Source organism: Enhydra lutris, unplaced genomic scaffold (genome assembly GCF_002288905.1).
Source record: "Enhydra lutris kenyoni isolate GAN:26980312 unplaced genomic scaffold, ASM228890v2 scaffoldscaffold20, whole genome shotgun sequence".
Classification (NCBI taxonomy): Eukaryota; Metazoa; Chordata; class Mammalia; order Carnivora; family Mustelidae; genus Enhydra; species Enhydra lutris.
In genome coordinates, this window is record NW_019154104.1 from 4,012,122 (window position 1) to 4,084,210 (window position 72,089).

At 38.4% G+C, this 72,089-nt stretch overlaps 1 protein-coding gene across 2 annotated transcripts; it reads left to right on the plus strand.

Moving 5' to 3' along the window:
- Positions 1–12,373: 12,373 nt before the first annotated feature.
- On the plus strand, positions 12,374–37,046 carry LOC111148684 (tandem C2 domains, nuclear). Of its 2 annotated transcripts, XM_022505463.1 has the most exons (11): positions 12,374–12,440; positions 13,781–14,014; positions 20,168–20,335; positions 21,628–21,719; positions 22,948–23,023; positions 23,761–23,861; positions 24,251–24,367; positions 27,776–27,967; positions 31,774–31,888; positions 34,338–34,537; positions 36,936–37,046. In XM_022505463.1, the coding sequence occupies exons 1-11, from the start codon at positions 12,374–12,376 to the stop codon at positions 37,044–37,046; spliced, it is 1,473 nt and encodes a 490-aa protein (XP_022361171.1). The 2 variants fall into 2 exon arrangements, with proteins under 2 accessions (XP_022361171.1, XP_022361172.1); XM_022505464.1 differs by lacking the exon at positions 27,776–27,967.
- Positions 37,047–72,089: the final 35,043 nt, after the last annotated feature.

The window sequence follows — 72,089 nt, forward strand, 5'->3', positions numbered from 1 at the left end:
AAAGTAGCCTGGAAGATATTGAGAGTTAACAACACCCCCCTATTTACCCATTTAATATTTTGATATGTAACTTTATTGTGGCTAAAAGCTGCTTTTTCTGGAAGGAAATGTTAATATTGCTTGCCCATGAGAGCTGGGATTGGAGGAGATTTACCTTTTTATATCTTGTGTTTTGTAGTTTTTGTCAATGACTTTTGTCAACTGGAGGAAAAAGTCTTCATAAGAATTTGTATTTCTTTAAATGCTTCAAGAAAAATATTTCAAAAGTAGCTCTTGTATTTTATTGGCTCCACTGGAATTATCGTTGTATTCATGAATAAAGGTAACAAATTGAGAGATTAATTCAGGTTGAGAGAAAAGGAGTGAGGTTCTTGTAGAACGTCCAGCAGACCTGTTTGGTTGGCAGATGTGTTAGTATTGGGATTTTCTGACGTGAAAATTTGTAAATGTTAGAAGCATGGTGGATTTGGGGTTGTTAGTGCTGTGGGAGTGGAAGAAATCATTCAAGTAAGTAGAGTGAGAAGAGAAGACCTAGGATGGGAAACACCAATATTTAAGAGATGTATAGAGACAGTTGTGGAAAGGGAGGAGAAGTCAGGAAAGGAGGAGGAAAGTCTACCAGACGTAGTTCATAGGAACCACTTTCCTGGAGAAGAAAGAGGTTTAATCAGGAACCACTCTCCTGGAGAGGAAAGAGGTTTAATCAGGAGAGAGATCTATCTCAATCAAATGAGTCAGAAGGATCTGGGAAATAGCTGATTAAGTGTGTCTTGGCTTTGGTAATTAGGATAGGAGGTCATTGATCTCAGCAAACACAATTTGAGCAAAATGATAAGGATGGAAGTCAAATATGAATGAATTTGAAGAGTAAATAGAGAATGGAGAAGCAAAGATAAGGAGAGTAGAGTCCTTATTTTGAGAAACAAAGATTAGAAGGAGAAGTGACAGGGTGGTAGAAGGGAGTTTATAGTCCGTTTGGAAAGAATATAAGGACAACAGACTAATACTTTTTTTTTTTTTAAGATTTTATTCATTTATTTGACAGAGATCACAAGTAATCAGAGAGGCAGGCAGAGAGAGAGAGAGGGGGAAGCAGGCTCCCCTCCAAGCAGAGGGCCCGATGTGGGGCTCGATCCCAGGATCCTGAGACCATGACCTGAGCCGAAGGCAGAGGCTCAACCCACTGAGCCACCCAGGCGGCCCCAGACTAATACTGTTATGTTAAAGTGCATCTCACGGCATTGTTCATGTCTCAGGTTTAAGTAGGAAAAGCTGAGCGCAAGTAGCTGAGCGTATTGATTAGAACTATTATAAGAAAGATTTTCATCTTCCCCCATTGAAATTATGACCACTGTCGTAGTGGTGTTTTGGTCTGGTGGGTTCAGGTGTTACCAGTGGTAAAAGAACACTTTCACAAACTGTGTTCAATGGCATTTCATCTGAGTTCCCGTACTGTGATACTTTTAAGACATGTGATTCTTACTTGTATATCTCCATGATTCTTCCCAATATTTTATGTAGAAATCAGATATTTTGGTTAAATCAGAATTCATGAGGCATATGTCAGGGGCTTTGCCTCAATTATTATTATACATTCAAGGGATAATGCTCTTAGGTGAAAATTTCTTTATAATGAGCTTTACTTCAATCATCATTGAAAGTTTAATTTTTTTATTGCTGTTCAGACACAGTGTTTTATGTGTATTTATATTTGGAATATGAAAACAATAGCTAAAATGGAGGAGGCCAGAAATCCAGTGTTGCCAAGGGTATAGAGCACCTGGAACTCTTGTACTCTGCTGGTAGAAGTGTAAATTGGTAAATCATTTTGGAAAAATGTATCAACTACGGCAGATCATGCGCATAAACTATGTTCAAGCTATACCTGACAAAATTCTAGAACATACAGACTAGTTGAAAGCAACTGTAAACCGTTTAGTGGTTACTTGAGGATGAGGCAAGGGAAAGTAAGGAGGGATGTATTGGAAAGAGGTGTGAGAAAACTTTTGGGGTTGGTGGGTTATTCATTTTCTTGATTGTGAAGATGCTTTTACAAATGTATACATATATTTGACTCATGAAATTATACATTTTATTTATTTATTTATTTAAAAAAAGATTTTATTTATTTATTTGACAGAGATCACAAGTAGGCAGAGAGGCAGGCGCCCCGAAATTGTACATTTTAAATATGTGCAATTTACTGCAAGTTAGTACTTAACTAAGGCTGTAAAAAAAGTAAATAAAATAGTGGAAGAACACGCACTATTATTTTTTCTTTTCCTTTCTTTTAAAGATATTTATTTATTTATTGGACAGAGAGAGACACAGCGAGAGACGGAACACAAGCAGGGGGAGTGGGAGAGGGAGAAGCAGGCTCCCCGCTGAGCAGGGAGCAAGATATGATATAGGCTCAGTCCCAGGACTCTGGGATCATGGCCTGAGCTGAAGGCAGATGCTTAATGGCTGAGCCACCCAGGAGCCCTCTTTCTTTTTTAAAAGATTTTATTTATTTATTTGAGAGAGAGAGAGAGAGCACGAGCAGGGGGCAGGAGGATGGGCAGGGAGAGGGATAGGGAGAAGCAGAAGCAGACTCCCCACTGAGTAGTAACCCGGATGTGGGGGTTCGATCCCAGGACCCTGAAATCATGACCTGAGCCTAAGGCAGATGTTTAGCTGACTGAGCCACCCCCGTGCCCCTATTTTTTTCTTTCAAATATTATCATTATCTTAAGGTGATTGGATTATTGATAATTTTTATTTTTTTCATATAGTTTTAAGTATTTTTCATATTTGCTGCCATGGCTATTATGCATTTCTTTAATTTTTAAGTGAGAAATTATTTCATATGTACAAAATAGTACTTTTGACACATCCATAGATTTAGAGTACAAATAAAAGCCACTGTACTGGGGTGCCTGGGTGGCTCAGTGGGTGGAGCCTCTGCCTTTGGCTGGGGTCATGATCCCCGGGTCCTGGGATCGAGCTCCGCATCGGGCTCTCTGCTCAGCGGGGAGCCTGCTTCCCTTCCTCTCTCTGCCTGCCTCTCTGCCTACTTGTGATCTCTGTCAAATAAATAAATAAAAATCTTAAAAAAAAAAAGCCACTGTACTTATATCATGCTTTAGAGCTAATACGTTGTCAGTATTTTCAAAGCCCTGATTGTATCTTTTTCTCTGCATCTTTTTTTTTCCCACACTCCTTGATTTTCTATATAGTTTTGCTACATAGGTGTGTATTCATAAATAATATAAAGTTTAGTTTTGTCTATTCCGTGACTTTTTTTGCACATTATATTTATGAGACTCATTGGTATTGATGTTATAGTTCATTTACTTTTTATTGTTCTATATCATTCCATTGTATGACTTTACCATCGTTTATCCATCTCCCTGTTAATGGATATCTAGAGGTGTTTTCAGTTTTCTTTTTTTTTTTTTTTAATTTTTACTTTTTGCCGTTAAAAACTTCTGTTATGGCCATTTTTTTTTTTTTTTTTTAAGATTTTATCCGTTTACTTGAGAGAGGGTGTGTGAGTAGGGGGAGGGACAGAGGGAGAAGGAGAAGCAGATTTCCCACTGAGCACAGAACCCAGCACCAGGGCTTGATCCCGGGACCCTGAGATTAAGACCCAAGCTGAAGGCAAATGCCCAGCTGACTGAGCCACCCAGACGCACCTGTTAGGGCCATTCTAATCCATGTCTCTGCCTAGGAGTAGAGTTGTGGGTCTTCTGTTCTGCTAGATAATGCTGAATTGTTTTACAAAGTGGTTGTACCAGTTTATACTTTCACAGGCAGTGTGTTAAGTGTTCATTTAAAAAAAAAATTTTTTTTTAATTCGACAGACAGAGATCACAAGTAGGCAGAGAGGCAGGCAGAGAGAGAGAGAAGAGGAAGCAGCAGGCTCCTTACTGAGCAGAGAGCCCGATGTGGGGCTCGATCCCGGGACCCCTAGGATCATGACCTGAGCCGAAGGCAGAGGCTTTAACCCACTGAGCCACCAGGCACCCCTTAAGTGTTCATTTTGTTCCCTTCCTCAACATTTGAGACATTTGTACAATATTTGTAGTTATCTGAATTGTTTCTTTTCAACAGTCTGGTGGATGAGAATGGTACTCCTTTAGAGGTTTAATTTACATTTCCCAAACCTTCCATAATTCCTCTTCCATGAGATGTCTATCTTTTGCCTATTTTTTTTAACTTTTATAATTTGATTTCTAGAAGTTGTATTTATTTATTTGTGGTACTAATTCTTATTAGTTATGCATGTGGCAAATATCTTTTCCCCAGTAAGTGGCTTGTCTTTTACTTTATGTGGTGTTTTTTCTGTTCGTTTACTTTATGTGGTTCTTGGTGGATGCAGTGTATAGTGTAGTTGAATGTGTCAGCCTTTTCCTTTACAGTTTGTGATTTTGGCATCTTGTTTGACACATCTGTCTCTCCCTTGAGGTTGTAAAGGTATAGTCTGATACTTTCTTCTGAAAGCTTTAAAATACCGCCTTTCATATTTTTTATGTCTTTAATCCATGTGGCATTGATTTTTGTGTGGTGTGAGGTGGGGATCCAGTTTCATTTTTTTTTCCATTATGGGTAATCAGTGTTTCCCAGAATCATTTACTGAATATTCTGGTTTTACTCCCAGTGATCTATAAGCATCATATGTCGTTTCTATATATGTGTGCATATGTTTCTTTGTTTGGTCTCTTTGTGTATCCTTGCCTGCAATCTTATTTACTATAGTTGTGTAAAGAGACAGGATACCTAAAAGAATGAGTCATCTACTCATAGTTCTTTCAAAACTAGACTCCCCTTCAAATTAATTTTTTTCTAAAGTAGACTTTTCTTTGGAATATATTTTTAATCTTAAATATCTACTGTAATCCACTGAGGTCACAAATAATACTGAAGCTACTTTACTTTTTTATCATTTATTTAATTTTTTTAGAGAGGGAAGTGGGGTAGGGACGGAGGAGAGAGAGAGAGAGAGAGTGCGAGCAAGTGAGAGAGAAAGAAAATCTTAAGCAGGCTCCACTCCCAGCATGGAGCCCCACATGGGGCTTGATCTCACAACCCCGAGATCATGGTGTAAGCTGAAATTGAGAGTTGTATGCTTAACTGACTGAGCCACCCAGATGCTCTGTAAAACTGAAGCTACTTTAATGTAGACTGTATCAGGCTGTCTTTGGTTTTTGCAAATCCTGTCCTAACTCACTGGAGTTCATTTTAACTTGAGAAGTAAATATAGAATTTTCATTTTGGGAATATAGTTAAGATATTTAGGAAAACCTTCACACTGCAAATAGCTAAGAATACTTTATTTAAATTTTTCAAAAAGGTACTTAGGAATTAATATGCCAAAATATAAAAGAAAGCTGAAAATCTGAGAGTAAAGGAGCCCTTAAGTCTTATTTGCTCTGAGAGCATTTGCTAAACTGGGGGTACTTAATTAGATTTGATTAAGAACTTGGTGAATTTGTAGGAGGCATAGTTAGAAGTCAGCCCTGGGCTTATTCAAGGCAAGCTAACAAAAGACTCTCTGCCTTTAATTCTGAGATTCCCAAAGGTGTGTGGTGTCAAGGACTAAAACTCACCCTACCTCTTTCAAAGATCTGTAAGGAAAATTGCCTTGATGCCAAGTAAAATGAGGGAAGAAAACCTGTCCTCAGGAAATTGTAATAACCAGTGCATGGGCAGTGGTAGGGCCTGGTTCACGTCACCTTGGTGGTCCAAAAACATTTCATGGTGTAATTTTTTTAATATCTTATTTTTCTTTATATATAATTCACATACCATAAAATTCACCCTTTTGAGGTGTACAGTTCAGTGGTTTTTTTTAATGTGTTCACAAAACTATGCAACTATCATCACTAATTCTAGAACATTTTTCTTTAGCCCGGAAAGAAACGTTGTACACATTAACAGTCACTCCTCATTTCCTCCTCTCCCCCCAACCCCTGGTATCACTGCTGTACTTTCAGTTTCTATGGCTTTGCTTATTCTGGGCGTTTCATATTAATGAAATGATACAATATGTGATCTTTTGTGTCTTGCCTTTTTCACTTAGCATAATGGTTTTAAGGTCTATCCATGTTGTAACACAAATCAGTATTTCATTCCTTTTAATGGCGGAATAAGATTCCCTTCTGTGGGTGTAACATTTTATTTTTCTGTATGTTAGGTGATGGACATTTGGGTCATATCCACTTTTTGGCTATTATGAATAATGCTCCATGAACATTTGTGTACAAGTTTTTGTGTGGATATATATTTTTCATTCTCATAGTGTAAAAGACCTAGGGAGTGAATTCTTGGGTCATATGGTAATTCTGTATTTAAGTTTTTGAGGAACTGGTGAACCATTTTCCAGAGCAGCTGCACTATTTTTCATTCTCACCAACAATCAGTGAGGGTTCCAGTTTCTCCATATCTTTGCCAACACTTGTTTTTGTCTATCTTTTTGATTATAGCCATCCTAAGTGTATGTGGATTGGTATGTCATTGTGGTTTTCATTTGCATTTCCCTAATAACTGATGGTGTTAAGCACCTTTTCATGTGTTTATTGGGTATTTATCTGTCTCTGGAGAAATATCTATTCACATCCTTTGCCCATTTTTCAATTAGGGTCTATGTCGAGGTATGAATTTAAAATGATTTGGTAAGGGGCACCTGTGTGGCTCAGTCAGTTAAGCATCTGACTCTTGATTTCGGCTCAATTCTTGATCTCAGGGTTGTGAGTTCAAGCCTGATGTTGGGCTCCGTGCTGGGCATGGAGCCTGCTAAAATAAAATAAAATAAAATAAAATAAAATAAAATGGTAAACAAATGCAGATATTCTCTGAGCGTATATTTTCATCTTTGGCTTAAAAAAGTTCTACAAGTAAAATTTCAAGGTCACTGAATAATTTGTCAAAGATCGTCAAATGCACAGGAAATAAGACAACCTGAATAAGAATTAGCAGAAACAACAGATAGACATAAACTTACAAAATCTTACATATTGGAATTGCCAGTCATAGATTATTAAAATAACCATGATAGGGGGATACCTGGGTGGCTCAGTCAGTTGAGCATCTAATTCTTGCTTTCAGCTCAGCTCATCATCTCAGTGTTGTGAGTGCCCTGCTCAGCAGGGAGTCTGCTTGAGATTCTCTCTCACTCTCCCTCTGCCCTTCCTCCCCCAACTCAAATAATTAAATAAAGCTTAAAATTTTAAATAACTATGATGGGCTATATTTAATAAAATAAAAGCCAAGTTCTTTCTTTTTTTCTAGCTGCTTTTGAGATTTCCTCTTTATCACCAGTTTTGACCCATGTTATTATAATGTGTCTTGGCATGGTTTTCTTCATATTTCCTATGCTTGATGTTTGTTGAGGTTCTTAGATCTGTGGTTGGTAGTTTCAAATTTGAAGAATGTTGGTATTGTTTCTTCAAATATTTTTTTCTGCCTCCCCCATCTCCTTCATGGACTTCGGTTACATGTATATTAGGCTGTTGGAAATTGTCCCATGGGCCACAGATGCTCTTTTGTCTTTATTCTTCTTTGTTCTTTATTTCATTTTGGGTAATTTCCTTAACTATATCTTCAAGTTCATTAAACTTTTTTTTGGCAATATCTGATCTGCTTTTAATCCCATCCAGTGTATTTTCCATCTCAGATATTGTAATTTTCATCTTTAGAAGTTGGGTCTTTTTTTCCTATCTTTCATGTCACTTCTTTTTGAACATATAGAGCCAGTCAGATGGTTTTAATATTCTTAAATGTCCATGTCATTTCTAGGTGGGACCCAGATTTGATTTTTCTTTTCTTTCTTTCTTTTTTTTTTTTTTTTTTGCATGTTTGGGAATTTTTTATTAGATGCCAGAATTGTACTTTGTGTGCTGGATGTTATTTAGATTTTTATTAATTTTTTTTTTTTTTTTTTTTGCTTTGGAACATAGTTTTTTTGAAAATGGTTTGATCCTTTTGAGTCTTGCTTTTTAAATTTGTTAGGTGGAAAGCAGACTAGCATTTAGGGCTCTTTATTTCTCACTGAGGAAGCCAGACCCTTCTGAGTATTCTACCCAATATCCTGTGAATTATGTGGTTTCCCAGTTTGGTTGGTGGGGACAGGCATTAATACCAACATTCATGGGTGTTGGTATGGTTTTTGTAATCTTTTCTGGTAGTCTTTGCCCAGACTTGTAATTTGCTTGCACACATGCTCTGATCAGTACTCTGCTGGGTACTGGAGTGGGACCTTCTACTGACATTGTGGTTCTCCATACACCTTTCTGCCCTCTAGGAGTTGTCCAAACAAACTCTGTCTGCTTTATTCTTATTCATGGAAACTTGTTTCCTTTACTGCATTCCTCCCCCATAGTCCCCAGTTCATTATCTTAAAGGTCATCGACCTTTTCCCCAGAAGCAGTAATCGTTTTTTAAGCAGTCCTCCCACAGCCCTCTCAAGTATTTGCAGGCTGACTGGGGTCAGAAATGTGGTTTGATGAATTTATTAAGAGTTTTTATATGAGCTGGTTGTTCTGCTTTGTTCCCTTTTCTATCAACTACATAGCTGATTTCCTATTATATTCCCAGCATCATATAGGGTGCTAAGTGTGAAGTAGAAACTAAGTATGTATCGTTTCTGAAAAGTTTATATTCTAGACGGGGAGAGAGAACAAGTGGTACAAATGTCAAGAAAAATATAAATTTTTTTTAAAGTTCACTAGATGTTTACAAATGAGAGAAATTAATATAGTCTGAGTGGTCGAAGAATGCATTCTTTAAACTAGAGCTGAGAAGGGATTTTGAAAATATATAAATTTCTAAAAAATATTTATTTTAGAAAGGGAGAGAGAAAATGAGCTGGGGCAGGAGCAAAGAGAGAGGGACAGGTCGACTCCACTCTGAGAGCAGGGGGCTCGATCTCATGACCCTGAGATCATGACCTGAGCCAAAATCAGGAGTTGGATGCTCCACCAACTGAGCCACCCAAGTGCCCTGAAAATGTATAAATTTTTAAAACAAATTTGTTACAAGATGATAATGGAAGAAAAGATGCTGTTTATAAAGGACATATACTTAACAAGGAAAGTTCTGCACTTATATGAAAAAAACTGTAAAAACTCCCAAAGATACAAATGCAGATTTGAACAAATGTTCTGGGTAGGCATACACAACATCTTAAGAAGGTCAGGTTTTTCTAAAATCATTTATAAATGTAACAGAATCCTAATGAAAATACCATTCGGTTTTTTCTCCTGGGGCTAGACAGATTATGAAGTTTATTTGCAAGAACTGATAAGCAGGATAGATAGGAAAACCTTGAAACTGAAAAGCAGTAGGGATGGGAGCTAGCCCTCCTACATACATAAGCCTGTTATTATAAGCCATTATAATTTTAAAATGTGGTACAGGAAAAGACAGACCAAGTGCAGAGAATAGAAAATACAGAAATAAGCCCAATTTTATATAGAAATTTAGTCTCTAATAAAGACAGCATTCTAAAATCATTGACGAAAATATGGAATTTTAAGTAAATGGTGATGTTTTGATACCAGAATAGCCAATTGGGAAAGGAAGGATTGGCTCTACTTCTCATAATGCATACCAGGCTGTTAGTATAGAAGGTAGTAACACCGTGCTAAGTATTAGAAGAAACCATGAGTGAAGTCTTTTATGACCTATGTATGCGGAAAACTTTCTTGTGACTCCAAATCCAGAAAAGGGAAAACACAGATAAGTAAAACTACATGTGTGTGTATCCAAACACTCGTATGTTTCTATTTATCTGTGTGTATATATATTTATATTATATATACATTTATTTATATGCACACATTCTCTTCCTTTCTCAGCAGAGAATACCATAACAAGGCAATGATACACTGGAAGAATGTTTGCCACTTAATATCATGGATAATGTGTTAATCTCTCAAATATATAAAAATCCTCTAAAACTGAGGCAGAAATGACCAAAATAGCTTTGTAGAAAGATGAGCAAGAGATAATGAACAGGGAATTCATAGAAACAAATACAGATTAGCCTTTTATGAAAAGGTGCCCACCTTCACACTGAAAGAGATGCGAATTAAAACAACAGGAGATGGGGTGCCTGGGTGGCTCAGTGGGTTAAGCCTCTGCCTTCCATTCAGGTCATAATCCCAGGGTCCTGGGATTGAGTTCTCTGCTTAGCAGGGAGCCTGCTTCCTCCTCTCTCTCTCTCTGCCTGCCTCTCTGCCTACTTGTGATCTCTGTCTGTCAAATAAATAACTAAAATCTTAAAAAAAAAAACCACACACACAACATGAGATACCATTTCTTTCCCATCAGATGGGCAAAAGTCCAGCATTTTGACAAATAATTTGTTGGTGACCGTGTTTGGAAGCAGAGCTCGGGTATTACACTGAGAAGATGCAGCTTATGACCTGCTAAAGGGGGAGGTGTAAGTCACCTCTGGGGGTTGGTGGGTAGCTCCCTCATCATCTGAGTTTCTGCTTTGGGGAACTGGAAACCCCCCGGGGTTGATTTGATTAAAGGCGCCATTTCAGTACACCCACACAAAAGAAGTAAAGTCAGAAGATTTGTTACTTACAGATCCCAGAAACAACTGGGGACACAGAGATGAATTAAGATTTGCTATGAATTGATAACTCTTTAGTCTGGGTAATAGGGGTTTTCTTATACCATTTTATCATCTTTTGTAAACATTTGAAATTTCCCATGAAAAATGTATGGAGTATAAGTATGCATAAATGAAGAGAGTGCATTTGGAATTAAGTCAGTGAGGCCAGGGTGGGCAATTGGATGTGAAGTTCTTCAACAATTTTATGTTCCTGATTAATTTATAACAGACTCCTGGGGCACCTGACTGGCTTAGTTGGTATAGCACGTGACTCTTGATCTTGGGGTTGTAAATTCAAACCCCATGTTGGGTGTAGAGATTACTTAAAAATAAAAAGTAAAAAAAAAAGTAAAAAAAAAAAAAATAAAAAAAAAAAAAGAAAGTAAAATAAAACTGACTCCCTTTATTTTCAATTTATGGAAATTTGTTATTTGTGGTTTAGGTAGCTGGTATCTGAGTGTGTGTGAATGTATGTAATACTCTTTGTGTAATTCTAAATGTTAAACCAACTTATAAAGTATGAAGTTGTTTATTGGCCCCATTATAGGACCTTTGGATTTCCAAAAGAATTGATGTGGAGGAAGTAAAATTTTTCTCACACTTTTTATGTGTGCCATATTTTCTTGGAGATTTTGCTTGGGCATTGATTTGGATATACCTGGCAAAGAGGAAAATTGAGGGTGGAATTTTTTTAATTAATTATTTTTAATTAACATATAATGCATTATTTGCCTCAGGGGTACAGGTCTGTGAATTGTCAGGCTTACACACTTCCCAGCACTCACCCTCCCCAATGTCCATAACCAACCCAACCACCCTCTCCCTACCCCCCCCCCCCGCCCCCCGCAACCCACAGTTTGTTTTGTGATATTAAGGGTCTCTTATGGTTTGTCTCCCTCCCAATCCCATCTTGTTTCATTTTTTCCTTCCCTACCCCCCAAGCCCCCAACTCTGCCTCTCAAATTCCTCATATCAGGGAGATCATATGATAATTGTCTTTCTCTGATTGACTTATTCTGCTCAGCATAACAGAGGGTGGAATTTTTCTTTCTCTCTCTCTCTCTCTCTCTTTTTTTTTTTAAGTTTTATTTAACAGAGAGAGAGATCACAAGCAGGCAGAGAGGCAGGCAGAGAGAGAGTGGGAAGCAGGCTCCCTGCCTGGCAGAGAGCCTGATGCAGGACTCGATCCCAGGACCCTGAGACCATGACCTGAGCTGAAGGCAGAGGCTTAACCCACTGAGCCACCCAGGCGCCCTCTCTTTTTTTTTTTTTTTTTAAGATTTTATTTATTTATTTGACAGAGATCACAAGTAGGCAGAGAGGCAGGCAGAGAGAGGGGGTGGGGAAGCAGGCTCCCCACACTGAGCAAAGAGCCCGACATGGGGCTCAATCCCAGGACCCTGGGATCATGACCTGAGCCGAAGGCAGAGGCTTTAACCCACTGAGCCACTGAGACACCCCAATTTTTCTTCTTTTTTTCCAGATTTAACATTGAGATCGTTCAGTTAGTGATTTTTGAGTATGTCACTTTAATAACTTATAAGGAGCCTGGCTCATACAAAATTACATATAAGATGAAAAATCTATCTTCCTCTAAACATTTTTGCTTTGTATTCCTCATTCATCTTAGAAAGACAGATAATATGACTTATTTAGTGATACCTAATGGCATTAAGCATGATCATGTTAACTTGTTTTCTATTCTACCAACAGATTAATACTAAAATTGGAAGTTTGTCAATTGCTGAATATTGGAAATTGGATGTAATGGCAGCAGAATTTATAAAGAGTTGCTGTAGAGGATGTTTCTATGGTGACACAGAAAAGCATAATTGTGAGTTTGGCTTCTTTTGACTTCAACAAACATGTATTTAGTGTCTTTTTTATTTGTGGCATTTTATAATATAAAGATAAGTGAGACGTATTTCCTAACTTCATGGGGGAGACAGAAACATAAATAAGAGGCATAGTAGGTAAGTATTAAAGTACCCTGGAGTCTGGAGGGAGAGAGATAAATTCAACATTAACCCCGGAGACACCATGGGACATCACCACGGAGAGGATGGCATTTGGTATGGGAGTCTAGAGAGGATTTCGGCAGCTGGGTCGGAAGAAGGAAGTAAGAGAAGGTAAAAATTGGACCTGGGTGTGAGAGGTGGCTGAAATTGTACAGGCAAAGGCAGGGAAAGAAAAGTGTTGGGTGTGTTTGGGGACAGTATACTCTGGCAAATGCTTTCATTTGAATAAAGACGATTTCTAGTTTACGAACAGTGCATTAAAAAACTGCCTTTCACAAATGAAAGACTACCGGAGAGGAGACCCATTATTTCATCAAGACCCCATATTTATAAAGGACTCCTGGAGAGTTCCCTTTCAATTGCATGGTCTCCTCCTCTCTTCTGAGTTGTGACGGGAACTTTATTTTTCTCTGGCTTTCTCTTGTATTCCTTCATCTAGAGTATAGCTTCCTAGTATATGTGAGTACGAAGGCTTCTTTTTGCATTAAAACATTTCATAATTCCTACACAGTAGTAGTTGTACTTTCATTTCTGAAGTCAACAGACAATACTAATTGTACATAAAGATGAACTCTGGGTGTCCTTTACATCCCCATCCGAAGTCATCAGCCTTTGAGACAGGGACAAAATGGGTCACAGAAGCTAGAACAGGGAAAGTTGCCATTATATTAGGGTAAAAATACATTTTATTTTGTGATTGGGTGAAGTTTTTGTAGACTTGGAGACCTTTAGCTTCTTTTCAGAATTCTTTTATATATTTAAGACTGATGTTAACCACCAGTACTGACAACAAGAATTGCTTTGTTGACAGTATTTTACTTAAAAGCATCATGGAATTAACTACAAAATAAACTTGTTTTCCATCTGTGAACTCTTTTGTGGGAATGAGTTTCTTTAAAAACTGCTTTTACCATTATGATAAGTTGGTATACTTCAGAAATAGTATATTAATTTCTCAAATATTGCCTGGACAGAATTAATGTAGATTCCAGAAGTGCTTGATAGGAAAACTACGTAGAGGTTTCTATATTAGCAGTTTGTTCTAAAATGATGAAGTAAGTACCAAAGTTTGCTAACTTTAGATTATTAGAGATAACTCTACATTCATATTTGTGATTTTTCTTTTTTCTTTTGTTTTTTCTTCTTTTACATGCAGTTTCCAGGGAGAGAGACTTTCAAGCAGCAGTCTCAGAGACTCAGGATACCCCTGTCTCTGTCCCTCCATTGACTGCTGTTTCGGTAAAGCCTCAGGTTGGCTGTACTGAGGATTACTTGCTTTCCAAATTACCATCTGATGGCAAAGACGTACCATTTGTGGTGCCCAGGTTTAAGCTCTCATATGTTCAGCCCAGGGTACCAGGAACTCTGTCACATCTGGAGGAACTTGAAGGTAAAAAAATGACACGCAGGATTTAAAGATCAACACATAGCATTTAAATGCTATTGTTTCTGTGATTTTGCTTTTTTATAACTTGAGAGTTTTAAAATTTTTTTATGTATAACTTTTTATTTTATTTTATTTTATTTTTTTTGCTCTTTCTGCAGAGGAACTTAATGTATAATATTTTTGAAAGGTCCCATTATGAAATCTGATCACAACCAACGCACATTTGAGTGTAGATGTGGCCTTTTAAAAAAAAATTTAAGATCAATTAACATATAGTGTATTGTTAAAGAGTTTAGTGATTCATCAGTTGCATTTAACACCCAGTGCTCATTCCATCACATGCCCTCCTTAATGCCCATCACCCAATTACCCCATCCCCCCACCCACTTCCCCTCCAGCAACCCTCAGTTTGTTTCCTATGATTAAGTGTCTCTTGTGGTTTGTCTCTCTCTCTGGTTTCATCTTTTTATTTTCTTCCCTTCCTCTGTGTTCATCTCTTCTGTTTCTTAAATTCCACAGATGAATGAAATCATAGGATATTTGTCTTTCTCTGACTGACTTATTTTGCTTAGCATAATATTCTAGTTCCATCCACGTCCTTGCAAATGGTAAGATTTCTTTTTTTTTTTTGAATGACTGAGTAATATTCCATTGTATATGCAACTTCTCAGTCTAAATAGCCATTTGAGTGAGATAGATTCATTGGGTAGATTTTGGCTGATGTTAGAGGCCAGTGGAATTATGATGATAAGAAGAAACAACATGTGGGGCGCCTGGGTGGCTCAGTGGGTTAGGCCGCTGCCTTCGGCTCAGGTCATGATCCCAGGTCCTGGGTTTAAGCCCCACATCGGGCTTTCTGCTCAGCAGGGAGCCTGCTTCCTCCTCTCTCTCTGCCTGCCTCTCTGCCTACTTGTGATTTCTCTCTATCAAATAAATAAATAAAATCTTAAAAAAAAAAAAAGAAGAAACAACATGAAATTCTTGTATTTTAAAAATAATTTGCTTTAGTCCATTGAAACACTGTCACAATGTTTTCCCCCCTCAAAATTTTTTTGTGAAAAATTTCAAACATACAAAGAAGTTGAAAGACTATAACAGTGAATACCCATATATCCACCACATAGAATTGATCATTAATATTTTACCATACTTTATCACATATCTATCTATCGATTCCTGTATCTGTTATTAATCCTTTATGAGTTGGAGGGGGGTGGAGAACACATTTCACAATAAATTGAAGACACTGATACATTTCCTTCCGAATACTTAAGCATATATATACTTTATCAGAGTTCAGTATCTGTTTACAATTTTCTTCTTTCGACATAAACCTTATACAAAATGAACTGCCTCAGTTTTGAGTTTGTTTTTGTTGAGTTTGGACAAATGCATGTAACATTGTAATCCAAACTCCTTTCAAAATCTAGAATATTTTTCCAAATATGATTTTCTGCCCCATCCTTTCTTCTCATTCTGGGACTCCAATTAGACAAATGTTGGACCTTTTTATATTGTTTTATGGGCCTCTGAGACTTCTTTTGCTTGTTGTTCACCATTTCCCCTACCCTTAAGATTGGATATTATTGATTTTCAAGTTCACTGTCTCTTTCCTCTGTCATACAGCTGTTAAGCCCATCCAGTGAATTTTTATTTTAGACATTGTATTTCTCAGTTGTTGAATTTACATTTGGTTCTTTCTCATATATTTTGTTTCTTTGCTGTGATTTTGTTCTTTTTTTTTCATTACCATAAGCCTATTTTCTTCTATGTCTTTGGGCTTTAATACGTTTCTCTGTTAATTCTAACATCGGAGTCATTTAGGTTTGAATTCTAAGGTTTGTCTTTTTTTGGTGGGGGGGAATGGGTCACCTTTCCATGTTTCATTGTGTATGGAGTAATTTTGGATTGTATTCTGGGTTTGGAATGTTGTGTCATGGACACTTTAGAATCCATTATATTACTCTGAGGTAAGAGGGTCCCCCCCCCTTTTTTTCTTTCTTTTAACCAGGCGATGAATTTTGTTGGACTATGCTGCAAATTCTGTGTCTTTGATGGCAGCTCTTATCTCACCTTGGTTTTTGTATCCTTAGTTGGAGTCTGTCCCGCATATGTGTGGCTCAGGGATCAGCCAGATGTTTGAGCAGACTTTATTCACAGAATTTGGGGCTTTTTCCTTTCCAAGATACCCACCTTACTTTCTAGCAGCTGTGGTTGCTCTGAACTCTACCCTCTGGTTCTTTAGGCCAGAAAGAGTGTGGATTTTCTTTTGGCATTTTATCTGCCCTGTGCAGCACCAACTTTGGCTTGTGCTAAAACAGACAGTCATTAAAAACAGGTGGCCATTCCCTTTCTTCCAAGAGTCAGTGCTGTCCTGAATATGCCCTGCTTCTGCTCAGTCTCCAATCCCTTCAGGGTTTTTGTTCATTCTGTTTTTGGTCTACAGTGTACTGTTGTTATCTGCAGGAGACTTGGGTTTGGTAGGAGTGATCCATCTTCCTTCCATCTTTACTTCTTTCCTTCCTTCCTTCCTCCCTACCCCCTCCATTCCTTTCTTCCTTCTTTCTTCAAGGAAAGAGGAACCCCATGCTTGGCCCACCACCTAGTTTTGCATGGCAGCAGTGTCTCTCAAAAGCAGTGTTTACAAGCTCTTGGCCACAGCACACCCTGATCATTGGTCTTCCTCTTTCTCTCGTACTTGTTAACAGGATTGGGATTAAACTATATAAACAGTTTGGTAATCTGTTTTATTCTTGTCACACATTGTGAACATGTTTTCATGTTCATTGCTTTTTAATGGCCCCGTAGTATTAAATATATAGATGTACGATAATTTATTTAATAAATTCTGTATTCTTAAACATTTAGGGTATCTTATGTATTATTTTCATAATCAGAAAATAAGAAATACCTACCTGGTTATGTGGTAGTTCTTCTTTTGTCTGTTTTACTAGGTCACTGGAGAACAGATTGCTTTTTGATTTGAATGAATGAAGAAATGGGTTTACACTTAAATTATAGGCTCAGTGAGTATGTGGTAAAGCCATCTGATTTTGATCATATTGGAGAGAAAGATGACTCTATTAGAGTCAAGAAAGTGTTCTTGGTGTCTAACTCTAGAAGTCAGACATGTACCTGCTGTATGTGTATGTGCCTATGAGTGATGGGCTGACAAGGAAATTTTGAGGGGAGATAGGGCCGACCACTGTCAGTAATGACTGACATTTTATGTCAAGTATTTGAAATGTGTTTTGTTTCATTGCTGTCACTTACTGCTTTGTAACACACAGATTCTGTCACTAACATCTTGCCATGCTTGCTTTGTCACATATCTGTCTACCTTTCCATTAAGAGAATGCATTAAATAGATATTTTGAGAGGTGTAAAGTAAATGTTACTCTATGTTAGTTTTATAGCACTGTGTTCTGTAAATTGAGAGAAGTTCCTCTTGAACTTTAAAAATGATATCACTGTATACCATTTGAGGGGAAAATTGGAATTCTGTTAAGGAAAAATGAAATCAGAATATTCTTTTTTAGGTGTAGCCTATAAAGGTAGTGAGTCATCTTTGGTGCTACGACTCATGACAGTGTATCCTTGTTACCATAAACAGACTTGTGGTAGTGCACTGAATGACTTAAGGGTTAGTTCCTAAGGTGTACAGCCTCCTCACAAAGCTCTCTGGCATCATAACTCCCTCTTGGCACCCCTCTGCCTGTGTATTGTGTTGGATTACACACATAGTTATTTGAACTGGGTAAGTGTAAGATCTCACCTCATAACCCCATATTTTATTTTTCTTTTCTGAACTCAGTATGAAGCCACCTGTTTTATGGGTTAGCTTAATTCAGAAAGTATTGGTTTATACTGTGGGTTCTATTTTAAATAGGATGAAGAGGATGAAAAGATGGTAATAATTTAAATACTTGAAAACTTTATTTTATGTCTCTATATTATTTCCAACACGATTCTGAACTTTGGAAGGAATTTGATCTACTGTTTTACCCTTTTTAATTAGGAAATATGCACATGTAGAAAAAAGGAACAAAAGGAACAAAGCAGAAATACATAGTTCCGTAATTTATTAAACAAAACACATGTATGGCCACCACTCAAGTAAACATGTATGTATCACCCCAGTACACAGACGCCTCCCTCTTCCCTCTTTTCTGTCACTCCAGAGTAATCAGGTCCCAACTGCAACGATTATTGCTTCCTTGCTGTTCTGCCCTTTTTTTTTCTTTTTTTTTTTTTTAACCACCGAAGCACATATCCCTAAATGTCATGGTTTATTTTTTCTGTGTTCTGACCTTTAGGTAAATGAAATGCCATATTTAGCATAGTCTCCTGTTTATGGGTTCTTTCATTCAACATCATTTTTGTGAGAGTCATTCACATTGTTGTCAGTAGCTTCAGTTGGTTTTAATATCTGTACAATATATTTATTGTATTTATTAAAAAATAGATTCATTTTTACCCCAAATGGCATGGTATACAGCCGTGTGTCAGTACAGCATACAAAAGTTGCTTTTAGTAGTAGGTATAAACTACAGTCATTTTACCGTTGATGGTCATTGTAGGTATAAACTACAGTCCATTTTACTGTTGATGGTCATTGATTTTTTTCTGATTTTTTGGTCGTGATGGATAATGATGCTTACGGACATGCTTGTACGAGTCTCGGGGAGCACATGTGCAGGCATTTCAATCGTGTATGTGTCCCAGAACGGCACTGTCATGTCACAGGGTATGCATAGCTCAGCCTTCGTCGAGTTTCCACGCTGTTTTCTGCGGGGATTGCCTCAGTTTATAATTCCCACCAGCCAAGCTTGGTAGTTCACGTTGCGCTCCTCTTGTCCACACTTGCTTTTGTCAGGCTTTTTGATTTTGACCATCCCGGTGAGTCTGCAGTGGAATCTCCTTGGAGTTTTCATTTGCATTTGCCTCGTGACTAATGAAATTGAGCACCCGCTCATATTTTTTGGCTATTTGGATAGCATCTCTTCTGAAGTGTCTGCTCGAGTCCTACAGCCAATTTATACGTGGGCCTGCCTGTCTTTTCCTTACTGATTTGTGGGAATTCCTGATGTATTCTAGCCATGAGCCCTTTGTCGGTTCTGCTTCTTGTACATGTCTTCTCCCACACTGTGGGTTACCTTTGCACCCTCTTCAATAGTCTAGAAAAATGGAAAATGTCAATTTTAATGTAGTTTAGTGTATTAAAAATTTTTTATGATAAATGCTATGTTCCATTTAAGAAGTTCTTCCCTGCTCGAAGGCTGTGAAAACTGCCTTATACATTGACTTAAGTGTATAAGTTTTGTTGGTTTGCCTTTAATATTTAGTTCAGACCCACATCCAATTGAAATTACTGTTTTGTGAATGTTTTAAGTTGGGATGAAGGTTTTTTGGCTATGACATATATATCAATATCTAATTGTCTTAGCACCTTTTAGTGATAAGACTGTTCTTTCTGTACCGTTTTCCAGTGCCACATTGATTGTAAATCTAATGTCCACAAAATTATGTGTGTCTCTATCTGTTCTGCTCAGTCTTACTTTATTGTGCCAGTGTTCTGTTCTTAATACCCGGTAGCACAGATCTTTTAATCTTGTTTTTCTCCTTAAAGATTTGTTTTGGTTATCCTAGGACCTTTGTGTTTCCATATAAATATTTTCTAATCACCTTTTTGTTGATTGCTAACTTTATTGCATTGTGATTAGAGAACATTACTCTGTGATTTCAGTCCTTTCAGAGTTATTAAGAATTGTTCTGTGTCCCTCAGCTTGCTGTCAGTTTTTATAAATGTTCTGCATCTTCATCAAAACAATGATTATCTTTTTACTTAAAGGGTGTTCTTTGTGTAAGTAGAAAAATAAAAGGAAACTCAGATCACAAAATACAGAATTGTTTATGGGGCAAAGAAAAATGCCAAAAATTTACCAGACTGTCTTGAAAGCAGGGCTCATAGCTGATCCCTGGCAGAAGACTCCATGCAGAGCTCAATAAATGTGTGCTTTTTTTTTATATTTCAAACACATGTGATTTGGTATTATTTGAGACAAAAATTTTTTCCCTCTGCCTTGGCTGCATTAGCCATTAGCTAATAACTCCAAGAAAAGTGTATTATAAAACTTTAGAAACACTTACTTTCAGGATCTGCCAGAGCATCTTTTGGAGATCGAAAGGTAGAACTTTCCAGTTCATCCCAGCACGGACCTGGCTATGACATTTACAACCCGTGCTACAGGTATCCGCACATTTCACCTGATCTGAGCCGGCGCCTTCCTCCTCGTTCAGAAGCGGCGAGACTGTACGGATCAGGTATGAAAACTTTTTTGTGTGTTTTCTCTTCGTGTTTCTCTCTAACAACTGTAGAAATCAAATGAAATCTAAGACCCTAGAAGAGAGGATTCTAATTATCAAAAATAAAAAAATAAGAGAAAAGCAGTCTTCAGAAGTGATATGATAAACGTTATGGCATCTCTGTGGTATTCTATCTAATGTGAAAATTGAAGGATTAATGAATTATGTGTATTGGTAGTTCCAGTTCCATTTTATTTGTCCTTTTTTGAAAAGTTTCATTTTTTTCTGTATCCTCTATCCATTCAGAAACTCTGCAACAGATACTTATTAGCTTCTTTCTTTCCTGCTCTATTCAGTGAAAATTATAAATTTACAAACTCATGATGAGATTACAGACATGACCGAAGAAAACAGAAAATGCCTGCATGATCATAGGACTTTCTTAGTTTAATATTTGAGCACTATATCAATTTTAGACTTTCATGTACATATGTGATTCACAAAATTCTGTTTTTCAAGTTTTTAATGTATATGGCTATCCCAACAACTGAATTCAGGGCGAGGTGCTAAAAACAAGGCAGAAGTATTTATTTAAATGTTTATTTCAGCACCGTTTTAGAATACACGGTTAATGTACTGAGTTCCATTCCTTAAGAATCTTCTAATTTCGGGTGCCAGGGTGGCTCAGTTGTTAAGCGTCTGCTTTTGGCTCAGGTCATGATCCCAGGGTCCTGGGATTGAGCCCGGTGTTGGGCTCCCTGCTCAGGGGGGAGCCTGCTTCTCCCTCTCCCTCTGCCTGCCACTCCCCGCTGCTTGTGCTTGCTCTCTTTCTCTGTCAAATAAATAAAATGTGTAAAAAAAAAAAAAAAAAAAAAAGGAATCTTCTAGTTTAGGAAGGAAACTAGAAATATAAACTAGAAATATAGGAACACATGGAATTCAGTATATTTTTTTAATGTACTAAATGCTCATTATGTTGTTGAATTGCATTTAGCACAGAAGACCTACATTCTCTTAGAGTGTTCCTATGGAATGAAGAATTGTAATGTAAACAGAAAGAATGAGTTTTTCCTGCTCAATATTTGATATAGTTGTGAAAATGTGTTGTTTGATTTATGTTAGTTTCTATTTGAACCAAAGTAAAATAATCGAAAAAAAAATTTAAACTTTAGTAGAAGACTTTGTCTCTTCAATAGATTGTGTTAATATTCATGATGCACTCCTATAGAGATTTAGTTCATAGTGATTAAGTAAAATTCCAATGTTTTTTCTTCTTTGATAAAAAGAAATTTTTCCATGTTTCTTTGTAGTTTGTGACTTAAGGACCAGCAAACTTCCCAGTTCCCCTGGGCTAAGCAAGTCTATGTTTGATCTTACAAGTTCATCTCAGCGGTTCATGCAGGTGAATTATTGATATAAATTGTATAGAATAACTTATTTGCAAGCTAAAAAATTGAGGAATGTGTGAATTACATTAGAAACAACATGTATAGACCTTTTGTAGATAAATCTATGGTAATATCTGAAGAATAAATATTTAACATTTCCCATGTGCATTTTTCCACATTTTTCAGCTGACTATTAAAAGGCATTTTTTTTTTCTTTTTCTTTTTTTAAATGAATCTTACCTTTCTCAGTTAGTATGCACTCAGGTAATCTTGAAGGCATTTGGAATTTAGAAAAGATATGATTAGAAGTGCTTATTGATTAAACCTTCCTTATTGAATCAGCTACCTACTTAGTAAAAATTAGTATTTCTATTGAGATATAAGATTTTAATTACTCATTACTATTAACACAGCATCCTCCTATTTTTGAAATAGAATTATTTTTTGATGTTTAAAGTTTCTTATAAAAGCATAAGTAAATTGTGATTATTAAAAATTACAAAATAGAGTTAAGCAAAGTAAAAAAGACAAATCACCTGTATTCCTATAACTGAGAATAAAAGCACATGAAAATACTGTTCTAGATACTTAAGGGGTTTTTTTCCATGTGAGTGTATATACATGTATTTTATTAAAATGGAAGTGTATTCTAAATAATCCTTCGGAATTGTCAGTAGGGTTAATTTCTCGCAGAATTAATTCTGCAGAGCACCAGCCCTTGAATGTGTATCAGAATAGGTTGGTGAGCTTGTTAAAATTCCGGCAGCCCATCATACCCCCAGAGTATTTGATTATGTAGCTCTGCACTGGGGGCTTCAGTTTGTCTTTCCAGCAAGTTCCCCGGTGATGTTGATCTTGCTGGTTCAGAGGGACCACGCTTTAATGACTGCTACATAGCAGGTTTTTAAGTAACAAGGCACTTCCAAATGTATTCTTATTTTTACTGGTACTTTCAAGTAGGAAACAATAAGCAGTAATTTCTTTTTCCTTATTATAAAACCACACTCCAAACAGCAAAGGCTTTCCCCATATGTGACTAAGTAAGCTATTGAAGATTTTCCTGGTAACATAGACAGAAAGCTTTTTTTCTCTTTACCATCTAAAAGAGGGACATTCTGACCAGTAGCACTGTCAACATGGTTAGCATGCAGTTTGATACCAGAGTGGGTGTTGGGGGTTAAGCTTCAGAATCTTTAAATTTTGATGTGCGATAGCAGACTCAAGAACAATTTTTATCTCTAGAGACATGATTCCTGGTCCAGCATGCCTAGCACTTCTTCTTCAAGGAAAAATTCCCAGGGCAGTAACAGAAGCCTGGGTAAGGAATAAAGTGCCTTCTTCTTATATTCTTTTTTTAAGGAAATTATTTCTACCTAATAGTAATTTGAATATATATATGGTAGGGTAAAGAGAAAACTTCTAGATGGTTATATCTGTTATCTGCATATGAATACTCGCATCAGGTAGCCCATTTTAGGGTTCAGGCATGAAAGGATCTTTAAAAAACACAAAGCAGGGCGCCTGGGTGGCTCAGTGGGTTAAAGCCTCTGTTTTGGCTGAGGTCATGATCCCAGGGTCCTGGGATCAAGTCCGCATCGAGCTCTCTGCTCAGCAGGGAGCCTGCTTCCTCCTCTCTCTGCCTGCCTCTCTGCCTACTTGTGATCTCTGTCTGTCAAATAAATAAATAAAATCTTAAAAAAAACCACACAAAGCAGTGACGTGCCTTTTGTTTGTTTTGAAGTATTCTATTGCAGAAACTTCCAGAAGCATCCAGGATTAAAGCCATGTCAGTGTTATTTGGGAAAGTGTATCTTAGTTTTAACTTAAGTCACTCAGGCTGTATTTGAGTTAAGTTTTCAAGCCAATGTACTTCTTATAGAAGGTCTTCTCTTAGCACTCCAATAATAACACTGAAGTGAGATTTTTGTCTTTAATTAAAGTGGCAACTTAAAAAAAATGGCAATTTTCAGCTCTTAAAATTAGATTGTGTCAAAGCATAATTGGATGAGAAGGATTGCATAGCATTTCTAATGTCCTTGTTCTTTTACAATTCAGATACAATTACTCTGTCAGGAGATGAAAGAGATTTTGGGAGATTGAATGTGAAAGTGTTTTATAATTCTTCAGTAGAGCAGATCTGGATCACAGTTTTGCAGGTAAGTTGATTTAGCAAATACCAACTTTTCTGACAAAATTGAATGTTTTCGTTATAAACATCTGTTGCTCTCTCTGGGTAATGGACAATACCTTCTTTGGAATTTAGGATTTTGTAGTATTCTGCAGAAAACAGTATTTTAAAGAGACTCTAAAGAAACTAAATCTGTAGGTCTGATGGAATTGTGGTTTTTAACCTCAAGAAGGAAATTGATATGCTGTCTGGAACATTAAATGTCAAATTATTTTAATGTAGATGAAACAAAAGTTCTCAGTACACTAACATTTACTTTTATGGCTTGTATTTAAGTCATTAACTCAAGAAATACATCAAATATTTGTATTGTTAGGATTCTTTGTAAAATTTAAACTGTATTTTTAATTTTTTTAGTGCAGAGATTTAAGTTGGCCTTCTAATTGTGGAGACACTCCTACTATTTCTATAAAAGGAACACTGACATTGCCCAAACCCGTGCATTTCAAATCTTCAGCAAAGGATGGCTCTCATGTAAGTGGCTGTTTGTGTTTGAATTTCTTTTTCTTTATTTATTTATTTATTTATTCATATTTGTCACTTTAAACTATGTAAAGAATTGGAATGAGAAAGTGTTTTGTTTTGGGGAAATTGCAAACTACATATTCATTGCTTTTTAAAGACAATTTTGTGCTTCAAAAATACTTGGTAGTTCATTGACCAATGTTGCATTTATAAAATACATTTAAATAAAAATAAAATAAAAAGATTTTTTAAATTTTATTTTTATTTAAATTTTTTTATTTATTTAATTTAATCCAAGCATTTAAAAAGAAAACCTTAATCACTGAAGTATATACAAAATGAACAATATCTAAGGAGACTACTTTTCTTGTATGAAAGGAAAATGTCTATATTTTCGTTTTCTTTCCTCTTAACCCACGTTGGCTTTGAAGAATAATTGCATGATTGTAATAAATTTCTAAGTATTTCCAGGTATTATACTCGGAAGACTTATGATCCTGAATTTGGTTTTATAGATTTTAGATTTCCCATTAGTTTAAATATATCTTCATTTTTGTCTTCTCATATATGAAAGGTTAGTGTTTTTCCATGCAAATGAAAGGTGTTTTCTGTAAGGACATATGATTTAAAAATAAGGTAATTCAAATAACTAATAATCGTGAAAAAAATTTACTCTCACTAGTAGTTATAGAAATTCAAATTTAAATTCCATATTGCTCTCTTTCTTTCTTTGCTTATTAAAATTAGGAAAAAATTTATAATTACTCTAGAACATAGAACTTTCTGGAAATTATTTTGACAAAACACATCAAAGTCTTGAAATACTTATACACCTTACATAGTAATTCTACTTGGAATGTGTTCCATGGAAATAATTTAAAATGCAAATAAAAAAATATATAAAGTATTCTTAGCAGTTTTGTTCATAGGGGAATAATTGGAAACCAACTAAATGTCTTATATAGGGGAACAGTTGAGAAAGTTCATGGAATCTATACCATGGGCATTATAGTTTCTGTGGGCTGCTATAACAAAGTACCACAAATTGGGTGGCTTAGAACAACAGAGTTTTCTCTCTCACAGTTTTGGAGAAAGTTGGAAATCAAGGTGGCAGCAGTGAGGGAGAATCTGTTCCATGCTGCTCTCCTAGCTTCTGGTAATGGTCAGCAGTCTTTGGCATTCCTTGGTTTCACTCTGCTTCCATCTTCACGTGCTGTTTTCCATCTGTCACTGTATCTCCACTGTGACCTCATCTTAACGTCACCATTTACATCTGCAAGGACCCTGTTTCCAAATAAGGTCACGTTCTGAGTTACTGGACATCAGGGCTTCAGCATATCTTTTTGGGGGCCAAATTTAGACCATAACACCATGTGATAGAATACTAGGCAGCTATAAAAGATAATGTTTAGGAAGAGTTGTTTTTTTTTTTTAAGTGTGTTTTTTAAGATTTTATTTATTTATTTGACAGAGAGAGAGAGAGATCACAAGTAGGCAGAGAGATCTCAGGGGGAAGCAGGCTCCCCGCTGAGCAGAGAGCCCAATGCGGGGCTCCATGCCCGGACCCTGAGATCATGACTTGAGCTGAAGGCAGAGGCTTTAACCCACTGAGCCACCCACGTGCCCCTTAGGGAGAGTTTTTAGGGACATGGAAAAATGTTCTTAGTAAGTAAAAAGGCAGTAATCAAAATTGATGTACATGTGTTAGTATCTCACTTTATGAAAATATGGATTATAGAAGGTCAAGATGGAAATAAATCTTAACTCCGGTTATAATGCTGACACTCAAGATGAATCCTTCCTGAATTAAATAGGAAAGGTTTCACTTTTTTTTTTTTTTTAAGATTTTATTTATTTATTTGACAGAGATCACAAGTAGGCAGAGAGGCAGGCAGAGAGAGAGGAAGAAGCAGCTCCCTGCTAAGCAGAGAGCCCGATGCAGGGCTCGATCCCAGGACCCTGGGATTATCCTGAGCGGAAGGCAGAGGTTTTAACCCACTGAGCCACCCAGGCGCCTCAGGTTTCACTTTTTGATTGCCAAATAAAACCAAGTTAACTTAGGAAAAGTTGGGGAAAATTGTTCTCATATTAAAACTTGCACAGAATCTTTTAAAATTTATTATTATTGATCAACTTGTTGACCCCTACTGTAGCAAAATGTGAAGTAGAGCAGCACACCGTGGCTTTTGTATAAGCTCAGTGCATCTCCGTTTAAGAACACTTGGTGTACACTGCATTGTTGGTGTGATCCTGAGACTGAGAGAAAAAGAGAGCGCTGGTGGTTGGGAGCTCTCAAACACTATTCTGACTATACAGATACAAACAATTACAATAAAAGTCGAAATGTGGCTGCAGTATCTAAAATATTTTTTTTTCTTTTAGATTTTTATTTATTTATTTGACAGAGAGAGATCACAAGTAGGCAGAGAGGCAGGCAGAGAGAGGAGGAAGCAGGCTTCCCGCTGAGCAGAGAGCCCGATGCGGGGCTTGATCCCAGGACCCTGAGATCATGACCTGAGCCGAAGGCAGAGGCTTTAACCCACTGAGCCACCCAGGCTCCCCAGTATCTAAAATATTGATGTTAGTTGCCCAGATATCTCGTTTTTTCAAAAAGCAAAAAAAAAAAAAAAAAAAAAAAAAAAAGTCCTTTTCAAAAGAATGCAGTAAAGAGAATAAGGAAGTGTAGAGCAAAATCAGTCCAGTGTTAAGAAGATGTGAGCCCATGGTAAGCCAAGGCTTTTAAAACATTAGGAATAATGAAAAGAATATTGGAAAATACTCTTGAGCATGGAAAACACTGACTTGCTGCCTGGGGTGGATGCTTATGAGAAAAGATAGCACTTTCCAAGGAGACTGATTTCCAGGTTAGAAAGGGTGAAGCAAACATCACTGAAGCAGAAATTGAAGCCCAAGGAAGGTGGGAAGAATGTTAGACAAAGAATAGAAATAATTCCAGTCTCTTAATGTGAACGGTTAGATTTGGGGTACTTATGAGAGAGCACACATGAGATTCTTGAACCGCTTATTAACTGTTGAAAAATTGTGAATAGCAGGAAAGATACCCCAGAACCAAAGATGGAAAACAACCCAATTTTCAAAAAGTAGAAAAGCTATATTCTGCTAAACTTGGTGTTGATATTGACCTGAGTTCCTTAGTAATTAAAAGGATGATTTGTGAAATTAAGGAAGGCAGTATTCAGGATAAATTCTGGAAAAATAATTCATGGTCATTGTCATCTTAAGTTACATTGAAAAGTATTTTTTTGTTGTAAAAAAAATTAAATCTTCCTTTCCTACATTATAAAATGTTATTTTCATTTCTTTTGTATCAGCATATCTTTTTTTTTCAGTCCTTTTATCTACATTTTTAAAATTATTTTCTTGTGTTTTTGTTTTGTTTTGTTTTGTTTTGTTTAGATTATCGAATTCATGGAAACTTTTGTTTTTGCTATTAAACTCCAAAGTCTACAAACCGTAAGGCTTGTATTTAAGATTCAAACCCGGACTCCCAGGAAGAAAACCATCGGAGAATGCTCACTCTCACTCAGAACTCTCAGCACACAGGAGATGGAATACTCTTTGGATATAATGCCATCTTCAAAAATCTCTGTAAGTGATAGTGGTTATGTAATGTTGAAAGTGTTTTATACTTTTAGAACTATTTTGTGGGTGAGTTTTGGTTGGAGTGTAAACTGAATGCTCTAGAATATACTAGAGGATCAGGAAGGCTCTCAAGAAGAAATAGTAATAACGATGATGTCATTGTTAAATAATACTTTTTAAGTAATTGATAAAAGGTTGTTTTATCAAGTAATTGATAAAAGATAACAGATACCCTTTGCCTTCTCTGTTGAAAAATAACCTTAGGGTTATCTTCTCCTAGTACATTTTATATAAACGTTACATACGTCAGGGAAAATAATCCTGAAGTTAGTAGTTGATAACTTAGAAAGAGCAAGAAAGAATCGTAAACTCCAAACTCAGAGGTTGCCTTAAAAGATTAGGAAGGTGGTTTTAATCATGAGTAAGCTACATATCTGTCCATAAATTGGGTAAAATGGAGGTTCTTACGGCTGGGGTATTGCTTGTTTGTTAGTTAGTTAGTTTGTTTTGGAAAAGAACTTGATTAGTGTACTGCTTCTTGAATTTTGAGAACTGATTTTAATTCTCTCAACTAGCCAGCTGTTGAAATTGTTTAGCTATCCCTAATAATTTGATTCTGCAGCTTCTGTGTCAGGATAGCAGTTACAGAAATCAGTCATAAGCTTCTGTAAGGTCAAGCTTACATGTGATTTTAAGTTCATATGGGATTTATATTTTACCTGCCTTCAAAAATATTTAACATGACTTGAAGTGATTCTTAACCCTGGCTACACATTAGAATCACCTGGGGAGCTTGACAAACATGCCCACATCTTGACCAGATAAATCAGAATTTTGTGGGAGGAGTGAGGGGAGGCAGGGGTAGGCCACAAGCATCTGTACTTCTCGGCTTTCCAGGTGATGCTTTGGTGCAAGCCTGGCTTGAGAACCACTGAATTAGAGGGGAATTAAGTTACGGATTAAAAAACAAAACCCAAAAGATTTCTATAATCAAAAATGATATTTTTAATAGTTATTTCTTATGTATTATTTTCTGTCTCCATCTCCAGTGTGTTCCCTGTACAGCATTTATTACAACTTAGAATTCAGTTACTTGTTCTAAATAAAAGTAGGCTCTAGCTTCCATCTGTTTTCTTTATATTTGACTGTGCTTAGTAAGGGCCTGTTTTATTCTTGGCATTGAATATTGGTACATAGGTAGGTAGGAAAGAATAAATGATGAATGAAAGCATGCCATATTAGATTATTTTTATATTCTGTTGAAATATAGCAAATTTGATTTCTAACTGTGACAGGAGTTTGTCACCTTGCATTTTTTTTTTTTTAATTAACTTGGTGTAGAGAGTAATCTGCAACCACATTTTACAGAGGGCACAAATATACTATTCAAGTGGTTGATTCATATAGTAACACTTTAAAGACTAGGAGAGTGTATCAAAAGATAACTCAGCAAAGGTTTTTTCTGGGGAATTGAGATGTTCTAATCTTATCTGCCTTGGAGAATCTGAATGAATGATTATGGCTGAGTTTCCACCAAATAATGTCATGTATTGGAGGTCTTACCAACATTTGTATATCTGCTGTGTCCCAGGTGCTAGGGATACAAAAAGATTGGTGGCCTGAAGGAAGAGCTTAGGAGCTCTACTGGACCAGTGAACTTATGTTACTGAGGGTGAATATTTCATATTATTGGCTAAGGCAAAAATGGTAGGCTTTGTTTCCTGTGTCGAGGAGGAAGATTGGTAGTCTCTGTGAAAGTGACAGAGCCAGACTCACACACTGACAACTATATCACTGTGAACAGTAGAACTATCATGTAAGCTCATGTTTTCCTCGTTACAGAATTGTTGACCTTGACAAATAGTAATGGAAGTATTTATTTGAGAACCCAGATTTCTGTGTGGAACAATGTACAAGAGGTTCTCGTGCAGAAGACACTTTAACCACACAGGGGAGGTGGTGTTAGGTGACTTAATGCGCGCACCAAACTTCGGAGCTCTCTGCTCTTGGTATCCCTACCATGGAGACCAACACACTGAAGCCCTTGCCTGGTTTCCTCCAGCTGGTAGCTGGTGAGGCGGGATTTGAACAGAAGCACCGATTCCAGGACCGGCTCTCTTAGCTCAACTATATAGCACTCCCGCCAAGGAGATATGCTCCAACATCACAGGTCATGGTTTTCCTCCAATTATGCAAAACTTTTCACTTTCAACAACAATTCAAGGAAGGCTCAGAAAGTTTTCTTCAAAAAATTGATAGATTATTCAGGACCAGAGATCATATCTTATATCTTCCACAGTTTTGTGCCCTTTAAAAATACACTTAATGTATACCTGCTGCTTGATTAGAATTTTAATTTTTTGGTGACTGTGAGACTGAAAACCACTTTGAATAGTTTCTCATGATCTAAATTAATATCCTGGAACATAGTAAGTAATTTGAATTCTGAAATGACACTGGCAAGTTAGAAATGGCAAACCCTTTGCCAAACACTGCTTGGTTTTGTGTGAGTGAGTACTACAGGTGTGTAACACTAAGGGATGTTTTGTAACCATTAGGCATTTTCATAAGTATGATACATTGTGGGTACAAAACCATAATAAGGGGCCCCTGGGTGTCTCAGTCGATAAGCGTCTGCCTTCAGCTCAGGTTATGATCCCAGGGTCCTGGGACCAAGCCCTGCATTGGGCTCCCTGCTCAGTGGGAAGCCTGCTTCTGCCTCTCCCACTTCCTCTGCTTGTGTTCCCTCTCTCGCTGTCTCTCGCTCTGTCAAATAAATAAATAGAATCCTAAAAAAAAACATAATAAAAAATTTTATCCATAGTTTCCTTGTTTTGTAAACAGTAAGTAATGTCCTTTTTAATCTACTTTTTTAAAATGCCAAGAACATGGGGCACCTGGGTGGCTCAGTCCTTAAGCGTCTGTTTTCGGCTCAGGTCATAATCCCAGGATGCTGGGATGGAGCCCCACATTGGACTCTCTGCTCAGCAGGGGGCCTGCTTCCCCCCCCCCCACTCCCCCTGCTTGTATTCCCCCTCTCACTCTCTCTCTCTCTGCCAAATAAATAAAATCTTTAAAAAATAAAAAATAAAAAAAATAAAATGCCAAGAACAGTAGCATTTTTTTTTAATCAACAAAGGTTTTAATTTAATTTAACTTTTCCCTTCTCTGTTTCTCCTTCATTTTATTGTTTGCCTCCGGTTTTCTTTGACCTTTTCCTTATTATTTCCTGCCTCATCACTTTCACTAGCTCCCTTCTTGCCAGCTTTCTTCTTTGGCTGGCTCTCATTCAGCATAGTAAGTCAGCTCTTAACCCACACATTTGTTCCTTGTAGTAATCCTTTTTCTTCTGAGCTGGGTAGCACCTACTGTCATTGTCTATGATTAGAAAAATATAATGATGACTCTCATATTTGAAACTTTTTATTGAGCTTCATGTATTCTTAAAAATAATTCAAATGAATACATTTAAGTGTTTTTGGAAGTGTGCTTCTTTGGTGTTTATCTTGCTGACATTTTCTTTAGTACAGCTGCTTAGGAATTTAATTTGTTTTCAATTTGAATTGTCTTCTGACTGCTCTGATTTGGAACAATCAGATATGTTGGTGTGACTTGGATTTTCAGAATCCATGAAAGTGAATACCTCATATTTACAGAATCCATGACATTTCTCCTAACCATCTTATGGACCATAGCTTTGTGTGTCAAAAAAAAGTAGTGTTTTCTTCTAACTGTAGTTCTTTATTTCTAAATTTTTGAAATAGCCCCAAACCTTATTCTTAATTAACAAATGGCACTCTTTTGATATCCAGGTTTGCCATGCAGAACTTGAACTGGGGACTTGTTTTCAAGCCGTAAATAGCAGAATTCAGTTACAGATTCTCGAGGCACAATACCTTCCAAGCTCTTCAACACCTCTTGCTTTGAGTAAGTATATCCGTGGCTCAAAGTGGAATCTTTAGAAAATATTAGTAAAAGGTAGTTTTTCCTGCATTTCTTAGTAATGGACATTAAAACCTTAGTTACTTTTGTTATTTAACTTACTTACCTTTTAACTTAAAATTACTTTATTGGATTTCAAATTTCAGCCATTGTGCCTACTTTAATCCATGTTCACTTGGTTTTTATCTGCTTGATGCCATTCCTTATTGAGCTCATCAGTTAAGATAGGTTGAGTTTTCAGAGGACTGTTAGATATATTTCACCAGCCTAGAAAATTTATTCTTTTCCTAGTTTGCCCTTCATTGAATGTATTGCTAACTAGAAACTTAATTAAAAAAAAAAATTTAAAAATACCAAACTCAACCCTTGAAACACTTTTCCTTCCCTGGGCCGTGGGGCACAAGAAGGGGTTCTGATAATTTGTATTGTGTAGGCCTGGTTCACATGGCTTCTCCTAGAGCTGGGGATTTGAGATCTGTTCTACCAGGGCTAGAGTGGGGTAAGAGTGCTCCCTCATTCCGCTACAAGGAGAGAGGATATTGGGAGGCAGGCAGAAGCAATGGGTGTCCACTGTAACTACAAAGACTGAAAATAAATGCAACTGACCATTCAGTTCAGTTCAACTGACCATTCAGTTGTAGGAAAACAGCAACAGACAAAAAGGAAAGTAGAGGTGAGGAGTTACAGGTAAAGTTGAAGTTGATAATTGTGAAAACAACAGCAAAAGACATAATCAATAAAACCAAAAGATTTTTCTTTGAAGAGATGAGTAAAATAGACAAACCTATAGTAAGTTGGATTGAGCAAAAAATAAAGAAAACATGAAAAGGGGTGGATAACATTTCACATCCAGAAGGATTCAATAATAAATTAGATAATACCATTTAAAACTATACCTGTTCATTTGAACATCTATATATAATAACTGATTTTCAGAGAAAAAAAAGTTGTTGAAATTTGCTCCAAAAGAGGGAGAACATCTGAATAAAATGATTAACCATGTGTAGATAGTTAAAGAATTGCCTCTAATAAAAGCACCAGGCTAAGATGATTTTACTGGTAGAGTCTACCAAACTTTCAAGGAACATTTAATTCCTATTTTTTTTTAAAGATTTTATTTATTTACTTGACAGAGAGAGAGGGATCACAAGTAGGCAGAGAGGCAGGCAGAGAGAAGGGGGGAAGCAGGCTTCCTGCTGAGCAGAAAGCCTGATGTGGGGCTTAATCCCAGGACCCTGAGATCATGACCTGAGCTAAAGGCAGGAGCTTAACCCACTGAGCCACCCAGGCACCCCTAATTCCTATTTTATATAAGCTGTTCCAAAGCAGGAGAAACAATGGAAAAAGTAACTTTCTGAGGTGGGCATATTCTCAATATCAAAACAGAAAAGATAGTGCATAGAAAAAAATAGCTATAGACTATTACTACTTATATAGATAGATAGAAGAATCATAAAAGAAAAATAAGCAAATGAAATCCAACTTGGCATGAAAAGAATAAATTACCAGGACTACATAGTAGGTTAGTTCGAGGAACGAGGATGTCAGTAGAAGTCTGCAGATGCAGTTCATGACGTTAAGAGGTGTCCTTCTTTAATCAAAACTGCTGATTGGGATTGTCCATGATCTGCATCTTGTGAATCTAATGGTCCGTCCTTGGTCACCACTTTACAGCTCCCTCCTTTCTGGAAGTTCCCTCCTCTCTTTCTTGCTGCCCTGCAGCTCCAGCTCCATCCATGACAACTTTGTGCCTGAGCTGTAGGTGCCATGCATCCGTCAGACAGGGGAGGATGCTTAGGCGGAAAGCTGTATGAACCTGAATGTTAGCGGTGTAGTTTCCATCTTGCAAGACATGACACTCCTCCGGTTTCTTCCCACTTTTGGTCTTGAACAGTGTTTTGTTTTATTTCGTTTTGTTTTGTTTTCCCCAGAGTTGATCATTGTTATCCATGGGAAGCTTAGTTTATACAACTATTCTATCATTACTGGAAGCTCTCCATCTCAATTTATTTAAAGAATAGATTTTCTCTAGCAGGCATATGTTTAACTTCTGGAGTTGCAATCAAAGAACTTTACCTGCATAAAATTGGGAATTAAATTCCTCTGGCTCTCTGAAGAGTTGGCCCCTATCTTTTGTGTAATACTTTTCAGTGTGTACTCCCCTACTGCTGACCATTACTTATGCCTACAATTTCCAGTCTTTAATGGCATTCAGGTTAGAGGAAGAGTCTGTTCATTGGAGGTCACTGTAGTTCTTTGTAAAGTGTGATTAAAATGACAAAGTTTACTATCAGCATTTTTTCTGTTATGCCAATAACTCATTGGCTCTTTATAAGTGGCTTATATGTTTTCACACCAAATATAATATGTGAGTATATATAACTATATGGGATTTAAAATAAAATTTTACATATCAAAATTTCTTATTTTTTAGGTTTCTTTGTGAAGGTGGGAATGTTTAGTTCAGGAGAGTTGATTTATAAGAAGAAGACACGCTTACTGAAGGCCTCCAATGGAAGAGTAAAGTGGGGAGAAACTATGATTTTTCCACTTATACAGAATGAAAAAGAAATTCTTTTTCTTATTAAGCTTTACAGTCGGAGCTCTGTAAGAAGAAGACATTTTGTGGGGCAGGTTAGTCGTGAGTTTTTATCTTGAATCCTTTCTTTGAACTTCTCTATGCATTGAAACATTTGGTTAACAAAAGGAATATAGAGTAAAATTGAAGTTGAGTAGAGTAAAATTCTACAGCATCATAAATTAAAATTTGACGTTGCCACAAAGGTGAAATCCTGTCAGACTTTGCTTTAATATAAATAGTTGGAATTTCTGTGCAGTTAGGTTTCTTATCTAAAAATAAGTCTGTTTCTGAGCTTCTAAACTATAAATACTGTAAGAATGATCAGTTTTTTAGTACCATTGACTAGTTAATGGTATTAATGCTAAGTATTTATTTATTTTTTCCTCTATCCAGTATTTTAAAATACAATTATAAATTTAAATTCAGTTAATTAACATATAATGTATAATCGGTTTCAGAGGTAGAGGTCAGTGAGGTCAATCTTATATAACACCCAGGGCTCATTCCATCAAATGCCCTCCTTAATGCCCATCACCCAGTTACCCCATTCTCCCAACCCCCTTCCCTCTTGTTTCCTATGATTAAGAGTCTCTTATGGCTTGTCTCTCTCTCTCTCTCTCTGATTTGTACATTCACTAAGTATTTAAATCAAAAATTTTAAGGCTGCAGATGGCCAACTTACTTCATTCTGTTTCATGTTCAGTTTAGTGTTTAACTCTGTATGCTATTAACTGAATTATGTTAGATTCAGATTCCTAGAAAACATTAGTTTTGGCAGTGGTTGTGATGGTATTTAGATAGTTGATTTTGGTGTTTGGATTACTCTGTTTAAAAATTCTTGAAATCTGTGGAAGACAATAACACTTACTTGCCAGTCCAATGGGGACTTACTTCTTTTGTAGTTTATTTTACTCTGAGTAGATTAATGGTAGCTGTCCATTATCTTTTATCTTAATAATGATTGTTTTACTCCCATTTAAATTCCAAAATCTACATCATTGGTTTAAAAGCTTCTGCTTGATAACAAGATGTTATTAGCAGTCTGTGTGAAATCCTAAAATGATATGTGAATATTCAAAGATTGATATTAATTCTTTGACTCACTTCTTCATGCATTTTACCTAAAATCTTCGTTAAAAAAAAATTATGGTTTTGTTGTTCTTCATTTATTCCTATTTTGGAAGGAGTTTGGACTCAAGAATTCATATATATAGCATACTTTCAAGGCCTTGAGGCCTATAAAGTGCATTCAGTTAAAGTTTTCCTATATCCTCAATCCCCAGCTATCATGTATGGGTGGAATGGGAGATTTCCTTGACAGGTGATTTTCATGATAACTTTTTTGGTGATTCCACTTTCTTGGTTGAGAGTCTAGTTAAGAATTACAATTCTGGAAGAGCTCTTGCTTTCCATCTGTTCCTGTGGCTTCTCTTGGGTTCTCGGGAGCCACCGTGGTGGGGGAACCAAATGTAGTCTCAGAGTCTCTTGATGTCAGCCAAAGAACGCTGGTGTTACCTGTTTCATATATTAGGTTCTTTGTAGGATTTTATTTGAAGGAAAAATACTTCTAACCAGGAAATTAAGGGGAAAAGTTTTGAAAATCAGTGACCTGCTCCAATTTCTTTATTTAAAAGAATTAGAAACTGAGTCTCAGAGAAGTTAATTCCTGTTACTGCTAAAGCTGAGGTTAGCATTCAGGCTTCGAATTCCTTGTCCCCTTTTCCTCTAGGTAGGTGTGAAGTCTTATATCTGCATAGTGCTCTGAACTTTTCTCAAGTTTATTCATATCTATTACCTAAAGTTACAGTTTTGATTTCAGTTAAAATCACAGCTTAAAATGTGCTTAAAAATGTGTATTTCTTACCAGTTTAACTTAAATCATGATTAGTCTCTGTTTATTTTCACAAAAATGATTTTGAATGGTTAGGATGAATTCTAAGTTGAGCTTCTAGATATACTGAATAACCAAGGATACTAATTACTGTTTTGGGAGAAATGATTTTAGAATATCTCACATTAAATTTTGAAGTTGGATTGGATCATATAACATTAGTCTTCAGAGTGACTAAACAGGTTAGGTGTTTTGACATATATTTGGAAAAATGGAAAGATCGTTTGATTGAAAATATGTGAACCAGGGGTGCCTGGGTGGCTCAGTGGGTTAAAGCCTCTGCCTTCGGCTCGCGTCATGATCCCAGGGTACTGGGATCAATGCCCCACGTTGGGCTCTCTGCTCAGTGGGGAGTCTGCTTGCCTTCCTCTCTCTCTCTCCCTGCCTCTCTGCCTACTTGTGATCTCTCAAATAAATAAAGTCTTTAAAAAAAAAAAAAAGAAAGAAAGAAAATATGTGAACCAAACTTCCACTTGCCTTTCGTCAGTAAGAGGAATTAACTGTTTGAATTTAGTTGCCATTCTCGTGTTAAGTTAAATGATTGTCCTGTTCCTTTACAGGTTTGGATAAGTGAAGACAGTAATCACACTGAAGCAGCAAATCAGTGGAAAGAAACAGTTACAAATCCAGAAAAGGTTGTTATCAAGTGGCACAAATTAAACCCATCTTGAAGACATGACACGTTAATTTGGTGAAGAACTTGACATTGTTTTAGAAGACTTACGATTTCAATTTGGTACCAATGAGAAGAGACAGATCAATATACTTGTTAATGTATTTATGGAGGTCGTAATTATAATAGTTGATGGATCTTATGGAAAATTAAATTTGATATAAAAAATGGGATGAATTATATCAAATATCCAAAATAAAGGGAGTGTTTTAAAACTTGCCAAAATATACAGTAAAAGAGTAGTATGCTAGGGCAAGTAGATAAATTACACAATCAATGAGAATTTCAACCATAGGTAGTTATTGCTATATTATGTTTATGGGTTTTTTTTTTAAAGCTTTACCTAGATATTAAAAATCTGGTATATCAAATCTCTGTTAACACTATTAGAATGTAGAAGACTTTACTGCTGACTATTTCAGTGCTGATCGTTACTGATTAGACCTTGACTCCACTGTTTACCTCTTGCTATGTATTTTCTCTCAGAAAGCAAAAATGAATTAAATCACTTCCAGCTCTTCTGTATTTGGGGAAAATTTGTGCCCTGTTTTTCTAATTTCTTACCCATAAGGCATCATATTGCCACTTTGTAAATTATTTATCTCCAAGAAACTTCAAATATATAAAACACTGCAGTTTGGCAAGAATAAATGAAAACACCAGAAGGTTGAAGTTCGATTGGAAACCTAGTATATACACATTTTGCCATATGTTTTCCTCTCTCAAATATTTTACCCTTTGTTTTCATTGGATTTGGAGTAAGATTATCATCTGTATTATCCATCCTAATTCTGCTAATTGCAGATTAAATAGCTTAATTAGCAAGTTCAATATTTTATGATAATCATTTCCTTCTTTTTAGTTTTTTTAAACATAAGCTACTTGTTCTGTAATCCACATTATTTCCCCCATGTTTTTAAAGAAGTCATATTATAGTAAATATTCTCTCTTTGTTTTTCTGTTTTGTTTTGTGGGGAGGGGCAGAGGGGGAGAGAGAGAATCTGAAGCAGATAACACACCCAACAGGAAAACCATTGTGGGGCTCAATCTCATAATCCTGAGATCATGACCTGAGCTGAAATCAAGAGTCAGATGCTTGACCAACTGAGCTACCCAGGTGCCCTGCTAATATTTTCTATAGCAGTTTCTCTCAGGTACTCACTAAAAGTCAGCATGTTGGGGCGCCTGGGTGGCTCAGTGGGTTAAGCCTCTGCCTTCAGCTCAGGTCACGATCTTAGGGTCCTAGGATCAAGGTCCGCATCATCTCTGCTCGGCAGGAAGCCTGCTTCCCCCCCACCCCCACTGCCTACTTGTGATCCCTCTCTGTCAAATAAATAAATAAAATCTTAAAAAAAAAGTCATTATGTGGGCATAATGTCAGGTTAGTTGGCTATACAAGCTATGGCCAAAAAGAACAGCTGTTTGGAGAAACAGATAATGCCATTGTTGGCCTTAGAAAGTCCAACTTTAGTTTTGCTAATGAGTGGACCAAGTGCTCTGTAATGATGATCTTTCATTTTTCTTTCTGTCTTACCATGTTCTACAGATGCCAAGAGATAGATGGTGATGTTAGGCTAGAAGATACTTTGGTATAGCTTCTGCATACACTCTTCATTCTAGTTCTTATGTTCTCTGTATCTCATTAGGATTTTCTCAAATGAACAATTCCTCTTTTCCTAGGTACCGTGTTTGCAAGGCACAAAATATGCATAGTTTACTTGTCCTTTGTTTCCATTCCCTAGAGTTTATGTTATACTGCTGACAGGGACTCTCTAACACTGCATTTGGAAATAATTTTTTTTCTTAGATTTGTGAAAAATGCTATATTGGTCAGTATTCACATGAACTTTCAAGAGAAATCACCTTGTATGGTAGTGTTTTTAATCTTTGAGGCAAATGACTATTTTTTAGAGCAATTTTAGGTTCACAGCAAAATTGAGAGGAAGGAAGTACAGAGAGTTCCCAGATACCCTTTCCCCCCTCATACACACAGCCTCCCCCATATCAACATCTCCCACCAGTGTGATAACATTTGTTTAAAATCAATGAATCTATACTGACACAGCATTATCACCCAAAGTCTGTAGCTTACATTAAGGTTCACTCATGGTATTGTCCATTCTGTGAGTTTCGACCAGTGCATAATTCATATATCCACCACTCTAGCATCATAGAGAGTAGTTTCACTGCCTTAAAAACCCTCTGTAAATGCACCTATTTTAATAGCTACCAAATAAGTATATTGGCTTTTAGATAACAAATAACAGACATTATTGTTTTAAAAAATCTAGAACTTTATTTGGGCAGTTTTTTGTGTTTTTTTGAAACTCTCAGTTCCTAAATTTATTATATGTAGTCATGTATTTAATTCAATTTTAAATTATTTAATTTTTAATATTTTTGCAATATGTATATAATGTATAATTTCAGAGAAAGTGTGATTTCTTGGTTTCTTGTATGTCTTAGAATCCTAGGTAAATTAAAAAAAAAAACAACTTTTCATTTAAATGACCTTTCAGTTAGCCTAGTATCGACACAACTAAGTTCCTAGATATTTTAATTAGTTTTACTTAAGCCTTTTTCAGGTGTAAGAGGTACTGAATAAAGATGATATCCTGGTCGTCTCTCTGAAGCTTTACATGAAATATAAAAAGAAATAAACCCTTCTGTTAATTAATAGCTGTTCATATTATGAAAAAAACATTAGAAGCTGGTAATAAAAAAATGAGATGGTAAGCAAAAATCACTTGTCTTTCTTTTTGCTTAAGCATTTCTTGAACTTTACTCACTTATAACAAGGTGAAGTGGATGAAAGTGATGTTGGCTGACCAGAGGAAGCCGTGGAAAGGTTCACATTGATAGCTCATAGTTTGTGCAGTGCTCAATCCCTCACACTGTGCTTATTTATAAACTTTCCAGTTGATACAGTTGGGTAGCTGCAGCCCATGTCCAAATACATCATCATTATTTGGCTTTCATGTGGTTTTTGCCTGTTTTTTTTGGTTTGTTTCTGTTTTTTTTTTTTTTTTTTTTTTTTTTTTTTTTAGCAGACCCCCTAGAGAAATTATTGTTGAAGTATATCAGTTCCAGCACTTAGGAGACTGTTAAGAAGGAACCAGTGGGACTTTGAACACCTGTAATTGTGGTCTGAAAATAACCCAAGGTGAACTTCTGCTTGAAAGCAGTTACATAAGTTGTTCTGATACTAATATACTAAAACTATATTTCCCAGGAAAATTTCTGTTGTCTGATCAAATAATTGCTTATTCTTGAAGGATTTTAGAAATTTTCAGTAAATGTCACCATTTTATATCATGGCAGTAATCGATATTTCTTTTTTTTTTCTTTAACTTTTTAAATGAATATTTTAAAGGATATGTATTTCCTTTTGGTATTTGGTGAGATATGTTGAGGAAAGTACCAGATAAAATACCTGTATGTACACTGTATTAGGGTTTTTCAGAGAAATAGAACCAAGAGATGTATGTATATGTAAAAACATACATTCTTTTTAATTATGAGAAATTGGCTCATGTCTTCATGGAGGCTAAGAAATCCCACAGTCTGCCTTGAAGGCTGGAGACCCAGGAAGGCCAGTGGTCAAAGTTCAGTCTGAATCTGAAGGCCTGAGAACCAGAGGAATCAATGGTATGAATCCCAGTATGAGGCAGGAGAAAAGGATCAATTCCTTCTTCATCTCCCTTTTGTTCCATTTAGGTTCTCAGCTGATCAAGAGATGCTCACCCACACTGAGGAGCACAACTTACTGAGCCCACTGAGGCAAATGCTAATCATGACCAGAAACATCCTCCCAGACACACCTAGAAATAATGTCATCTCAGCACCCCCGGCTAGTAAACGGACACATACAATTAACCAGACATCGACTCAGGTTCTCTTGATGGGGCAGCTGGAATTAGTGTTCAGTGATCAATCTCACATGCCTGAAGTCTTGGTTGAAACATTTGAGTTGAGGAAAGAATTATGAAAATTGAATGTGTATTAAAGTACCATGTCCATGTTGAAATAGAGGCTTAGTGTTTAAAAGATGCTGAAAAAATTAATGTTGCCCTCCAAAATGGGATATTTTGTCTGAAGGTGAATGCTGCCTACCATTTAAGTCATTTCCTGGTGGAATTTTTTTAACTTGGCAATTACTGATTTTTAACTTTTTCATGTATGGAGAATCTGGTCTCTAAAATAACTATTTTATTAGTTAAAACTGGTAACTAAATTAAATTACAGAACAATAACTCTATTAAACTGTTAAGCTATATTAAACCATAGGACTCTCATAACAGCAGATGTCCAGAAAGAAATTTCTGTATGTCTTCTCAGGTGGCTAAGAGGTATCTGATTTCGTGCTGAGCTAAATCACTGCGTAAGATATGTCTTTAGATGATGCCGGTGTTTATTCAGTATTGATTTTCATATTCGCATGCTGTGCAGTTTATTTTCTGAGCCACCAATCTTTAGTTTCTGAGACAAGAGGATGATAAAAAGTATCTGTCCTTCGTGTTAGGACTAGGTTCGTTTTAACAGATTTTGTTGGCTGCGGCTCTTACTGATTTTAGTTTAATTTCTGGGTCTTTAATATTTCTTGATTATGCAAGGTATGGAGACTTGATACGGAAACAACTAAATTTTTAAAAGAGCCATTTTGTGTACTTAATAATTAAATGTAAAAATGTCTATGTAGTGCTTTTTGCAAAGAACTGTTGTAGGTGCTTCCAGGGACAGAGATGAGCTATCTCTTCACTCTGAATATCCTCTTTACTATACTTTAGTGTATACTCTTTACTATATTTTAGTAGGGAAATAAAGCAGTATAAAGTAGAATTGTAGGAAAAGTAGGATTTGAGGGATGGACAGCATGCTTTAGAGGCTCAAACAAAATCAAGCGGCTGGAAGAATTAGCATCTCTGATTTTTTTTGTCTTTTTTTCAGTAGGCTCCACACGCAGTCTGGGGCCTGCCCTAACAACCCTGAGATCAAGAGTCACATGCTCTACTGACTGAGCCAGCCAGGTGCCCCTGCAGCCGAAGGAATTAGGAAAACTTGGGTAAATCCCTGATTTGGAACACACAAAACCAGGCAGATTGGTAGCACTGTTAATTCATGGTCCCTCTGACTGCCCCACTGGGAGTCTGGCTTTATTTCTTTTGTCAGTTAAGTCACTGTGAAAAAGTTTCTACTTCCCTGCACCCTCTTCTGACCTTCGGCCCACCTGCTCCTTTCTTTGCTCTCAGTGGAACATCTTATTTCCTGCCTCACAAAGAAAATGACATTCCTTCCACTTTCCATCACCATATCCACAAACTTATTTTTTACCCACATCCATCCTCTATAATGTTAGAAAGTCCGTCAGTCCTTGTGAATTCTGAATCCTGTCCTTGGCTTTTCCAGGGATCTCAGTCCATTCGTCATGCCTGTTTTTTCTCCTATTCCATGAGTCTCTCCTCCTCTGCCGGGTTCCTCTAGCGTCATTCCCACCCCTGGTGCATGCAGGACTGTCTCGGGACGGGCGGGTAATAAGTCCCATGGGAAGAACCCAACGGACATAATCTTGGGGGTTGTCTCTATACTGATGAGGAAGACACCGTAACAGAGGCAAGTGTGGCATGTTCCTCGTCCAGCTCCCCACCACCCACACTCCCACACCTGAGCCCGTCTGCAGTCAGCGGAGATTTCCAGAAGCTCTGTTTCATTCTCACTGGGGTTTTTGGTCTTTTCTCACTTTCCCTCTCACACCAGTCCATTCCCAAGTGTAATTCAATGTAAAAGAACTCAGTGAGCAGGAGGTTTAGTTTCTCAGCACAGCCTCTCTTGGGTCACCTGTCCTTTAGGCCTCTCTCCAGTCTATTTCCTTCTTTAAAAAAATTCCTAGACTTCTCACCCTGTTCTAGATTCTGCCTTATGTGATCTCTCCTTTATAGATCATTTCCAGCTATTCTGTTAGCCTAGTCTCTTCTGTCTTTCATCCCCACACTGCACTGAACCTGATTTTGAAGTCTTAAATGTTTTTCAGTTATTATTTCTTTATTATCATCAACTTCTTCCCTTTCTTTTTTTTTCTTCCTTTTTTTTTTTTTTTTTTTGAGAGAGGGAGAGAGAGTGCACATGCAGGTGGTGGGGGAGACAGCAGGACAGAGGGAAAGGGAGAGAATCTTAAATGGGCTCCATGTCCAGTAAGGAGCTGGATGCGGGGCTCGATCTCACAACTTTGAGATCACAACCTGAGCCAAAATCAAGAGTCAGAGTCTTACCGACTGAGCTACCCTGGTGCCCCACTCATCAACTTTCTAAACGATAGAATACTTCCTCTTTGAAATCATATATCTCCTTGACTTTCATGTCGTTATGCTCTGTTTGCTGTCTTTTTACCTTTCTAGACTTTCCTTTTCTTTCTTCTCTGTTGGCTCATCTTTGTGCACTTCAAACATTCTTGAGGACTCAGTCCTAGGCCGTCTTCTCTTCTCACTCTACGTTATTACTCAGGAATCTCATCTATTCCCGTGGCTTCCCATCTACTGGCCAAAGTTTGCCAAATTTTTATCCCTGCCCTAGTTTGCTAATGAGCTCCACTATCATTTGGCTAATGTGGACATCTTCTCTTGAACATATCCCAAACCAAACTTTGGATTTCCCATTCTATCACAGTCTGGTCTGCACTGTTCCCACATCTTAATAAAAGGAACCATCATCCACCTGGTTAGTCATCCCAGGAAACTAGGAGTCACCTTGGAACTTCTGTCTCTCATCTCCCATAATAAGTCACCTTATTCAGGAGTGTATGTGCTGTGTAGATCTTGAAACCACCTACTTCTCCATCCCTGCTGTAACTTCCAAAGTCAAAGACAGCATCACCTCCCACCTAGAAGCTCCATACTCTCCACCTCCCTCCACCCCAATTTGGTCTTCCTGCCTCCTTCTGGTTTCTCTCTAAACCATTCTCCAGCAGCCAACGTGATACATTTTAAATACAAATGTAATGGTCACTCCTAGTTACCATTGCTCTTGGTACAAAATCCAAAATTTTTCAGTCTACAAGGCCCTGCCTGCATTGTCTGAGCTCTGCCTTTCATTCCAGCTTCATCTTTCCCACTGATCTGTTTTCAGTTCTTGGGAGGCAGTATGCCTCTCCCTTGCTCAGGATTTCACACACATCATTTCATCCATGTGCAATAGTTTTCCTCTTCTTGCCTCCCTTCCTAACCCCCTTCATGTCCCCCACCCCTCTGCCCCCTGTTTAGGTGCTAGCTTAAATGTCTGTTCCTCAAAAGTCAGTTTTTTGTTGTTGTTGTTGTTGTTTTTATGTCTTAGGCAGTGTTAGATTCTATTTTCACATGTAACTTTCCTTTATTGCTTTTATCATAATTGTGATTGAATAATTACATAATTTTTGTTCAATTCAGTGTGTCTTCTCCAGAGTGGTTTCCATGAGAACGCGGTCATGTTTGTTGCTGCCCTTCTGAGGCTAGCATAGTACCTGGCACATAGGAAGTACGTATCTGTTTATTCATTCACTTAACTGATAAGGCAGTGTTTTGAGTGTTTAGGATACAGCAGTGAATAAACAGAAAAAATATGAATGAAATCATTGAGTCATGTCTTATTGCACAATATGGTGGGACTTTAAGGCTAATATCATCCTGTTGTGAGAGATAATGCTGGATTATTTACCTTATTAGCAAATTTACTTTTAAAACTCATTGACGCATTTCTTAATTATAGAAAACAGAAATACGATAGCCTCACATTAGAAGTTCTGGCCTAGAAAAAAACTTTCTGAAATTCTCAGGGGTGTTTATAACATATGATTCATTCAGTAGCATTTAATTTGAAATTTTGTAGATGGCTGAGATAGTAATCAGATTTTACCTTATTATTGCATGATAACAGCTTACTATATATCATCACCAAGCACAAAAATTGTATTAAATTTATTTAAAACATTTATTTTCTGCAGTTAAGTTTGATTCCTGTATACAATAAGAAGGGTCCTTAGATTGAAAATCTCCTGTACAATGTAAATAACCTATTTAAGTTATTTACCAGCCCAAACAGGATTCCTCTGACTTCTGTAGAAAAGAAGAGGAGCAGAAGATTGGATTGTTGACAGGTCTAGTCTTGGGAAGATAGAATGAGAGATTTGGAGGCCTTCTGCAGTAGGATTTAAGGATGGGATTTAAGGAAGAGACCCTAAGAGAAGCAAGCCTAAGCCCACATATGTCTCAGTGCTAAGGACAGGTCCTCGATGGATTGTGAGTCTGGAGATGAGGAAGGTGGGGAGGATTGCTGAGTTATATTTTCTTATTCGTAATGGCAAAGGACCCCTGGGAAGGAGAACAGATTGGCAGCCAGAAGGAAGAGAGGCCTCAAGGAGGAGGGAAAGCTTGTGGAGAGCAGTTAAGGACTGAAGTGGGAAGGTAAGGATGTCGTCTGTGAGGTGTCTGTATGCTTCACGATACTGTATACTCTTTGTTTTTACGTGAAACACCTTATAATTCAGATATCCTTCAGAGCAATGTATACAGAACTGTCCCTCCCCCTCCTTCATTCCTCCGCCCTGTTCCCTCCTCTCCTCCCCCCCTCCCTCTCCCTACTGTTTACCAAAACTCGTGCTCAATTTTCACTTTCTTGATAGAAAATCTAAAATTAGTTTGGCCTAAGATAGTAAAATCACTGACTCTTACGTCTAGAAAAGACCTGAAGAGTCCTCTCGTGTAAATGCCCCTCTTCCTACAACATAGGGATATTTATTCCACAAAGAAACGTTGGGTAACCAGCAACACTGTGCCTCTCATTGTAGGTGCTGGGAAGACATGTAATAAACAAGCCCTCACCCCTTGGAGTTTATGTTCTAGTGAATATATCAGAACATGCAGAATATTTCCTAATATAATTTGGTGGATTTTATGCAGTGAGTGAGCAAACAGAAGATCAGAAGATCTGTGTCTGGTCTTTCCTACTGTATGACTGCTTCACGTACTGATAGTCATCATTCAGTTTCCTTCTGTGTTAGTTCACTTCAAATACTCAGTGTTCATATATTGATGAGTTATTATCTATTATTTAGAGTCCCCCCCTTTTTAAAAAGATTGTATTTATTTATTTGATAGATATCACAGGTAGGCAGAGAAGCAGGCAGAGAGAGTGGGGGAAGCAGTCTCCCCGCTGAGCAGAGAGCCCTATGAGGGGCTCCATCCCAGGACCCTGGCATCATGATGTGAGTCGAGGGCAGAGGCTTTAACCCACTGAACCACCCAGGCGCCCCTCTAGGGTTTATTTTTAAAAGATACATTTAAAGACACTATTTCCAGGGCACCTGGGTGGCTCAGTGGGTTAAAGCCTCTGCCTTCGGCTCAGATCATGATCTCAGGGTCCTGGGATCGAGCCCCTCATGGGGCTCTCTGCTCAGCGGGGAGCCTGCTTCCCCCGCTCTCTCTGCCTGCCTCTCTGCCTACTTTTGATCTCTGTCTGTCAGATAAATAAATAAAATCTTTAAAAAAAAATTATAAAGATACTATTTCCTTAAGTTACTCTAAGCTAAAACAGGACATAGATGTTAGGTGACCATTTGAAAAGAACCGCCTCAGTTCTTAACCCAGGCAAGTACTGTGATGATTTTGAGAACAACCCACTTGCAGATAAGTTTTATCTGTGCTGCTTATGTGTTTGGGTTTTCCTGGCTTCAAATGACAGTAGAGGTCAAGTTCATTTTCTAAATGTGGTTTTGATTTTACTGAGTTTAGACCCAAAAAAGACAATGGACATCTTTGTATTGTAGGAAATTATTTTCAGAGTATCTGGAAGGGGCAAAAAGGAAATATGTTTGATTTTCTGCATTTACTTTCTCTGTGTGTGTTCATATTTATACACCTCAATACAGTCACATGTCAATGCTTTGCTGGCTTTTAAAAAAATTTTTATTTATTTTAGAGACAGAAAGAGAGAAAGCAAGTGTGAGTGAGCCAGAGAGGGCCAAAAGGAGAGAAGCAGACTCCTTGCTGAGAGGGGCTTGATCTCAAGACCCTGAGATCGTGACCTGAACCAAAATCAAGAGTCAGACACTCAACCAGCTGAGGCCCCCAAACACCCAATCCTTTTCTGGCTTTTAAGGCTGGAAGCAAAAGGAAGGAAAGGCAAAAGGTATCAAAACATTTTCTTAAAATGGTAAAACTAGATTGTTTATTAACTAAGTACAGTTTCTTCTCTGGGACACTGAAAAAGTACTCGAGTCTTTTCTAAAGGCATTTCATTTCTTTTTTTCTTGAAGATATTTTTATTATTTTGAAGCCTATGGACAAGGCAGAAGGAGGGTGGGCTAAAGATAATGGGTTTTTGTAGGGAAATGGTGACATCAGGGGCCCAGAAAACTACATCAGGTAGTAGGATTTGGCTTATGGGTGTGTGTGTGTCTGTCTGTTTGTCCATGCGCCCTGCACGTATGTCCTTTATCTTGTAGAATTAGAAAAATGACATCTGTTTTCTTTTTTTTTTTATTTTCAGCATAACAGTATTCATTGTTTTTGCACCACACTCAGTGCTCCATGCAATACGTGCTCTCCCCAACACCCAACACCTGGTTTCCCCAAACTCCCATCCCCCGCCCCTTCAAAACCCTCAGGTTGTTTTTCAGTGTCCATAGTCTCTCATGGTTCACCTCCCCTTCCAATTTCCCTCAACTCCCTTCTTCTCTCCATCTCCCCATGTCCTCCATGTTATTTGTTATGCTCCACAAATAAGTGAAAACCTATGATAATTGGCTCTCTCTGCTTGACTTATTTCACTCAGCATAATCTCTTCCAGTCCCATCCATGTTGCTACAAAAGTTGGGTATTCATCCTTTCTGATGGAGGCGTAATATTCCATAGTGTATATGGACCACATCTTCCTTATCCATTCATTCGTTGAAGGGCATCTTGGTTCTTTACACAGTTTGGCGACCGTGACCATTGCTACTATAAACATTGGGGTACAGATGGCCCTTCTTTTCACTACATCTGTATCTTTGGGGTAAATACCCAGTAGTGCAATGGCAGGGTCATAGGGAAGCTCTGTTTTTAATTTCTTTTTTTTTTTTAAATATTGTATTTATTTATTTGACAGAGAGACACAGCGAGAGAGGGAACACAAGCAGGGGGAGTGACAGAGGGAGAAGCAGGCTTCCCACCAAGCCGGGAGCCTGATGCGGGGCTCGATCCCAGAATCCTGGGATCATGACCTGAGCCCAAGGCAGACGCTTAACAACTGAGCCACCCAGGTGCCCCTGTTTTTAATTTCTTGAGGAATCTCCACACTGTTCTCCAAAGTGGCTGCACCAACTTGCTGTTTTCTTGAAATGAAGGGAAAGAGATGATTCCAACAGGATTGGAAGAATGAGGGAAACATTATGACAGATTTGATCTACAGTCAAGTTTGTTTCTTTTCCCAGTCCAGAACAAACTAAGCTTGAAAATAACAAAGGGAAAAGTTTTCCCCTTTCCTAGTCCAGAAGAAAGTAAGTTGTAGAAACAACAAAATGGGAAAATGTTTGGAACAATGCCTCTGTTTATTTGGCTTAGAGAGTATGGTTCTGATGGGCAGGAGTTGTTCATTCTATTTCCACCATGTGGATAATAAATAATTCATGCTCTAGGGGTTCCTATTCCTGCTTACTTCTTGAAAGCTGAAAGCGTTAAAACAATTTTTCCCCCAAATGATTTTACCTGGGTATGTGGAACGAGATAATAGTTTTTGACTTGGCTTTTTTTCTTCTCCTACATGCCCAAGGGTGTGACATATTTCCATCACTTGCAGTGAGTCACAGTGGCAATAATTTGTACCAGCTTGTGAATCTTGAAGAAGCCCTTTGGGTGATTTATCAAGTTATTGAAGTAGGTGGACCACAGTGCAATTCATACCCACACCTAGGCTCTGAAGTTTTCTGATTTTTTTTAGTTTTTTTTTTTTTATTGTGGTAACATAGACGTAACATAATATTTACCATCTTAACCACTTTAAACGTATAGTTTAGCAATAAATATATTCATAATGCTCTGCGTTCATCACTACCATTCATCACCATAACTCCTTCAATCGTGTAAAACCCAAACTCCGTACCCGTTAAAGAGCTCCCCATTTCTCTATGCTCTCCCTGTCCCCTGGCAACCACCATTCTTTCTGTCTCTACGATTTTGACTACTCTAGGTCTCTTATGTAAGTGGAATCATATAGTATTTATCCTTTTGTGGCTGGATTCTTTTACTTAGCAGACTGTCCTCAGGGTTCATCATGTTATAGCATGTGTTGGCATTTTCTTCCTTTTTATGGCTGAGTAATATTCCATCACATGTACGTGCCACAGTTTGTGTATTCATTCATCCCACAGTAGGCACTTGGGTTGCTTCTATATTTTAGCTGTTGTGAATAATGCTGATACAAACAAATATTTCTTTGAGATTCTACTTTCAGTTCTTTCATGTGTATACTCACAAGTGGAATTGCTGGATCCTATAATTCCTTTTTTTTTTCTCAAAGATGTTACATATTTTAGAGATAGCGAGTATGAGCTGGGGGTGGAACAGAGGGAGAGGGACAAGCAGACTCTGTGCTGAGTGCAGAGCCTCAGGATTCTGAGATCATGACCCAAGGCAAAAATCAAGATTGAGACACTCAACCAACTGATCATTTCATCTTTAATTTTTTGAAGAAACACCATACTATTTTCCATAGCTACAGTACCATTTTACATTCGCATCAACAGGATGGGAACAATGCTTCCAATTTGTCCACATCCTTACCAACATGTTTTATTTTCTGTTTTTTGTTTTGTTTTGTTTTGTTTTTGATCATAGTCCTAGTGGGTATGAGATGGTATCTCATTGTAGCTTTGATTGGCATTTTCCTGATGATGAGTGACCAGTGAGTATCTTTTCATGTGCTTATTGGCCATTTGTATTTCTTGGAGAAATACCTATTCACTTTTTTTTTTTTTCCTATTCACTTTTAATTTGGCATTTTTGTTTATTTGTTTGTTATTCGGCTTTAGGAGTTTTCTATATGTTCTGATTATTAATCCCCTATCAGATATATGGTTTGCAGATATATTCTTCCATGTTGTGGCCTGCCTTTTACTCTGGTGATACTGCCTTTTGATGCACAAAATTTTAAATTTTTTATGTAGTCCAGTTTGTCTGTTGTTACTTTTGTTGTCTGGGCCTTTGGTGTCATATCCACGAAACATTGCCAAATCCCAGGTTATGTAGTTTTGTTTTTTTTTTAAAGATTTTATTTATTTATTTGACAGACAGAGATCACAAGTAGGCAGAGAGGCAGGCAGAGAGAGAGAGGGAGAAGCAGGCTTCCCACTGAGCAGAGAGCCCGATGCAGGGCTCGATCCCAGGACCCTGGGATCATGACCTGAGCCGAAGGCAGAGGCTTTAACCCACTGAGCCACCCAGGTGCCCCCCAGGTTATGTAGTTTTATCTTTAGGCAGTTCAGACATTAAAATATAATTTAACCTTTTGAATTTTTCAAAGCCCTTGTTCCTTTTTTTCTTCCAAATTTTTACTTAAATTATAGTTAGTTATCATATAGTATGATACTGGTTTCAGGAACAGAATTTAATAATTCATCAATTACATATAAGTGCTCATCCCTACAAGTGCCCTCCTTAATGCCCATCCCGCCATCTAGCCCATCCCCCACGCACCTCCCTCCATCAACCCTCAGTTTGTTCTCTATCTAGTCTCTTATGGTTTGCCTTTCTCTCTCTCTTTTCTTCCCTTTCCCCTCTGTTCATCTGTTTTGTTTCTTAAGTTCCACCTGTAAATGAAATCATGGTATTTGTCTTTTCTCTAACTGACTTGCAAATGGCAAGATTCCAGTCTTTTTGATGACCAATATTCCCTTTTATATATAATTAGACACACACACATCTTATTCATTCATCAGTCGGTGGACATTTGTCAAAGCCCTTGTTCTGTATTATTATTTGATATTAATGTTAATAATGATATTAACAATAACATTATTTTTTAAAGGTTTTATTTATTTATTTGACACACAGAGAGAGATCACAAGTAGGCAGAGAGGCAGGCAGAGGGAGAGGGGGAAGCAGGCTCCCTGCTGAGCAGAGAGCCCGATGCGGGACTTGATTTCAGGACCCTGAGATCATGACCTGAGACGAAGGCAGAGGCTCAACCCCCTGAGCCACCCAGGTGCCCCCACAACAATAACATTATCAATATTATTTTTAAGTCCTAGGAATGAGGGAAATAAACAGAATACATATACTTTATTTTTAAAATCGAGATGTTGGAAGGTTAATCTTTTGGCCTTTGGGCCCCATTTGGGAAAAATTGATTTAATTACTCAAATTATTCCTTTGTAAAGTAGAAAAACTTTTTCCAAGACCTTGTGTCATTGCTGCTGTTTGCCGTAAGAGAGTAGATAAAACTTGGTTGTTGCTGGAGAAGGGAGGTGGGAATTACGGGGAGCCCTGCTCAGGACAGCTCCACTGAGTGAATTCTGTCCGAGCACTCACGAATTTGCACAGTTAGCTCAGCTAACCATATTCCAAAGGCTGATGTGCAAACTACAATTCCAGTTTACTGATTTTTAAGATAGTCCCTTCCACGGACAGAAGTACTTATGTCTACCTTCATAATTATCTGTTTTGTGTCAAGGCACCTACAGAATTTTATCTGGGAAGCCAGACGATTGTGCGGAGAGCATGAGATCAAAGCAAAGGGAAGAGGGTGGTAGACAGAGCTGTTACCCCCAGCTCTGGTATGGCCCGTTTAGCACTGTGCCCAGAACAGGGGATTGCTGACAATCCTTACCATCTGGGTCTCTATTTACTGTCTTTCTGCTGGATGCACTCAGTTCTTTCTGCCTCTTCCACTTTGCCTTTTGCTCTGTACCATTCCAACCATCCTCACCTATTCAGAGTCTTGGGCGAGGCAGGTTTGCACTTACCTGAAGTTTCAGCTTGCTGCTAAATTGTAATCCCGTTTCAGAATGTCCCTCAGACACCCAGGTCCTCTGAAGTGTGTAGTTTTAAGAATTCCCCTCACATTTGGTACCATACAAATGTATGTCTGAAGTATCCACCTTTGTTATTTCTGTTTCATCGGTGGCATTTGAACTATTTAGCACAGTTCATTATTCCCTCCTTTTAAAAACACTTGTCTTCATTTTTTTTTTTTTAGCCATTTATCACTGCCTTATGGGGGTAACTCTAAGCACTGTATGAGCTATGAAGGAAGTACGGCACTGCCGTCCACAGGGTAAGGAAACTAGATGGGGTTTGTGTTGTGCTTGGTGGAGAGGCTTCATAGCACAATGAGGGTAAGAGAAATTTCAGTGCAGAATTCGTCTCTGGCTTGTCAGAGAACACCTCCAGCATCCTTCTCCCTCCCCCTCCTCCTCATTGTTTCTGCATCCCAAGAATCTGACATCTGACTGGAGCTCAGATCAAATAAGGACTGGTTTTCCAAAGATAATAGGGAAATTGTTGTTATAAAACACCTGTCTCATCTTTGTGTGCTGCTCACATTCCAGCAAGATTTCCATTTTTATTACAGGGTCATTTGAGAGTGTTTCAAAATGTACTTTTGATAATTTTTCTCATCTTAGTTTACTTATCTGAAAGTGACAGTGCTCTGTTATTTTTTTTGCCTTAGGAAGAAAATGATGAGAAACAGCCTTTTCATTCCAAGTATGGTATACAGCTGTTTTGAAGGAAATGTAGTCTTATACTGGTATTATGTGTTAAAAATTGACTGAGATTCCCTGTACTGTCACAATATTTTCTGCAAGTTTCAGAAGTTCCCTTATTACGAGAATACTGGTTCATAATATAAAATTACAAATTTTATACTTACAAATATAAATTAGTTTCTATGTCCCTACATTTGAAGGGAGAGATTCCTTCACACAGTGCTGTCTTTCCCCCTTTTGTGCGGTGGTGGTACTGAAAGTTAACCTGAGAGCAATTAATCATCTGCATTATTAACCAGCATGGCAGGGAGGTCATTATCTGTTTGGCATATGACTGTAGTGTTTGCTAGGGAGGCCACAAGTTCTCAGAGCTGAAGGTACACCAAGGAATGCACTTACTCTAAAATCAACCTTTATCCTTGCTGTCTTCAGGATATGGCTACAATTACAGGAAACATCAATAATTTTTTTGAGGGTTACTCTAGAGTTCTTATGCAAAACAGCTGGACATCTACATTTATGGAGAAGACTGTATCTGCTAAGTTTCCAAACAATTTTTTTTCATGGAGATGGAGAACCAATGAGAAGACAGATAGGTACCAAATTCTAGCTTCCAAGCGTGGAGAAAAAACAAGAGTAAAACATCACTTATCACCGCTGCTAATTGGTTTAAGTGTGATCATGTTCGTTTGAAGAGGTTAATGTCCATAACCAAAGAAAATTATAAATGATAAGTACATGTAAAATAGCTTATCTTACAAAGATAATTGACTTAAAGTTAATCCTGTTTAGAAGTGGCTTTCAAATCTACCAGTGTCCCCTGAATATCAGTTACACGTGGGATCCAGAGAGGACTGTATCTCCGTCTTTTCTTCAGTTTTGTAACGAAATCTAAGTGCCAGTCATTTAAAAATTTTAATCATTAATTTATTCAGCATGTATTTACATCCTGCCTCACATTTGTGTATATGACAACGGGGTGGGAAAGCTCTACCGATTTTCCCATAACAGAATGATCACTAATGGTTGGATATCTTCCGAATTGAGTCTGACTCAAGTTAAATAGCAATAGTTAATATTAACCAAGAGAGATTAATCACATGCCAGAAGTCTCTTCAAATAGTCTTTCCTGAGAAAAAGAGAAGTAATTTGATAATATGTAAATCCATATCCTCTGGGAATGCTTATCTCTCATTTTCTCAGGACACAGACTAAGAGACAGACGCTGGTGACATCCCAGCACCTGCTATCATTAGCTCAGGCCCTGGGGTTCGTATATGAAGGCCTCATATACAGTCTTGCCCTTTGGGGCTATGCTCATGCCACTTTCCCCTGCCTTCCCCTTTCTTCTCCACTTTAGCTACGTAATTTCTACATATTACTAGAGTCTCAGCCTGGAATCACTTTCTCTAGGAAAACTTCTGTATTAGGCGGTGATCTCTGGAGAAACAGAATCAATGGGATAATTCCTATTTTACAATATTACTAGTTAGCCTATCTTATCGATTTTAGAGCCATGGAACCCAAGATGCAAAATGAACATTTTACAACAAAAAACTGGGGTCTGGGGGCATATGGGTGGGTTAGTCGGTTAAGCATTTGACTTCATCTCAGGTCATGATCCCGTCTGGGTCCTCAAGCCCAGCATTGAGCTCCTCACTCAGTGGGGAGTCTCTTTCTCCCTCTCCCTCTGCCTCTTCCCTCCACTTGTGCCCTCTCTCTCTCTCTCTAAAATAAACAAAATCTTAAAAAAAAGAAAAGTGGGGAGCCAAGTCAATGTGGCATTGATTTATTAGCTAATTAGTGCTGGAGCTGAACCAGGGACTCGTGTTTACCGATGTCTAGTGTAGTCATTCAACAGGTATCAAGGACCTGTTATATCTCCAGGTAATATAGTAAATGCTGTATCTTGGTTAAAATTGTTTTAGAATGTGTAACAACTTTATTACATCAGTCACAGTCCATTTCAGTCATAGAAGAGGAAATACTGAGATACCAAATGTTATTCGGGCTGATGTCCTTGTATAATTCAAAGTTCAATCATTTTGTTTTATCTTCGCCTTAGTTAGTGATAAAATTCTACTTGCTCCACTGTTTGCTACTGGGAGCTGTTCCTTTAATAAGTATGCTTTAGGGGTGCTTGGGTGGCTCAGTGGTTAAGCCTCTGCCTTTGGCTCGGGTCATGATCTCGGGATCCTGGGATCGAGCCCCACATCGGGCTCTATGCTTGGCAGGGAGCCTGCTTCCCCCTCTCTCTCTGCCTGCTTCTCTGCCTACTTGTGATCTCTCTGTCAAATAAATAAAATCTTTAAAAAAATAAGTATGCTTTAAATATCATTTATTATTTAACCAAACAGAGATCTACCTAGTTGAATTACATTACTTTCCTTCCCTGTCACTTTTGGATATGACTGGACAGGAAACATATCTTACTATGAGGGTGGGCTTTGCCTTGATTTATTTTGTTGTTTCCACATCAAATAAGGATTGATATGTCGACCTGTGAAGAAATAAACGAAGTCTTGTTTTTAAGTTTATCACTATTTCTTAAATAGTACAATTGGCAGCAAACCGGCCTTCATTTGAATCAGTCCCCTAGTCACCTGGCACCTTCAAGAAAGAATTGTATTTTACCGAAGCATATTGGCAAGTATGGAGTTAAATCTCATTAAGTGTTAATTCCATTTTTTTTGGGATTATACACAGATCCCTTGTGAGATGAGAGGCATAACATGGGTTAAAAAAATGCCATTTAGTTTTTAAAATTTTGCATTTAGTAACCATAAGCAGTACGAATCACAGCTTAAACTATTTACTTTTCTTCTGACTAAAGCATGGGCAGTTGTATTACTGAGAGCAAATATTCAGCTTTGAGACCTTGGATCTGAAATGTCAGAAAACTCTATCTCTGTTAAACATGTATTGGTTTGGGAGCAGACAACAGGTGGTTGAGGTGCTTGTGGTGTGAGTTGTAGGAGTTGGAATCCAGGCCCTTCTGCTGCTGAGGGGCTCTACCAGAGACACCTGACAGAGGAGACGATGCCTCTCCTTGCCCGGTTCCTGATGAGCCAGGCTTGGGGGAAGTGCAGGGTATAGGCCATCCATCTCTAGAGGCAGATGAAAACTTTGGGCTCCAGCTCACTTGCCACCCTACCTTTCAGTGGACAGCCACTAGTCTTTAATAAAAGAAAAATTTTAAGCACCTTAGAAGATTTTCTGCTGCACATTTCCATGTATTGTTATCAAAGATGAAAGAGAATTTATATGTCAGACCCATTTCAAAAACTAAGTTTATTCTGAAATCACTTTGTTTTATTTTTTTAAGATTTTATTTATTTATTTGACAGACAGAAATCACAAGTAGGCAGAGAGGCAGGCAGAGAGAGAGAGGGAAGCAGGCTCCCCACTGAGCAGAGAGCCCGATGTGGGGCTCGATCCCAGGACCCTGAGATATGACCTGAGCCAAAGGCAGAGGCTTAACCCACTGAGCCACCTAGGCACCCCCTGAAATCACTTCGTAAGAAAGCAACAATCCAGGAATGGATGTTTTCATTTTAGCCTACCTGCTGTGGTTCCTGGAGCAGGGCACCTATCTGATAATGAAATGGAGAAAGCTTTTCATTTCTAGAATTTCCTGTTGGGAGTGTAGAGTTTTATAAGTAATATGTGGCATTGGCTAGTTACACAATACGTTGGATTTTATTGCCGCCACTTTGTTTAAAAAGGGCGGGAGAGGTTTGGACCAACAGGAATGTGAAGTCAAAGTTAACTATGATGTCATCTTACTGCCTGTCACATTAATAAACCAGACTCATAAGTAAATACATTGTAATTAAAATCTTTTATTACTCTGATAAGTCTGCTATAAAATAGCTCTCTCTAGCACTTACCTGCATATGATTTGGGGAAACTTTTTCTTTTCCTTTTCCATTCAGGGAACATGGTTAGAGGAGAAAACTTGGCCCCCGGAGTTGTATCCACAGGTGAATGGACATGTGAGGGAGGTTTCTGTGGTGGTTGCAGGGAAAAGGAATGTGCACTCAAAGAATATTTAAACATTCTAAATACTTAAAATCTGTGTGGCTGAGAGTTGATTCTTCAGAATCATGTCCAGCTTGCTAAGATTCGTATCCCTGCTGTCCTCTGTCTCTAGATACACGCACAGGTGTTTAGTTCTGCCGTATAACATTTCAGGTTCTGTTTAGAATAAGAATCTTACACAGAAAAGTGTCTATAGTCTATGCTGTTTTTTTTTAAAAAGGTTTTATTTATTTATTTGAGAGAGAGAATAAGCAGGGGGAATATCAGAGGGAGAAGAAGGCTCTTTGCTGAGCAGGGAGCCTGATGTGGGGCTCGATCTCAGGACCCTGGGATCATGACCTGAGCTGAAGGCAGTTGCTGAACTGACTGCCTCTATCCTCTGTGCTGTTTTTAGAGGTGTATTAGACACCATGCTATAAAGTTCCCTTCAGCAACACACTGCCTCATTTAGTAGTTATAACCATCAGGAATTCCTTAAGTTAATATCTAATTTGTCTGTGTAAGACAAGGTTTCTTAGCCTCGGCACTATTGACATTTTGGGTAAGAGAATTCTTTGTTGGGGTGGGTGGGACTTGGGGGCGGGGGGGACTGCCCTGTACAATGTAGAATGTTCAGCAGCCTCTCTGGCCTATGTTCACTAGATGCACTTCTGCCCCAGTTATGACAACCAAAAATGTCTCCAAACATTACCCAATGTTCCCTAGGGGGGCAGAAATTGCCCCTGGTTAAGAACCACTGTTGTGAGGCAAAATAGAATGTTAGAGAAAAGGATCTTAGTAATTATCCAATTTCTGTTTTCTCATTTTCCATGTGGCTGTGATTTACTTAAGATCTCATGACTCCTTAGTCTCAGAGGTGACTCGGGTTTCCTAACTTTTTAGTTTCTTTTCCTATCATACCATGCTTTCTTGGTTTGGATTTGGGATACTCTGACACCCTTCTCAGAGTCTTGTCCAACCCCATGGGTTCTGTTAGGGCATAACCACCATTTAGTAACCTATCCCACACTGTTATACAAAATCTATAGTTATCCGTAAGTATCCACGTGTACATATTCATTCGAGTTTTTCCTCTTTGAAGCAACCATGAGATGTGGATTTCGATAGAAGTGGTTTCTTAGGAAGTGTTCTCGGGAGAAATTGGTAGGGCAGTGGGGAAGTGGACAGGGAGGAGAAGGAAACCACATAAGGACACAATAGCAGGCAGACTTCCAAGGAGGTAATTTTGGCTCAGTGCGACAGGAGAGCTCTGGAGAGTGTGTAGGTCTTATCTCAGAATGTTCCAGATCTGGCACAAAAGACCTGGAGTGTCTACACTTTCCTGCCCATCAGTCATTGTTTATGGTGGAGCTTCTCATCCGGACCCTACTGACATTTCGGGGCTAGTTCTTTGTCCTTTGTTGCAGGAGTCTGTCCCCTGCATTGTAGGGTTTGCAGCAGGATCCCTGGCTTCTGCCAGGTGGATGCCAGTAAACTCCCAACACCCTCCTCAGCCAGGGATGACAACCCAAAATGCCTCCACACAGTTTCACCCCTAGAGGTCAAAATTACCCCCAGCTGAGAACCACTGGTTTAAGGGTGGCTCTGGGGGAGGTATGAATTCCCAGGAACTTGAGGCTGTCAGGCAAAGTCGTCTTTGGCAGCCTGAAAACAGCCCTCAGACAAAGACATAGGTGTCGGCTGTGGGGCGGGAAGGCACACCCGTTGCCAGTGTGCGGGAAAGGTTAATGAGTCCCAGCAGACACGCACACAGCACTGGCATCATCTCCTACATGTAGATGAACTCAGTACGTTTCTACTCGACTGCAGGAACAGTAGGAAGGATCAAGCCCCATTTTCCTTTAAGGGCTTGTACTGAGCTAACTCAACCGAGCGTGACCGTCTCACCGCAAGCACCATACCGGTACTAAAATCCCCCTGCTGGGCACCCCCTGCACCGCATGGAGCTTCACTGGGGCTCACGTCTATCTCTGTGGAGCTGCTTTTATCAGAAAGAGGATTTGAGAAAGACGTCAATAATTTGGAACCATTCCTGCAAGACTAGAGTTTCTGATTTTTATCTCATGCCTCACAGGAAATCACTGTCTTTTGGCTGTAATCTTGGACATATTTTCTTGTTTCCCTTCCTCCTGTCCATCTGTTCATTTATTCAATAAGTGTTTGTTGAGTGCTTCGTCGACACCCAGCACTTTGCTAGATGCTGGGAATACAGGAGGAGATGAAAAAGATATGACCCCTGCTTTCTGCCTAGTAGAGGAGAAAGACAAGAAATAAGTTGTCGTTCCAAGAGCAGGGTTGTCTGGAAATGGCCGTGAGTCCTCGCTCTGGGTTTTCTGGACAGTGAGAACCAGGGGCTCTTCTTCTCCTAGTAAGAGGGGCTGTGCGTAATTCTTATAGGACTGGTGACTTTGTGTTCCCAGCAGAGGTGATTGCAACTTTGCAGGGAAGATGGCATTCTTAGACAACTCTGGTAAACAGCCTGCCTGGCTGCCCAAGTGGTTTGTGCGTTCCCCTAAAGTGAAGTCTCTATGAACAGGGCCATTGCCTTTGTCCTAGAAGCAAATCCCAGTAGTATGGTGGTTCCTATAGGAAGAGGGCAACATGCTCCTATTCTTTCTTCTAAACACTGAGGAAGTTAATCCTATGAAGACCTAGGGGAAGAGCCTTCTAGGCAGAGGCAGTATATGGGAAATTCCTGAAGTGGTAAAGAGCTCAATGTGTTTGAGGAATTAGAAAAGGCTAACTTAGGTGCCCAGAGCATAGTGATTGAGCGAGGGAAGGATGAAAGTGGCATGAAACATAGGTAGAGAAGTTCAAAATACAGGCAGGATCAGATCATAATAAATGGTCTCACTGGCTGTGGCTAGGAATTCTTATTTTATCCAAAGTATAATGGGAAACAGGTGATTTAGGTTTTTGAAACATAACCATTGTTCCTGTAGGGAGAATGGTTTAGAATGGCAGCAACAAGATCAAGAGACTGATGTAGCAGTCTAGCTGAGAGATGGTGATAGCTTTGGGTAGGGTGATGGCACCGCTGTAAGTGGAAACGAGTGTAGAGAGGTGAGATCAACTTTGGAGGCACAATTCGCTGGAGAAGTTGGCCAACAGGATGGCAAGGAGAGAGGGAGAGTTGAGGATGACTGCCAGTCATTTGACCTATGCTGCTGGTAGGTGCTGAGATCAGGGTGTGTGGAGGAGATGCTGGGAGGAGAATATTTGTAGGACAGGATGAACACTGCCATTTTTGTTGTATTAAATTTGAAATGTGAGCCTTCTGAATAGAGATTGAAGTGGGTGGCTGAGTATATACCAGTTAGAAGTTTGAAGACCAGGTCTAGGATGGAAAGGTAAATTTTGGAGTCACTGACATCCATGTGATATTTAAAGCTAAGAACCTGAATGGGTTCACCAAGGGAATGAATGTAGACAGAGAGGAGTACCAGGAACTGATCCCTGAGGTTCTCCAATATGAAGAGGACAGAGAGGTATGGAGGAACCAGGAAAAGATACTCAGATGATGGGCTGTGGCCAGTGCTTTTGGTTAATGTAACAAAAATTAAAACTGGAGGTTGAAAAGAGGAAGGATTACCATGACTTGTTCTTTCTATTCAGTCTTCGAACTATGAGGAAAGTTATAGATCATGAACACATACTTGGGTAATAGAATTGTATGCAGTATTCAGTTATATAGGGTCATCCAAATGACACAGAAAATGACCCTATTAGTGTTTCAGCATTTTCATAGATGTGAAAACAACATTTGAGAATTCTGGGAAAACTTCCCTATGCCAACAAGACTGGTTTTGTGCTTCTCCTATGTCCTCATTACACATATCGTCATCACCACAATGATATGTAGGATCATATGATGGGAAGAACCATCATGCTGTTCCCTCTGCCCTCCACCCCCACCCCCATAAGAGCACAACTCTTCACATGAAGGCCTCCTCTCGTCTTTATTTTAGATGTCATCTCAAGAGGCAGTCCCTCAATAGAATATACCCCCTTAGATGCTTATTCTCTATCACAGCCCACTATGACTCATGATCTCTTTTTATTTATTCAATCACTTACTAATTTTTGTCTTTATTATCCACTGGATTATAAATTCCATGAGTGCAAAGACATGGCAGGATGTCATTCCAGTCTGCACATATTTAATAAACACTTTTTAAGTGAATGAGTAAAATGATAATGAAAAAAAATTGGAAAATTAACCATAAGCAGAGATGTAAAGAGTTCTTTTTTTTTCTCGCTATACAAATATCAATGTCTTACCATATGTAGTTGTTTTCCATTATTACTTATTGATGTCTAGGTATATGACAATGTTTACCCCTACCCCAACTTTTCTCAATTTCTGTTAATTTTTCTTTTTTAAGATTTTATTTGTTTATTTGACAGAGAGAGAGCACAAGAAAGGGGAGCAGCAGACAGAAGGAGAGGGAGAAACAGGCTCTCCATTGAACAGGGAGCCTGATGGAGGTCTCGATCCCAGGACGCTGGGATCATGACCAGAGCCAAAGGCAGACTCTTAACCACCTGAGCCACTCAGGTACCCCAGTTTCTGTTAATTTCTTTCTTTTCTTTTCTTTTTTTTTTTTTTAAGATTTTATTTATTTATTTGACAGACGGAGATCACAAGTAGGCAGAGAGGCAGGCAGAGAGAGTCGGAGAAGCAGGCTCCCTGCTGAGCAGAGAGCCCAATGTGGGGACTCGATCCCAGGACCCTGGGATCATGACCTGCCGAAGGCAGAGGCTTTAACCCACTGAGCCACCCAGGCACCCTCTGTTAATTTCTTAAGCTTTATATTACACCTGCCTACTGTTCCGTGTACTGCCGTACCTGCTGCTCACCACCTGTAGTTCTGCTCTTGTTCCTCACCTTTTAAAACAACCTTGGCCTTTAATAACCATATTCTTCCAGCCTCCTTCTTGCCTCACTTCAGCTTGCTGTTTTATTGTATTTCTGGTGCCTACCTCCAACCTGCCCACCTATTCCATATCACTGGCTTCATATCAATGTCCAATTTCCATGTACATTCCTGGGCCTGTGCTCTTGTGGGGAGCCCCCAGGCGCTGTGTTGATTTGAAGACCTTAGGGAGGGAGAGATTAAGAGCTGGGCCAAGCAGTGACTGGTCAAGGGATAATCAGCTGTTCCTTGGCTGATATGCCTGTGCTCTTCCACAGATAATCGACCCTGCTTTTCTTGGAGGCCTAAGACTTTGGCACAAACACAGGGATTTGCCCTGGAACTTCCCCATTCTGTGGATGTCTGCCTACGGATTTTCACTTTCAGAGGACCTTCAGCTGTGATTTTTCCAATAAGCTCTTTTGCTTGGGTTATGTCTCTGCCTACTCACTACAATCCTAGTTATTTAAAAAATCTTAAATAAAACAGTCTGCGTTAGTTACAGTCTTATCCTTTAGGTTTTTACTTTTTACCATAATGGTCTGATACTATTTTTAAAGTATCTGCCTGTAATAAACATTATCAAATATGTTGCTTTGCCCAGACCTCCTATTCCTGTGTTTGGCATGTCCGTATATAGGAGTGTTGGTGTGAAATGCAACCCCGCAACCCACATAGTTGGCATCTCAGCCTTCAGCTCAATCCCATACATATCACCTAGGCTTGATCAGTCAGGCACATCCACATGGACTTTGCATCAGGAGCCTATGCACAAGAAGTGGAGGCAGTGGAGAATCTCAGTAAGATCCAGTTTGAGAGGCGGTACCCAGTATCCAGTTCTGGGGGAGGTTGTGTGATACACAGTCGGGTGCCAGCCGTTTGGGTTGCAGCTGCAGCTGTGTGCTCATGGACTCTTCTATGGCTTCGTATTTGGATCTGACCTTTGCTCCCGTGAGCTTTTCTGGCAATTGTGCTGGGCCAATGGTGGCCTTTCAGCTGACCCCTACTTAGAAATCAGCCTATTTAGAAATCTTAGTTGCACCTAAGAACGCTATCTATTTTCTTGACTGACTTCTTTTTATATCATTCCTTCTTGTACTTCTGATCATTTTTCTGGGGTCCTTTTCTTTCTTGAAGTGCAAACTTTAGAAGTTCCCTTAGTGTGAAACTCTTGATAGTACTGGTGGACCTTGAACAATGCAGGGATTAGGGGCACTGATTTCCTGCACAGTTGGAAGTTTATGTATAACTTTTGCCTCTCCCACAGTTTAACTACTCATAGCCTACTGTTGTAGTGGATGCCTTACAGAAAACATAAATAGTTGAATAACATGTATTTTGTATGTTTTATGTATTACATACTGTATTCTTGGTAAGTGAGAGAGAGCTAGAGAAAAGAAAATATTAAAGTTACAAGGAAGAAAAAAATACATTTATAATACTGTCCTGTATAAAAAAAATCCTCATGTAAGTTGACCAGTTCAAACCCATGTTGTTCAAGGGTCAACTGTAAGCACTCTGTTTTTATCTGTAAATGACTATTTGACTCTCATCTCTGAAAGATAGTTTTTCTGGGTATCTTTCTTAACACTTTGAAGGTATTTTTTTCCATTGCTTCCTGGTCTTAATTATCATGAAGAAAAGTCAATTGTCTTTTATTTCTTTTTTTAAAATAATTAAAAAAAAATTTTATAAACATATAATGTATTATTAGCCCCAGGGGTATAGGTCTGTGAATCGCTAGGTTTACCCACTTCACAGCACTCACCAGAGCACATACTCTCCCCAATGTCCATAACCCCACCACCATCTTGCTCCCTCCTCCCGGCCACCCTCAATTTGTTTTGTGACATTAAGAGTCTCTTATGGTTTGTCTCCTCCCGATCCCATCTTGTTTCATTTATTCTTTTCCTACCCCTCAAGCCCCCCATGTTGCATCTCCACTTCCTGATATCAGGGAGATCATATGATAGTTGTCTTTCTCCGATTGACTTATTTCGCTAAGTATAACACCCTCTAGTTCTATCCACGTCATTGCAAAAGGCAAGATTTCATTTCTTTTGATGGCTGCATAGTATTCATATATATATATATATATATATATATATATATATATATATCACATCTTCTTTATCCATTCATCTGCCGATGGACATCTAGTTTCTTTCCATAGTTTGGCTATTGTGGACATTGCTGCTATAAACATTCGGGTGCACGTGCCCCTTCGGATCACTACGTTTGTATCTTTAGGGTAAATACCCAGTAGTGCAATTGCTGGGTCATAGGGTAGCTCTATTTTCAACTTTTTGTGGAACCTCCATATTTTCCAGAGTGGTTGCACCAGCTTGCATTCCCTTGTGATGGAGTTCTAGCTTCAGAGCATTGTGGTCTGAAAATATGCAGGGAATGATCCCAATCTTTTGGTGCCTGCTGAGACCTGATTTGTGACCCATGGTGTGATCTATTCTGGAGAATGTTCCATATGCACTGGAGAAGAATGTGTATTCTGTTGCTTTGGGAGGGAGTGTTCTGAATATATCTGTGATATCCATCTTGTCCAGTGTGTCATTTAAGGCCTTTATTTCCTTGTTGATCTTTTGCTTGGATGATCTGTCCATTTCAGTGAGGGGAGTGTTAAAGTCCCCTACTATTATTGTATTATTGTCAATGTGTTTCTTTGATTTTGTTATTAATTGGTTTATATAGTTGGCTGCTCCCATGTTCGGGGCATAGATATTTAAAGTTGTTAGATCTTCTTGTTGGGGTGACCCTTTGAGTATGATATAGTGTCCTTCCTCATCTCTTATTATAGTCTTCAGCTTAAAATCTAATTGATCTGATATAAGGATTGCCATCCCAGCTTTCCTTTGATGTCCATTAGCATGGTAAATTGTTTTCCACCCCTTCACTTTAAATCTGGAGGTGTCTTTGGGTCTAAAATGAGTTTCTTGTAGGCAGCATATTGATGGGTTTTGTTTTTTTATCCATTCTGATACCCCATGTCTTTTGATTGGGGCATTTAGCCCATTTACATTCAGGGTAACTATAGAAAGATATGAATTTAGTGCCATTGTATTGCCTATAAGGTGACTGTTACTGTATATTGTCTCTGTTCCTTTCTGATCTACTACTTTTAGGGTCTCTCTTTGATTAGAAGACCCCTTTCAATATTTCCTGTAGAGCTGGTTTGGTGTTTGCAAATTCCTTCAGATTTTGTTTGTCCTGGAAGCTTTTTATCTCTCCTTCTATTTTCAATGATAGCCTAGCTGGATATAGTATTCTTGGCTGCATGTTTTTCTTGTTTAGTGCTCTGAATATACCATGCCAGCTCTTTCTGGCCTGCCAGGTCTCTGTGGATAAGTCTGCTGCCAATCTAATGTTTTTACCGTTGTATGTTACAGACTTCTTGTCCCGGGCTGCTTTCAGGATTTTCTCTTTGTCGCTAAGACTTGTAAATTTTACTATTAGATGACGGGGTGTGGACCTATTCTTATTGATTTTGAGGGGGGTTCTCTGTACTTCCTGGATTTTGATGTTTGTTCCCTTTGCCATATTAGGGAAATTCTCTACAACAATTCTCTCCAGTATACCTTCTGCTCCCTTCTCTTTTTCTTCTTCTTCTGGAATCCTAATTATTCTAATGTTGTTTTGTCTTATGGGGTCACTTATCTCTTGAATTCTCCCCTTCTGGTCCAGTATTTGTTTGTCTCTCTTTTGCTCAGCTTCTTTATTTTCTGTCATTTGGTCTTCTATATCACTAATTCTTTCTTCTGCCTCATTTATCCTAGCAGTAAGAGCCTCCATTTTTTATTGCACCTCATTAATAACTTTTTTGATTTCAACTTGGTTAGATTTTAGTTCTTTTATTTCTCCAGAAAGGGCTTTTATTTCTCTGGACAGGGTTTCTCTAATATCTTCCATGCCTTTTCTAGCCTCCTAGCCTGGCTAGAACCTTGAGAATCATCATTCTGAACTTTAGATCTGACATATTACCAATGTCCGTATTGATTAGATCCCCAGCCTTCAGTACAGCCTCTTGTTCTTTTTTTTTTTTTTTTTTTTTTTTTGTGGTGAGTTTTTCCACCTTGTCATTTTGTCCAGATAAGAATATATGAAGGAGCAAATAAAATACCAAAAGGGTGCCAAAGACTCCAGGAAAATGTGCTTTAACCAAATCAGAAGAGACCCCAAATCATGGGGGGAAGAAAGGGGGTAAAAAGTTCAGAAGAAAAAAATTTTAAAAAAGAAAAGAAATAAAGAAAAAATATAAAAAAGAAAATATATATACATATTAGACTGGTGACTAGAACAGGGTCACCCACTTAATTTTGGGAATGTCTTGGTCTCTTAAAAGAAACTACCTCCCAAAATTTTAAAGAATGAAAACATATATAAGGGTAAACACAATGAAGGGATGGAATATGATTATAAAGATTAAAAAAAGATTTTTTTTTAAATTTCTGAAAAAGGAGTTAGTAAGTTGGTTGGGAGAATAAAGAAAAAGAAAGTGGAGAGAATTAGCTTGGGCTGGAGACTAGAACAGGCCTGGTGCTAGATTTATGATATATTTTGATCTATTAGAAGAAGTTGTACCCCAAATTTTTTAGAAGAAAAAACCCTATGTGTCTACAAAAAATAAAGTTGGATACAATGAAGGATAAAATATGACTATAATAATGAATGTTCAAAAAAGATTTTTTTATGAAAGGTATTGTTAAGATAAACGTTAAAAGAGGAAAGGGTAAAAGTTAAAAAAAATTAGCAGAAGAAAAAAATAAAATTAAAAAAATTAATTAACTTTGCAAGACTAAAGAATCATGGGGAGAAAGCCATGAATTCAATGCTTTGCTTCTCCTCCTCTGGAATTCCGCTGTTCTCCTTGGTAAATGAACTTGGTCTTGGCTGGATTTCTTTTTGATCTTCTGGGGGAGGGGCATTTTTGTAGTGATTCTCAAGTGTCTTTGCTGGAGGTGGAATTGCACCGCCCTTACCAGGGGCCGGGCTAAGTAATCTGCTCGGGTTCACTTTTAGGAGGTTTTTTTTTTTTTTTTTTTTTAATTTATTAATTTATTTATTTGTCAGAGAGAGAGGAGTGAGAGTGAGCACAGGCAGACAGAGTGGCAGGCAGAGGCAGAGGGAGAAGCAGGCTCCCTGCTAAGCAAGAAGCCCGATGTGGGACTTGATCCCAGGATGCTGGGATCATGACCTGAGCCGAAGGCAGCTGCTTAACCAACTGAGCCACCCAGGCATCCTTTTGGGAGCTTTTGTTCCCTGAATGCTTGCTTTCTGTAGAGTTCTGGAGGACGGGAATGAAAATGGCGGCCTCCCAATCTCTGGCCCAGAGGAGCCAAGAGCTGGGGACCCCACTCCTCAGTGCACCCTCAGAGAAAAGCAGAGCGCTCAATCACTCCCGTCGCCCTGGCCTCCGGCTGTGCTCCGAGCTCACCCAGCCTGTGAACAAGCGTCTCTGTCTCTGGCACACAGCTCCACCTGGAGTCTCCGAACCCCGCAGATTCCTGAGCTCTCCCAGGGGGGTCTCCCCGGATCTTGTGGTGACCCCACTCATGGAGCAGTGGCCTGTGCCACGGATTACGGTTCAAGGTAACCCCGAGTTGAGAGCTCACTCCTCGGCTCTGTCTCTGTAGCCGGCTTACCCACTCTAATACCTGCGAGCTCTGTGACACTCAGACACCCCTGGTCCTTCTGTGACCCCGCGGGACCTGAGGCCATTCTGTCCCCGTGTGGGCTTCACCTTGGTTTAGCCTCTGGAGAGATGTCCCTCAGTGGAGCAGACTTTTAAAAGTCCTGATTTTGTGCTCCGTTGCTCCACTGCTTGCTGGGAGCCAGCCCCTCCCCCCACGGTCTATCTTCCTGTCGCTTTGGATTCACTTCTCCACTGGTCCTACCTTTCAGAAATTGGTCAATTTTCTGTTTCTAGAATTGTTGCTCTTCTTCTCTTCAATCTCCTGTTGGATTTGTAGATGTTCAGAATGAATCTCTAATTATTTCTGTGTAGATGAGCTGTCTCTCTCTCTCTCTCTCTCTTTTTTTTTTTACCTATTTTTAAGATCTTTTTAAGAACTGAAGATAAATTGATTTAGAAGGTCTAGAATTTACTGGGGAAATATATTTCCCCAGTAATTCCTAATAGTCATGCTTTAGTCTGAATATTGACTCCAGGAACCCAGGGGTCCTCCCCCATCTATAAAATTCACCCAGTTTAGAGCACTTGGGAGGCTTAGTTTGTTAAGCGTCCAACTCCTGGTTTCAGCTCAGGTCCTGATGTCAGTGGTCTGTCTCAGAGTCTTCTTATATACCACCACCATCCCTTATAGCTGCTGACTCTCCATCAAGCCTCTTCCCTCTCTGAGAGTCTGGATTTGAAATCACTAGGCAAAAATTATGGAAACAGCCTTAGTGCCTATTGACTGATGAATGAATAAAGAAGATGTGGGGCATATACATATAGTATACACACACACACACACACACACACACACTCCCCACAATGGGATATTACTCAGCCATAAAAGAGAATGAAATCTTGCCATTTGCAATGACATGGATGGAGGTAGAGAGTATTATGCTAAGCGAAATAAGTTAGAGAAAGAAATACCATATGATTTCACTCATATGTGGCATTTAAGAAATAAAACAAGCAAAGTGGAAAAAAAGAGAAGCAAAGGAAGAATAGGACTCTTTTCTTAAAAAAGATTTTTAAATTTATTTTAGAGAGAGAGAGCAGGGGGAGGGGCAGAAGTAGAGGGACAGACTCTTCACTAGAGATTCAGTGGGAAGAGCAAGGAGCCCACCATGGGGCTCAATTCCATGACCCTGAGTTCATGACCTGAGCTGAAGGAGTCAGATGCTTAACCAATTGAGCCACCAGGTTTCCCAAGAAGTGAACTCTTAACTCTAGAGAACAAACTAATGGTTACCTGATGGGAAGTGGGTGGGGGAATGGGTGAAATAGGAGATAGGGATTAAGGCATGCACTCGCTGTGATGAACACCAGATACTGTATAGCAGTGTGGAATCACTATTTGTAACCTGAAACTAATATTACACTGTATCTTAACCAGCTGAATTTAAATAAAATATAATAATAATAAATAATTATTAAAAAACAATAAAAATAATAAAATCAGTAGGCGAGGATGTAATGAACTGAGATAAACAGAGCCCATCCAAACTGAATGATGGTAACAAGTCAGCAACTGTAGAATCCAAAAACCACAACCTGCAGAAAGCTAATGGGTATATCATGCCTGGTAAAGAAGCCCTAGAAGCATTCCCATTGTAACCAGGTGTGAGATAAGGACCAATCCATTATAGTTATCTTTGTTCTGGAGGTATGGGCCATGGCAATTAGACTGAAGTAGAAATAAATGGTAAACAATAAACACTTCAAAGGAGATTAATCATAGGAAACAAACTGAGGGTTGCTGGAGGGGAAGGGGGTGGGGACATGGGGTAACTGGGTGACGGGCATTAAGGAGGGCACGTGATGGAACGAGTACTGTTGTTATAAGGACGGATGAATCCCTCAACTCTACCTCTGAAATGAATGCTGCATTATATGTTAATCAACTGAATCTAAGTAATAAATACAAGAAAAAGCAAATGAGGGAGATTAAACCAATATTTGTAGACCCCAGGAATCAACTAAAAGGCCAAGTGGTGGGATAATTCAGTAAAGAATCATTACCAAGACAAAAAGCAGAGAAATAGAACTTTATATATTCAAATAAGAAACAGAAGTAGCAATGGAAGAAATGATACCATTGCAGAGGGTTGGAAAAGATAGAAAGAAGTAGACTTAGCACAAAATAGGAAGAATCCACATGAAGTAAATCGTAACACACCATGGAGAGAACAAAAAAGAGACTTAAACGTAAAGGCATTGCCACATTTAGATCAGAAATTTTAACATCTGCATAATGTCAACTCTCCTTTGGTTGATCTGACCACAACAGGGTTTTTTGTTTTGTTTTGTTTTTAGGACTTTATTTATTTATTTGACAGAGATCACAAGCAGGCAGAGAGGCAGGCAGAGAGAGAGGAAGGGAAGCAGGCTCGCCGCCAAGCAGAGAGCCTGACTCAGGACTCGATCCCAGGATCCTGAGATCATGCCCCAAGCCAAAGGCAGAGGCTCAACCCACTGAGCCACCCAGGCACCCCAACAGGGTGTTTTGTTTTTGTTTTTTGTTTGGGACGAACTGATTCTAGAAATCATGAGGACAAACAAAGAAGGAATAATTACCAGGAGAATTCTGAAAAGAGAAGATTAATGAAAGAGTACTAACTGTACTAAAAATAAGAACGTGTTCTGCAGTAATAATAATGAACTACTGGCACATGATTGAATCAACAATTCAGAGGAGCAGACTAGAGAACCCAGACACAGACCCAAATGTACACAACAATTAAATAAAAGTCTTTTTTTTTCAAGACAGTGGAGAAAAAAGGGATTATTCAGTAAATGGTATTGAGACAACTGAGTAGCCATCTGCAAAAGAAAGTTGGATCCCTACTGCAGAGATCATACCAAGATGATTTCCAGATGAATCAAAGAAGTCACATTAAAAAAAAAATGAAGCCATGAATTACCAGAAGATCAAGAAGAAAATCCACTTACTTAACAACAAGAAAAAAAAATCACGTCTCCATAAAAAGAAATCAAAAGACAATGGATAGATGGGGGAATTTTTTATAATTTAACCTCACAGACAAAGGGCTGATTCCCTTAACATATAAAAATGCTTTTAACTCAGTAAGAAAAACAGACTCAATTGTCCAGAAAAAAAATGGGCAAAACCTATGACAGTTTAGAAAAAAAGGGAAGAATGCAATATGGGAAGTGCAAATGCAATGACAATGTGATCTTTTCTGCAACATGACAGCACTTAGTTGGCGACTGGCACTCATGCTGGACTCCAGTGTGCATTTCCACAACAGCTGTGACGGCCCGCTGGATAGTAGTAAAATTCCAAGAGTACGTTTCCTTTAACTGAACAGTTGCACTCTCAGAAATGTATTTTCGGGGACGCCTGGGTGGCTCAGTTGGTTAAGCGGCTGCCTTCGGCTCAGGTCATGATCCCAGCGTCCTGGGATCAAGTCCCACATCGGGCTCCTTGCTCAGCGGGGAGCCTGCTTCTCCCTCTGCCTCTGCCTGCCACTCTGTCTGCCTGTGCTCATGCTCGCTCTCTCTCTCTCTAACAAATAAAAAAAAAAAAAAAAGAAATGTATTTTCGGCTATACTTACATTGTGAAATGATATGAAATGACACATGGACAGGAAGATTCTTTGTAATAGAAAAAGATTGGAAATGACTGAACTACAACGGTGGCTGGTTTTATAAAGTATGTGGACCCAAGTGATGGAACGAAAAGCAGCCACTACAAAAGAATAGGGCAGCTCCAAGGAGAGAGCTCCAAGATGGATCGTCAGGCCTAAAAATAGAAGGCATAACAGGGTGTATAAGAAACCACTTTAAGTAGGGAAACGGAATGGGTCTAGACACACACACTCATATACTGTGTCAGATAAATAGCATGATTATCCCCATTTTTCAGATAAGGAAACTGAGGGTTACAGAGGCTAAGTAACTTTTAAAAATAACACAGTTATAAAACAAATGAGAAAAACCGTTACACAGATTAACAGTGACCACAAGCATAAGAATGAGGGGAAATGTAACCACAGGGTTCCTGGTCTTTACTAATACATGTTGTCTCCGGTGGGAAGGAGAATGTATATTTTTTGAAAGCTGCCCAAATGTTCATGTTCTTTTATTTGGAGAGCCACGAGCATGTGTTGGCAAGGTAGTACTGAAACACTGTTGATGAAAGGCCACGGTTGCAGGCTCAGTCTTCTCGTCGTAACCCCCTTCTCCAGGGGCATCATCTTTTAACAGTGTCTGTGTTCTTCCAGTGATTATCCCCTCCAGCTCCATAATCTTCCAAAATAGGCTAATTTCTCTGTTTCTTGATTTGCCACACTATGCTTTGTCAGTAAGTTGAGTTTAAATGGTGGAAACCAAGAAATGGCATTTACATTATTATGACTGTTATCAGAGTTCAACCAGAGAAACCAAATGAGCAGGAAATTGTATCTGTCCGGCTGTGAGGCTGTTAGGTATCTACTGCTCTGTCTGCATATGTCTGTGTAAATAGGCATATATACCTATGTGTCTGTGCACACACATTCGTTTGATTGCCGTTTATTATGAAAGATAAGAATAGTGTGCCTTTAATATCTGCAAGCTTTCTGCCTTCTTAGTCATACTTTATACTTCATGGGGTTCCTTTCTTTCTTATTCCCCCCCCCCAATCTGGAGACCTCCATGATCCTTTTCCAGTCTGGACTACTCAC

Bases quoted from the DNA above. Each gene is read 5' to 3' on its own strand.
- LOC111148684 (XM_022505463.1), top strand. From the start codon at position 12,374: ATGGCAGCAGAATTTATAAAGAGTTGCTGTAGAGGATGTTTCTATGGT. The intron at 12,441-13,780 runs GTGAGTTTGGCT...TTTTACATGCAG, and splicing joins TGACACAGAAAAGCATAATT to TTTCCAGGGAGAGAGACTTT. The intron at 24,368-27,775 runs GTAAGTGGCTGT...TGTTTTGTTTAG, and splicing joins CAGCAAAGGATGGCTCTCAT to ATTATCGAATTCATGGAAAC.